The sequence below is a fragment of the Grampus griseus genome, assembly GCF_964374135.1.
Source record: "Grampus griseus genome assembly, chromosome: 17".
Lineage (NCBI taxonomy): Eukaryota > Metazoa > Chordata > Mammalia > Artiodactyla > Delphinidae > Grampus > Grampus griseus.
Window position 1 is genome coordinate 15,629,776 of NC_139011.1, and position 72,089 is coordinate 15,701,864.

General features: G+C 43.3%; 1 protein-coding gene across 1 annotated transcript; it reads left to right on the forward strand.

Moving 5' to 3' along the window:
• Positions 1-10,548: 10,548 nt before the first annotated feature.
• On the forward strand, positions 10,549-44,437 carry FBXO32 (F-box protein 32). The gene is made up of 9 exons (XM_082674427.1): positions 10,549-10,893; positions 16,979-17,091; positions 17,942-17,991; positions 19,165-19,257; positions 30,672-30,765; positions 31,610-31,794; positions 37,392-37,574; positions 38,512-38,655; positions 39,055-44,437. The coding sequence occupies exons 1-9, from the start codon at positions 10,778-10,780 to the stop codon at positions 39,142-39,144; spliced, it is 1,068 nt and encodes a 355-aa protein (XP_082530553.1). The 5' UTR covers positions 10,549-10,777; the 3' UTR covers positions 39,145-44,437.
• Positions 44,438-72,089: the final 27,652 nt, after the last annotated feature.

A 72,089-nucleotide genomic window follows, 5' to 3' on the forward strand; every position in this document is an offset into this window, starting at 1 on the left:
CACATTCAATAAACATTCCTCCCTCCCTCCTGCCTTCAAACTAAATTCCACATCTGAAGCATCCATTTTAGAAACTGTTTATAACAAAACATGTACCTTAGGGAAATTTATAAAACAATACCAGTTGAATTTTCTCTGCCTCAGCCTTGCTGCCCTGATGATGCGCGTGGCATAGATTTATAATAAAAATCTACAGCTCTCAGCTTTTCAATTCCTCATCCTTTACTTTCACACATGGCCAGCTCAGCATTCTTCTCTGTCTCAATGTTTCTAAAGCTGCCAGTTTTGTGCAAGCCAAAATCCCCTGTCTGGGCTTGAGTCCAGTTTTCTCAGCAGATGATTTCTTCTGGTAAGCCCTAATACTTACAAATCATCCTCTGGTCTAACTCAACCCTTGGCCCGAGTTATACACGTAAGCACATGAGACTCTAGGGGGTTAGAGGAGAGAAGGGTGGACGGGAGAATGTGTATTTGTGTGTGACCCAGTCTTTGAATAACTTTCCTGCATAGGAGTTCCATACTGTCAAGATTGCTGTTTGCAAGCAACAGAAATCAGACTATCAGAGTCCATAGCATTGGAAAGAGGCTGAAGAAAGAGGCAGATGTGGAAAACAGGTGGGAACCAAGACAGCCCAAGAGGACCAGACAACAAGGACCATGCAAAGCTGCTGCAACAAGGACCACCTGAGTCAGCACCCCTTCCGATGATGCTGGCCAGGAATGCCTTCCAGTGAGGAACCACTAATTTCCTTCCATCATTCCCCGGGAGGATATGATCAGTCAAGTCTAAGTCCGTGCTTGTCCCTGGCCTGTCCGCAGCAGGGAGCAAGAAAATCTGGTCCCTTTACAGGTTCTGTATCTGGAAATAAGCACTACCACCCACCAAGACACAGTGGGGCCTCCCCCTAAGTCAGGGGGCTAGCGGGAGGGTGCTACTCACTGGATGGTAAATATATACACACAACAAATTTTCAACACACATTCATTCACTTGGTTTTAGGCAATTTACAATCCTTGGCTTATTTGTTTAAAAGAAAGTTTGTTATAACTTATTTGTAGTGAGAAATAGCACTACATGTATTTTGTAACATTTTTTAAGGCCTGAAAATGGAACCTTTCATCTCATGGTACAGGGCTGTGTGCTGTAACCACTGGCAGAGAAAAACCATCTCAGATGGATCAGATACAAGAGGGCAAAAGACAAGAGTCCCTCTACATGTTGTTCTAAATAGAGTTCCTGCCTCCTTCTGGGCAGGTCTAGGCAATTAGGAAGAAGTCCTTCCAGAAACACAGGCAACCTCCCCCCAGGCAGAGGAAATACAGAGTTTGCTCTGTTCCCCGCCCTAAAACCAGTGAAAGTGAGGCCTCATGCAAACAATGAGACTCTAGCCCTCAGCCTTCCATCCAACCATTCACTTCTCCTTTCATCTAAGCTAGAATCTTGAGAGCCCTCCTTGGTGCTTCTCTGACGTCACCCTTCGCATCCCATCGATCGCCAAATCCTGCAGTGTTTGCCTCCTACACACGTCTCAAGTCCCTCTTCTCCTCACACCCCTGCTGCCTCTCTCCTGGCTCTGATGCTCGTCAGCTGCTGTCTGGAAACAGCAACATCCTCTAACTTGTGTCCTATCTCCTGTCCTTGTGCTTCTTCCATTCACCCCTCTGACAGCCAAGAGAGAAGTATCTACAGCAAAATTGACCCACGTGATTCCCCTGCTTATAGCTCTTCCGTGGCTCCCACCGCTTCAGATCAAGCCCAGGCTTTCCAACAATCCTCACTGAGCCCTCTGCTGTCTGCCCACAACCTCTTCATCCCCAGCTCTCCTCAGTCCCCACCTCACATTCTGACCTTCACCGCACCCAATGCTGTTCCCCTCCTCTTGTCATTGGTCCATGTGTCTCCTCCGCCTGGGTGGCCACCCCACTCCCATCTTTATCTCCATTTGCTTCATCAGTTCTTACTCATCCTTTAAGACCCAGCTCAAGAGCAACTCCAGGAAGCCTTGCCTGACTGTTCCAGGTTGACTTAGGTGCTTTATCCTTGTGTGTGTCCCAACGACCTCTGTGCAAACCTCTCTCACTGCACACATCGCATAGTTTCAGGAGTACATATTTATGTGTCTCTCTCTCCCCATGGCCTCTACACCCCTGAGGGTCAATGTTCTGTCTCTCTCTCCCCATGGTCTCTACACCCCTGAGGGTCAATGTTCATCTCTGTGTTCCCTAAGCTGCTTTAGATAGAAGAGGGCCAGGCACATAGCAAGGGTGTGATATAACCCTGCTGAGACAATGAATGAATGACATTCTATAATAAACTTTACAGCCTGTAAAATGATCAAAAACAGAACAAAAGATAACCACTCCTTTTGCTTAGTTGACAGAAGAGAGAAACAATCTAATTTATGTGCCATCTCTTCAATAAACACACAATTTGAAGATGTTTAGCAAAAGCTTTTATGGAATACCATTTTTAGCAAAGCAGATGTTTAAAAGACTAAATTATTTCTTAAATTACTATCAACAGTAAATCCTGGTTGAAAATATTAAGTCCCTTAAGGGACTGAATTTCTCAGGCAGTAGTCAGAATGGGAAAGAAGATGAACATTCTGTACTTCTTTTTAAATTACTTTCTTCTTCCTGAAATGAATGTACTGTTATTTAAAAGAAATCGTGGGTTCATTTTATTTTTATTTTTATCGAATAAACTGAGACAAACAGTAAAATGGTTTTTAGGTCATAGACCACAATTTCTAGGCTACAACTTAGAAATTTAATTCCACGTACATGGAGACTTCATATGTGCCCGCTATCAGGCATACATCAATGAACAGAATCCACTTATAGACTTCAGTTTTCTGGGGAAAATAGTGGCTAAGACAGGCCGAGATACACAAATCACCCAAGAAAAGACAGGAGAGAATTGTTTTTCTATTTCCCGATGAAAATTTGTAATTATTGTTATTGATCACCTTTCAACCAATGATGTCATAGAATCATTTAATGATCTCTATAACATGTACATGTACATAAATGTGAAAACCGAACACCAAATAGGTTAAGTGACTTCTCCAGGATTTGACAAATCAGTAGCTGACTCATATGAGGAAACACGCTTAACATGACTCACAAACTTCTTCTCCAATAACTAGGGTTGACAAGTCAAAACATGCAGTGATCACAATTTGTCAAAATATAACAAACTGTAGATCTGCATTCAATCTGATGGTCAGGTAAGACTTACAAGGCACCTGATTTTTCAAATCTTCTGTTTCTCTAAGGATCCTCGTTGACTTTGAAGAGGAGTCTCTTTAAGGGCTCAAATACCTGTTACTGTTTTTCTACTCTTTGGGCCAAACTTACTGATGAGAAGTCCTGATAAAATCCAATCATTGGAATGTGTGAATCAAAGGGTTTGAATTTTACTTTGAAATTTACTTTTCTCAGGGACATTGGTCAGTAGAAAAGGTTAATGGAATATTCTAACCTTATTGGTTTGGTCTCATGGTACCCAATTCCCAGGACTGCTACTAACCAGCTCTGTGTTCCTGAGTGAGTTTTTCTTCTTTGGAATTGGACTAGGTAACTTCTAAAAGTTTGTTCTGATTTTTATAAGCAGACTTTCGAGTAAGTGGTTAACATACCTGAGCCTCAGTCTCTTCATCTGTAAACTGGGAAAAAAACATCATTTTTCAAAGTTATGTGAATGTGAGTGATAATATAAGTAAGTAAACCACAAGACACAGTGTCTAGATGAATTTCAGTCTGAGCTATTTTTGCATATGAGAAATCTCAGAATTAAAATTTGCTACTCAGCCATTCAAGATACCATTTGAAGAATTACAGATAGGCTAGTTTTAACCAATTTCAGGAACTAATACTGTATTTAAAGCTTTACATCTATAACAAATGTAACAAAAATTTAATATAACAAATTTAACATTCACATTTTAAAATCTGTGGATTTTTAAAAAAACCACTAGAAGTCTGGGCTATTGGTGTAAATGTTGTGGTTTTATTCATTTCCCTATATTATACAAAAGTTAGTAGCTTTGTCTCCAAATCCTTTTTGCTACTTATCAAAAGAAAAAAAAGAATTTTCATTAAAATTGAGCCATTGAGCTATAAAAGGAGGAGGATTATAGCAAAATGTCCTTGACCCTCTCTCAGAAACAGAACCAGGCCCCCATTTGAGGAATAGCAAATGATTCTCATTAAAGTAATGAGAATATTCTCAGTGACATGTGTCTGACTGATTTTAATTTAGTTGGCAGGACTCCTGGCAGCCAGAGGCCCAGAAATAAAACACAGCTGGCAGTTCCTGCTCAAACACAACTAACAGACTTATTTCACACTGTTTCAAGGATGCCCTACCCTAGACAGCCAGGGCACAAGGTCATATGCAAATTGCTGTGGCATTAAACATTCCTCGTTACAGCACTAGCAGGTTGCAAATACACTAGCTCCTCCTTTATCAAATTTACTCTGACTTGAACAGGGTAAGCCAACAGATTTGGTTGATTTCAGTCCCCGCCCAACCCAACAAGCTAAAGTTATTTTTAACTTACAACTACTGCTAAGTATTTTTCACACCAAAAAATACCTTTTTAGAAAGAGAAACTATGAAAAAACAAAATATCATTACATTTCAGTAAGAAGTAGTCAGTCCCTCGGCCAAAGCTATAAACAAATGTCATTTTGGATTAGAAACGTATTTATCATATTTATTATACTTATCAAGTTTTTCACAGTCCTTTCTACAAACAATTTCTCTAAAGAGCCTTATGAGGTAGCAGCCGGGCTAAAATTTTGTCAGCTTTACCTTTGAAAATGTAGTCTTTGGAACAGAATAAAGCCCACTTCCATAGTTCAAGTGCAACAAATAATAACTAATAATCTGTAAACTATCATTTCATTGTACAATTTGTTCCAATAGACACATTTTCCCATATCTGGAAATTAGCTAAGTGAGCTGGGCTCCATGCCCTCAAAACTTAAAATTTGGTGCGGAAGACACAAATGGACTTAAGCAAGTTTTGCATAAAGATAAATAATAATAACTACTACTGATGTTAGCACTGTAAGCAAGTTTTGCATAAAGATAAATAATAATAACTACTACTGATGTTAGCACTGTTATAGGTACCTTTATACATGTTACTTCAATCTCACAATACCTTCTGAGGTAGGTACTGTCATCATTCCCATTTCACAAATGAGGAAAAAGTAGCACAGAGAGGTTAAGTAACTTGCCCAAGGACACACAACTACTTAAGCAGGGAACTATGATTTGAACCCAGTCAATCTGGCTCCATTTGGGGTTGAAGATAGACTTCGGTACCAGCCTGGATTCCACCACATATAGTTGAGTTATCCTAGGCAAGCTATTTAACTTTTCTGAGCCTCAGTCTCCTCATCTATAAAATGGGGATAATGATACTTAGCTCACAGGCTTTTGTGAGGAGTGTTAAACAGGATTATGTTTGCAAAGTGCTTGGCACACTATCTTTAGCAAGGCTAATATCTGCCATCAAGGTAACAAGCACATTAAAACATCTTTTTCTAGGATTTTGACCACCTTCTCTATTTGTCTCACCAACTGGTAAGGCACCATTGTTGGAGAATTCAGATATGCAGGGCAGGACTGCATATCTGAACTCTCCCACCTCCCTATTCTGCTATGTCCTTAAAAATAATATGTCAATAGGTAAAGACATGGAACTAACAGCATCCCACAGTAGTTTAACATTTATTGTGTTATTTCTCGTTTATCTGTCATGTACCAAGCACCATGCTAGGCACTGTGATGACTAAACCACTAAGACACAGCCCTGACAACAAGGAGCTCACAGTCCCACAGGGGAGAAGCACATGTAAATAATCAAATACCCAGCATGTGATTTGGTCAATCTGTTGCACAAAGCTGTTCAGGAGTGGCAGAGGCTCGGTATCTGTGCAATGGAACTCATGGCCAAACTATCCTGTGCACTGCTCAAACCATCAGGCCACACTTGTCCTCCCCAGTCTGTGCCTTGTGAAATTCTCAGAGTATCCTTCTGCCCCTATATCTTGAGTCCAAAGCCATTTGTCTTTGTGGTTCTCAAATGCTCAGCCATGATAAGGATTCCAATTCCAGAGGCTTTGCAAAGTCAAGTCAACATCTAATGTGAAGGTAACTGGTCTAGACATGGCCTAGCACATTCTTTATCTTGAAGGGCTCAGCATTACAAGGCTTCCTAGTTAGAAACCATGTGTTGGAAGAAGTGTCGAGTTGGATTTTTAATGCTGTGGGAAATCTAAAGCAGTCACTCATACTTCAGTAAAGGCTGAGCTAAGATATGATAGCCACATTTTTTTTTTTTTTTGAGAAGGAAGAGAAAGCCAAAGGACTAGAGACAAACATTGAGGCTTCCTGAGATTAGTTCTTACCCAAAAAGACAAGGACCCAAAAATTGTGATTTCCAACTTGTGCTTGAATCTTGAATCTTTCAAAGTAAAACTTTCACAAACTTTTATCTACTCAACCCTTTGTAGTAGTCAGCTATTGACACAATAATTCTGTGTAATAAAAGATGACAATAATCTCAGTAGCATTCGATAATAAACATTTATTTCTTGCTAACATAACTGTAGGACAACTGGGGTGTTTGCTCCATGTGTCACATCCTAGGACCAAAGCTTGAGGAGCAGTGGCTACCCCAGGTATGCTCTTGCCAGGGTGCTGGTAGAAGTACAAGAGGACTAGTCCAGTCAGACAAGCACACACAACATATCCTCTATATTCTCTGCTCACATCATATCCACTAGCATCCCATTGGCCAAAGTAAGTTACACGGCCAAGGCTAATGTTAAGAATCAGGGAAGTACCAACTTTGGATTATACTACAAAGCTACAGTAATCAAAACAGCATGGTACTGGCAAAAAAACAGACACAAAGATCAATGGAACAGAATAGAGAGCCCAGAAATAAGCCTATACACCTATGGTCAATTAATGTACAACAAAGGAGGCAAGAATATACAATGGAGAAAAGACAGTCTCTTCAATAATATGTGGTGCTGCGAAATATGGATAGGTACATGTGAAAGAATGAGATAAGAACATTTCCTCATGCCATATACAAAAAATGAGCTCAAAATTAAAGATCTAAGACCTGAAACCATAAAACTTCTAGAAGAGAACATAGGCAGAACACTCTTTGACATAAATGGTAACAATATTTTTCGTATCTATCTCCTAAGGCAAAAGAAATAAAAGTAAAAATAAACAAATGGGACCTAATTAAACTTAAAACCTTTTTCACAGCAAAGGAAACCATCAACAAAATGAAAAGACAACCTACTGAGTGGGAGAAAATATTTGCAAATGATACAATCGACAAGGGGTTAATATCCAAAATATATATATAAACAGTTTATACAACTCAATATCAAAAAATCAAACAACCTGATTAAAAAATGGGCAGACCTGAGTAGACATTTTTCCAAAGAAGACATACAGATGGCTAACATGAAAAGATGCTCAACATCACTAACTATTAGAGACATGTAAATCAAAACAACAATAAGATCACTCACAACTGTCAGAATGGCTATTATCTAAAAGTCTACAAATAACAAATGTCGGTGAGGTTGTGGATGTACACTGTTAGTAGGAATGTAAACTGGTGCAGCCACTATGGAAAACAGTATGGAGTTTCCTCAAAAAACTAAAAAATAGAGTTACCATATGATCCAGCAGTCCCACTCCTGGCAATATATCCAAAAAAATGAAAACACTAATTTGAAAAGATACATGCACCCCAATGTTCATAGCAGCACTATTTACGATAGCCAAGATATGGAAGCAACCCAAGTGTCCATCAGCAGACAAATGGATAAAGAAGATGTGATACACACACACACACACACACACACACACACACACAATGGAATGTTACTCAGCCATAAAAAAGAATAAAATTCTGCCATTTGCAAAAACGTGGATAGACCTAGAAAGTAGTATGCTTAGTGAAATAAGTCAAAGACAAATATTTTACGTTATCACTTATATGTGTAATCTAAAAACTAAAAATGAATATACAGTATATAGCAAAACAGAAACAGACTCAGAGAACAAAATAATAGATATTGGGGGGGAGGGGCAAGATAGGGGTAGGGGATTAAGAGACAGAAACTACTATATACAAAATAGATATGCAACAAGGATATATTGCACAGCACAGGGAACTACAGCCATTGTTTTATAATAACTTTAAATGGAGTATAACCTATGAAAACACTGAATCATTACACTGAAACTAATATAATATTGTAAGTCAACTATACTTCAATTTTAAAAAAAGAATCAGGGAGTTACATATTACTAAGAGGCCATGGGCCATGTGAGTGCACGACACTACCAAAGAGGAAAGAACTGGTAACAATAAACCCATTTAACACACTTTCTAAACAATCCTGAAAGGTAGGCATTTATAGGCTCTACTCTTTCTTGACAGCTGAGGAAATTGCGCCTTCAGAATTTGTCATTCATGCAGGTCAGACAGACAGTATGTTGCTCTAGCAGAAATAGAATTCAAATCTTGACTTCTATAGTTTCTACAGAGATGTAGTTTGCTGACATGTAACTAGCATGCATCTTTAATAATCACATCTCTTTATTATGCTGCCTTACAGCTATCAATTCTCTCCAACAAAGGCCAGACCCAACACTGTCTCATCTGTCAACATGATCATAGTGACTATCATTTATTTGGGATCTTCTGCAGTGTTTTTACAAGATATTTTTACTATTACTATGCTAATAAATTATTTATGGTGGAAAACCTGAATCAGAAAACTCTGGCTACTTGAAAACAGACTTTATTAAAAACACCTCCTTTCCCCTCCAACATGTACCCTCCTCCCAAGGCACACACAATTTCTTTGTCTACTCTGAGCCTTAAAGATTGCACAGAGTCGGTGGGGCAATGTTGATGGCTGCAGAGGAAGGGGTGTGGAAGAATCAAGGAATCAAGTGGAAGCTAATTATTGAGCATGCAGATTTTACTCTGCTGTGACCACTCTTTGCAATCTAATTGACAAATGGAACAGACTGTAAAGCATCATAACTAGAAGTCATGAAGAGCAAGAAGATACCCTGATTGTCAGCAGCTTCCCGTATGTATTCACCTACTCATTGGACAAATAGTTATCTAAGGCCTACTCTAGGCCTTGCAAGGTGCTGGAGCTGGGATACCCCCAAAACAAGACGGTTGATCTCTCCTGGAGATTACATTCTGCACAGAGTGGTAGCTTGTTACCAAAAAGCAAACAGGATAATTTCAGATTGTACTGTGGATTGTGAAGAAACTAGCCTTGTGACCCTAGTAACTGGTTTAACCCTTCTCAGGGGCTCTCGGTGCCCTCGTCTGGAAAACCATAGCTGCCACACTGGGCCCCCCTCCCGGCCCCCCGCCCCGCGGTTTCAAGGATGAGGTTAATAAACTGAGGTCTGTGAGGGCCTCGGACTCTCGGGCATCGCCTCCTCACTGTGGACTTTTACCGAACTTCCTTTAGTCCCCATCAGTCGGGAGGAGGCGCATTCTGGACCCCTCTCCCTAAACGCTCACCAAAACTAAAACAAAACTCCTGGCTTGATTATTTCCCCAGGAGAGCCTAATAGCCCAGAGGATGCCGAACAGCAGGAAGGGGAAAGGGGCTTCGCAGTTCTTCGTAATAAAATCCCATTCCCTGGCGCCCTAGACCCGGGCCAGGCGCCAGCGCTGCTCGCTTAGGGTGCCCAGAGTGGGGTGGAGGGCTGTCCCTGCTCTCCACTCCCACCGCGCGGGGACCAGCTGCCGCCTGGCCTCCTTCTCCTTCCTTTGCCACCTCGGAGACAAGCCTGACAGCAGACTCTTTAACAGTTCTGGGGCAGGGTGAGGTGAGGTGCTGTCCCCCCGCCCCACTCCCGCCTCGCGGTGGGTCCCCTCCTTCTCCCAAGAGCGGGTCTAGGCAGCGAGAGAGGCCAAGGAGGCTGCGCCCTCCTACCCGGCTCCGGGCCGCGCTGTGCCGGGCCTCGGTTCCTGCAGGGGTGCTCTGGATCGCGGGGCTCGATTGTGACAGCTCGGGGTTGGAAAGGGTGCCGTCCTTTCTTCCCACCTCCCGCCCCGCAGCGATCCTGACGCCACTCGGGCCTCCCCCTCCCTGCACCTCGCCAGGCCGGGAGCTGCAGGAGGACGGGGCGCAGTTTCCCGAGTGCCCGGCCTCGCTCTCGCGGCTGCAGAAGCTGCGCCCTGGGGGCGGGGTGGGAAGGCAGAAGGGCCAGAGGCGAAGGGGCAGTGGGAGCCCCGGCCCCGCGGCGCGGCTTCAAGTTTCCACCAGCGACCGGTTGTGCAACAGCCAGAAGTGCAGGAGCCGAGGGCGCCTCGGAAAACAAGCCGAGCCTATAAACAAAGCCACGTGGCCTCTGGGCTGGCGGGGGCCGGGCTAAGAGCAGGCGCCTCTTCCGGCAACAAAGAGCCGCGGCCAGCGGCCCGGGATAAATACGGCGGCCGGGACAGCAGCGCAGCACTCCAGGGAGCCCCGCGCGCCCGGCGACCCTCCACAGCGCCCCCCGCGAGCGCAGGTACCCTGCTCCGCACCCCCGATCCCGCAGCCCTCCACTCGGGCTCCCTGCAGCCGCTCCCTCACCGGCCCCGGCACCCCGAGCATCCGCCCAGGGCGGCGCGTCCCCAAGGCCGCCGGGCCAGTCCCGTCCATCAGTCCGTCGCGTCCATCCGTCGCGTCCGTTGGCAGTGCCATGCCATTCCTCGGGCAGGACTGGCGGTCCCCCGGGCAGAGCTGGGTGAAGACGGCCGATGGCTGGAAGCGCTTCCTGGATGAGAAGAGCGGCAGCTTCGTGAGCGACCTCAGCAGGTGAGGGGATCGCCACTAATTTCAGCTGCGCAGAACTGACCCTGTTGGTCTCCGGGAGCGGGTCGGGTGACTGGGACTCAGGCCGGGCTGGAACAGGGTGAGAAGGGAGCCCCTGACCAGAAGGATGGAAGTGAGTTGTCCGGGTTTCTGCAGAGGTCGCCAGAGCACGGGATTCGGGGTATTTGGTTTCTCTTATGGTTCAAGGTCAGCGTCTCCAAGTGGGCACGACTCTTTACAGAACCCCGTGTCCCTCTGAGAATCTGACGACAAACGAGGATCTAGTCCCCAAACGCTAAACCTTAAACACACAACTTCAGGGGTCCCCTGCCTTAAAGGACACCGGTGTCGCGCGGTTTGCGGGTCGGGGCGCCGGCGAGTGGGCTGCACAGCTTTCACCCTGGGGTGGCGGGGCTCCGAGCACAAGCCTGGAGACGGGATTGCACACGGGTCCCGTCGGGAGCACCTCCAGGCTCTTCCCACGCACAGGCGACCACAGAGTGGGAAGAGAGGATGAGTAACCAGGAAGGGGCCTCCAGATGGTCCCTGGGGCACCAGCGCTTGCGGGCGGACTTGCGGAGCCATGGTAAGGACTGAGAGACAGAGCTGCGGAGGAGGGAAGGGAGGCGGGGTATAGATCCTACAAGCCTTGTACTTCTGGGAGGACGGCGTCTTTGCACCTGTTTCCTCGGTGGCCCTTTCAGTCAGTTTTCTTTGTAGAGTGAGTGCGCCCCCATTTCAAGTGATGCCTATCACCTGCAGCCCACCTGGCTTGCGTGAGCCTCTGGACTCAAGTTCCACCTGAGCTCTGTCAATCTGGTGGAAATCCGAGGTCCACCGTGCCTGCTGCTCTGCTTCGTCAATAACACAGGGAAGCAGCGACTAATGAGTTAGGTGGTCTGGAGTCCCTCAGTCATGATCTCCACAGATGGCTTCCGGATCGCTGCCATTTGGCCCAGAGGGGATCAGTGCAGACCGCTTACCCTTGGGTGCCTTTATCCCGGGCCCTTGCTGAAAACCACTGCTCCACACCCCAGCCCTTAAATTGACTTCAGTGGAGGCCAGCTTCCCACTCAGATTTACCAGTGGCTGTTTGGCTGAGCCCCTGGCACTCAATTTCACGAAAACTATCAAGGAAAACTCCTTATTGCCACGTCCTGACCTCCAGAGCCCCACACCTGTTTGTGATTTGTAAAGCATCACCTTTTGTCTTCCAATGGGAAAAAAATGTTTAATCTTGGGGGTCTGCCAGGAGAGACAAGAGCACATTGACCTTTATGTTAAAGACACTTGGAAGCAGTCCCTGGGGAGTTTGGGGAGCACTGTAAAGAAATCTTATTTATGGAAAACCAGATAATTTACAGGAAAATAAAAAGACCAACTGCTGTCACTAGACTCTTTTAAGGGACTCTAGTTACCAACTAGGCCTAAATTATTCTCCCTAGACTAAAAGCTTCCTTTTATTTTAGGAGAGTAGAAACTTCCTTCCTTCCTTCCTCCTCATTCCCAAGAAATGAGGATCTAATATTTTAGTGCTTTATCTTTGTGTAACAGTTTGGATTCTTTCTAGGGAGGTGCAGTCATGATCTGCTGAGCTGTATCACAGTGGCCCACCCAGATATAAGTGTAGCATGCTCCTCAGCGGGAAACAGACCATTGGGTTCAGCAGGAGAGGTTCAAAATGCAGAGCCTCTGGTTCGCATAAACATTCACACTGCATCTGCTCCAGGAGAAAAGCGGGTATCACTCCTATTTCCAAGTAAATAGTGGTGCCTCTCCCTCCACAGTAGGGGAGACCTGGAGAAGGTTTTACCTTACCACAAAAGTTTAACCCAGGCTGGAATCAGGTAGCTTCCCACCCCCTCTCCCCTTCTTGAACCTCCTTTCTTTCCTCCATTTTCACGCTTTCTGAGCTAGAACTGTCACCACCAGCATCATCACAAAGGGTGATCGATATAGTGCCCACCTGTGGCTCTTTGATGAGTCATCTGAGGAATCATTTGGTAGCTCCTAGCAAAGCAGCTGGCTGTTTGTTTGCAGAGTGTTTTTTTCCCCAGCAATTGCAAACAATCCCTTCCCTACTTAGCATGAGAAGTCTGCCAACTTCTTAAAAGCAGTTGGCCTTCTGAGACCTGGGTTTGTAGTCTCGAATATCCCCACTGTTTTCAGTCTTGGTGATGTTTCGCTGTGATGTCAGGTTTGGGCTGAGTGCCTGCCTACTCAGGTGAAGTTGAATGCCTCCCCTGTTAGGAGCAAACAAGGCAGGCCCTTTTGTTTGTTTTTTTTTTTGTTTTTCGTTTTTTTCGGTACGCGGGCCTCTCACTGTTGTGGCCTCTCCCGTTGCGGAGCACAGGCTCCGGATGTGCAGGCTCAGCGGCCATGGCTCGCGGGCCCAGCCGCTCCGCGGCATGTGGGATCTTCCCGGACCGAGGCACGAACCCGTGTCCCCTGCATCAGCAGGCAGACACTCAACCACTGCGCCACCAGGGAAGACCAAGGCAGGCCCTTTTGAAAGGGAGGGAGCGGGTGGATGTAAAACTGAGGCCTGCAGGGGCCTCATGCACTTACTCTGATTCCACCTACCATTCTGTGAGCTGCCTGAACAGGAGAGAGGGATGAGGGTACACTTGGTGTATTGCAGCCTGGGGACAGTGTTTTTGTGTTGACCACAGTTTGTCTGCCTAGCGCACCTTCTCTGGACTCTGCTGGCCATTCTCTCTGTGGTCCAGGGCCCTGTCCTCCTCCAGCAGCAGAATGTTACAAAACCCCATCACAGCTAAGTGCCCTGAACTGAGATCATGGGAGGATTTCAGATAAGCTTCAAGCAGGGCCCCTTGTGAAAAAGTTGAAGCTACATAAGCTGGAAGAGGAACGGCAAGTGTTACATTTGAGGAAAGAGTTCGGCATGAATTGGAGTGATCCAAGAATGCTTCAAGGAAGTGATGGCTGAGCCACCTCGTGTGCAGTCTTCCTCACCAACGACCCCCAACCCCGCCCCAGCCCACCTCCAGGATGAGTAATCTAAACTCCCTGAGCCTGGGCCACTCTTCTGCAAGCCTGCAGTTCAAAACTCCAATGTTGCTTTCCAGTACAGCTAAGACTGAACCGGAAGCAGGAAGTTTACTTCAGTGCCCTGGATGAGTTAGTGAATAAGCAAATAAAAATAATAGTTAAGATTTTATGAGTGCTTACTGTGTGCAAGGCACTGTTCTAAGAGCTACATACACTAGGCTGTTTGTTTTGCCAGAACAATCCGGTTACTAGCCATGTGAGCTTGACAAATTGGGTATGTATTGGAGCAAATTAGCATAGAAACTCATTGGCCTTAATCTACAAGTAAGCCCTTTGGGGTAGGCCACAGCTTTCTTAAATGGCCTGTTATTACAAATGAAATGAGAAATAGGGCTTTTTTTTTTTTTCCTTCCCTCCCTTTATCTCTGCTGCCAAATGGGCCTATTTTGAAATCTTTCACTTTTTCTAAAGTTGTCTTTAAGTATCTTTGTATGTGTGTGATGAAAGTACAGGGCTGGACGAGGTCTTTTTTCTTATTCTAGGCCTGTGCCTATAAAAATCAAGATTAGTAAGATCTGACTATAATATAGCGACTTTCTGGTTATTATTGAATTTAATGAAGAAAGCACCCTCTTTAAATGGTTTTGCTTATTTGAAAAAAAAAAATGTTGTGGTTCCTAAATGGTGGTGGCTTTTCTTGTTCAAAATTTCAGTTGTAATTTTCCATTGGCTTTGCATTTCCTTGAAATGGGCATAACTGAACTCTCAAAATAGCCTCTAACTGAAATATATTATTGCTTAAAAGAAAACATATAAGCAGGCAACACAAATAAACCCCATAGCCCTTCCTTCCAGGCCCTACCTCTGAAGTCCAAAACCTATTGTCTAAGTGAAAAGTGCAGGGTTTCTCTTTGGTTAAAGCTTTTCTACATTCTCCAGTGGGAGAGCATCATCAATTATGTCAAATTCTTCTTAAACTAGCTTTGGAAATGAGTCACTTGGGCTTAAAGCAGGTTATTGTTGTTTCTGTGAAGAAAGCAAGTGCTCAAATTCCTTTGAGGAATGTTTTCAATTAGAAAAGAATAAGATGAAATATAAATATTTAACATTGCTAAGGAATGGTCACAATCTATGGCCCAGGCTCCGAAAATGTTCTGCTAAACCTTAAATGTGTGATTGAGAGAGAATAAGGCAGCTTCATTTTATGGTTCTCTCTATGTGGAACTCAGGCTGTAGGCTTTTGTTCATGGTGTATGTGCGAGTTTCCTTTAAAAATAAGGCTTCGTGTGGTATTTTTACACAAAATGGCCTAACTTTGTTTTCTAAAGCTGTTCTCAGCTTTGGTACATCATGGACCAATCAAGTGACTTTCCATCTTTCTCCCTTCTCCTCAGCATTGATTGAAATTTCTTAAACTAGCTCTAAGGGCTCAGAGTTCTACTCTCCCTTTCTTCTGCCCCTCTTTTCCTGCTGACCTTGGTGCAAGTCAACTGACTGGTCGGTGGTTTTCTGCCTCTATAGCTGTGCAAGCAGACAGACACACACTCACGTGTGACACAAAGCTGGACCCAAAACATTCACCCTGGGCTCACTTAAGAAAGTGCCTCTAAGAGAGCGCATTTCCACAGTAATCGCTCTGAAACCTAAAAATATCCTGTTTCCCTCAATGAAAAAGAGAAGGCTAATGATATTAGGAAACTCAGTAAATGGTATTAAGCATGGCCTTCTGAGGGAAGATTAACAAATGACTGATTATCTATCAAGCCTATCCCTATGGGTCCAGAAACACTGAGTATATTGTTGGTAATGTCACGTGTAAGCATGTTAGTAAGATACTTATTGTACTTATTGAAGTGCTACTGGAGAGACCATTGTAGCAACAGGATACTGGAAATTGTTTCAACCCCTCTTTTCTCTTTTACATAATATCCATACAATGGAGAAGTGCAGGTGTACCTCATCTTATCCAACAGATGTAGGTCCAAAAAAGATATAAATTAAATCATATTTTAAATTCAGCAGAAGAACTCAGAAAATTAAAGGCCTCTAATATATGGCTGATGTAAGGGGAAACAAACCCTAATTGATGTTTTACTGGTTGGCATTATAAATCCTGCCTGGCGCATGCATGCCCCACGGGAGTTGGGGGGATCGGGGAACCTGTCTTCTCGTTGTACCTCAGTATTTCTCCTGCATTGCTTCTGTGGAAGCTCTTCAGAGACTTACTCTGAAATCCCATTGCATAATAGAATAGAACTCAGTCAGCCCCCCAAATGACAGCTCAGCTCAGTTTACTGAAGGAAATATGCCCCTGACCCAAGTTGAATCTACACATCTTTAGTGACCTGTGAATTGGCCAGTTCTGTCTTTTCAGCTCTTATAAATGTATGAGTTGTAAATACAGCTTGTTTCATTTAGGACTCAAGGTCTTCACCTCATAGCATGATGCCTACTGTTAGTCAAGGAATTATATAAAACCTAAACAACTAGTACTATACACTGAACATCTCCTAGAGATGCAGTCTTTAAGTCAGATTTTTGTAAATGTTTTAAAGACACAAGGGGAGCATGCTAGTTAAAAGCAGCTTGGGTTCACTTTAAATAGGTGAATTGTATGGTATGTGAATTATATCTCCATAAAGCGGTTTTTTTTAAAAAGCAGCTTGGGGTGGATGTTTTTGCAAAATGAAAGTATTGTGTATTATAGTGATACCAGTAACAATTCCTCTCCCTCCCTCCCTCCCCATCCATTCATCATTTTTGCTTAAAATAATGTTGTTGTACCCTGCATGGCTCCTAAAGAGTGCAGGGCTGTGTGTCAAATACAATGGCAGACACTGTTGGGAATTCAAAAGAAGCAGAAGCCCCCGTCCCTGCCTTCCACAGAGATGTGACACTATTTCATCCCCGAAGAGGGAAGACTGGGCCCGTACAGACTTCTTTTGAGTGATTATTTTATTGTTTGGTTTGAAGAGCATGTATGTTTGTGTTTTATAACACAGTAAGCTATTTATAGAAACAGCTCATGTTAAAGTATAGCTGTTACAGCTCATCCCCTCTTGTCTGTTATTCCTAGTTACTGCAGCAAGGAAGTATACAATAAGGAGAATCTTTTCAACAGCCTGAACTATGATGTTGCAGCCAAGAAGAGAAAGAAGGACATGCTGAATAGCAAAACCAAAACTCAATGTAAGCCGTTTGTTGTGAACTTGAGAAGAAAGCTGAAGATCATTATGATTGGGTTTTGGCAGGGGAACAAATCACACCTCACATGTTTGGCATCCGCTTTCATGTTGACTGTGTCATTCACAGAGGTTACCCGGATCTCTGCACTCAGAAACCTGGCTGTGCATTTTATGAGTGAGATTAATGTATTCTTTACAGTCGTGTTTATAAGTCAGTTGCTAGTTGGGGTGTTTTTTCCCTGCTTGTCACTTACATTTGACATAGTTAAGTTTAGTTATTATTCAGTGGTATGGTCAGCTGAACCAGTTCCAGTGTGTGCTTTTGTTTAGAACTGTGTTTTGAGGCTTCGAACATAGATTTCTTTCTCCCTCTTCCCTTGTATAAATACTAGTAACATTTCTAGATGCTGGATGTAAGTATGAACAGAGAGTATAAAGTTCTATTAATAAGCATGAATTACAGATCTTTAGTTTATTCCATCTGTACTGCATGGCTTCTTCATATTATCTGTTTTATTTCTACTTTTTATGGCCTTGTTTAACTTGTAAGCTTGGCATTTAACACAAACTCGTACTTGGGTATTAGATTTTTTTCTTTAATTTGGAGCTCTGGTATACTCAATCTGAGTATCAAAGACTTGAAGTGCTTCCGACAAGGTAAATTACGACTCCAGTATTTATACACTGCAGAAGTTAGGCATTTGCCTCCCCTTAGATTGTCAGTAGTCTGTCCTTTTTTGTCGAAACTTTTTTACACTTTGGATTAAATGAAAACGAAACAAGTTTAAAATCTTGGGCATGTTATAAATTTTAAAGCTGTGGGGTTTTGGGTTGTTTTTATTTTGTCTTTGTAGATTTCCACCAAGAAAAATGGATCTATGTTCACAAAGGAAGTACTAAAGAGGTGAGCACCCATCTGTTTACTAAGGAGTATGCTTAGCTTTATGCCTCCCCTGACAGGGTAGGGGCGAGACTGGGAAACTACTTCACATCATGACTGTCTTCTTGGATGTGGGTGGTGGAGGTCTGCAGCCCACTACCTAGCCAGCCATCAGAGTTTGGGGCTACAGAGAGAGATGCAAAAGTCACTAGGTGGGCTCCCCAGTCATTCAGTGGGATGATGTATGTAGCAATGCTTTATAAAGATTAATATTCCCACATCTCAAACACACTATTATAAAGCTTTAGCCTTTCCCTCAGGGCAGTGCCTCCCTTTTGTTCTAAGGTCTCTTTTAGACTTCAACTCAATTCATTTTAGCCCTGGAAGGGTTAATCACTAAATACGGGAGAAGTTTTCGTGCGCGCCCAGTGTGAGGCTGCACGAGCTAGATGCAGAAGAGAACAAGACACTGTAATATCTAAATTTGCATGGCACTTTGTAAAACCCTTTTATGTACATTTTCCCGCTGCACAGGCATTTGCTCAGATAACTAGGATACAGGCAGTATGACAGATTGATAGAATTTCTATTGCTGTCAGGGACCTTGGAGAACATCTAGTTCGCTCTGTGACTTGAGGCCCTGAGAGGGCCAGGGATACACCCGAGACCACCCAGGTACTAGAAGCAGAGCTGGGACTGTGAGTCAGGGCTCTCTACACCCAGTGCCTTGTGTGTTCACAGAGAAAAGACCAAAACTTCTTTGGCTTCTTCATGAAGCCTTAAAAACGTTTCTGATGATCACAGAGAGAAAAGTACCAGAGATGTGGCAGACAGAGTTGACACACATGGGGCTAATTCTTCCCCCAGGAGTATGTTACAGTGACCAACACACATCATATACCCAGCTCCCAACCTTTCCTTGACAGGCAAGTACAAGTGCGTGCAGAGAACAAGGGCCCAAATGGTACACGTCACGACTTTAGTCACTGACTAAAGCAGCTGCCGGCTGTACTACCCATCTTTGTGGCTCATGGTGGGGCAGGGCACCAGGGGCCCAGGGGCCCAGAAAGGGCTGATCATGGCACAGGAAAGCAGCAGATGGCCATAGGTTACCTAACACAGCCACCAAGCTTGTCAGCAGAGTCCAGGCAGATTTTTCTGGAAAATGACCTCTGCACCCCCTGCTTTCACATTCAGCGCCATGGATATTGCACTTTGGGGGAAGCCTTCAACAGGCTGGACTTCTCGACTGCCATTCTGGATTCCAGAAGATTTAACTACGTCGTACGGGTGAGTCTCTGTAGATTACCCAGACTCCCAAGCTGAATTGTCTTTTCGGGTTGTCTTGAAGTAGTTCCCCCACATCAACCAAAAACAACACAAACAAACAACTTTTTAGGACCCTGGGGATTTTAAGGAAAGCAGAAAATGGATTCCTCAACTCCCCCCTCCCCCGATGTACTTCAGGTTCCTATACGGATACTGAGATCCACGTAGGATGGAGCCATCCATATGGATGTCCCTGAGATTGGCCCCCTCAGACAGGGGCCGCCGTAATACCTCACGTGAGCCACAGTGCAGGCAGCACAGGCTCTAGCAGTAAGATCAGCAACAGAGAATTCAGCAGAAAGCAAGTTGTAAAGCACCTTGGCTTGTTTTAAAAACTTTGTGCACCTATGATTGTTCTCACTGTCCTTCCTGCCCGGCTTTAGCTGACTCTAGGTGACCCTAAGGCATTCTTGGTTTAAGCCTCAAAACTGGGTGAGTTCAAAGCACCCCAGAACTTCTTCCTCCAGACTCCCTTCCCCCACCCCCATGTAGTAACAATATTCAGTCCCAGGTTCACTTAAAGCCTGAAACTACCTGTTTGGCTCAGTTGCTTCCCATTTTAAACCCTATGTTGGAAAAAAATAATTTTTTAATGAGCTTTAGCAAAATATTAATGATGAAGGTAGTAAAGCAAGGAAGTCTAACCATGACCTTCAAGTCACTGATTCTTTTTAGTTGGTTGGTGGTTGTTTTTCCCCCTAAGCTCCCTTGTATGTTTTTGTCAGTGGTTCCACCTGGGCGGGTAGCAGCTGTTTGGGTTTTAGGATCAGAAGTAGGAGGGAATTTACCCGCTGTGGGTGTTAGTTGGTTGGGTTTTTATTTTCTTTTCCCTAGGTTGTGCTTCTCAGTGCCGTGTCATTGAGTCAGATGATTGCAGAGGCTCAGCCAGAGCGATGACATTCAAGCCCCCTTGAGGCCTGGATCATTCACCTGTCATCTGGGCAGATGCAGGGCTGGCCGTCCCAACTGACCTGATAAAAAACCCAGGCCTCTTGTAGGTTAGAAGCTCTGAGCTGAGCCCATGACCAGACCTGTCTAGTCTTCAGCTGAGCCCTTATTCCAGTCCAAAAGGGATGAAAGTAAGAGACCTTCTTGATGAAATGTTCATGTCATTTCATCAAGACTCTGCCGCTTCTGGGAGGTCACTGTGGCCGGCAACCCAGTGCAGGCTGGTTGGAGTCAAGCCCGGGAAGATCTGGAAACTTGTTGCTAAGACTATGAATAGTTTCCATCCTCTAGGTGTTAGAGGAAGACACCCAGATCTGATGTCTTGATTCCAAACTGATCAGCATTTGGTCAGTTTTAAGACGGTTCTCCTTCCTACTTGTTCTCCTTCTCACAAGAAATAAAGCAAAGGAACAAGGATTCAAATAGTGATATTCTGTTTCATGCAATTATGTGCACTGACACCTTTTAGCCTTCCATTAACCCTGTAAAGTGTAGGTACTTTTATCATCGCTGTTTATATAAACAGAGGTACAGTGAGGTAAAAATGACCTGTCCAAGGTCACGAAGCTACAGAAGGGAAGAAATCCAGATCTGAAACCTGGGCAGTCTAAAGTCCACACTCTTTAGCCGCTGCAATGAGTTCCATATAAGCAGAGGATTGAAAGTAAAATGGCCTGAGGTCAGATCCCAGCTCCACGGCTTTCACGCTGTTTCAGCCTCTCCAACACTCACGTTCCCGGGTGTAAGAAGGACTCAGAATAACCTCACTTCACAGGGTATCTGTGAAACTCAGTAACATATATGGAAATACTCTGCAGACCAGAATATGTTATTCAAAGTTAGCTACTAATACTTATTATTACCTACTTATCAAAATTATTGTTTATTCTCCCTGAAAAGTCTTTTCAATTTGGTTGATAAGAAATGTTTTTCTACTTAGATAAAAGAAAAATTACCTGGGGAATCATGCCCTTTGCCCTTGATTAAAACTCAGCATAGAGGACTTGTGTCTGTCAGTATCTGATTGTAAAATACATCCTGAGCACATTCTCCTAACCTTTAAGAAACTACTGAATGCTTTCAGTTACTAGGTTCAGAAAGAGGGGGGAATATTTCCATTTTGGAAAGAACAATCTTTTTTTCCCCTTCACTGTTAAGGGTCCTCTGTAATTTGAGAAATGCCATTTTTATAAAGAGCTTAAAACATTTTAATGATAGGCACCATGTTTTGAGGGTTTTCTTCTAAGGAACTTAAGACACTTCTCAAATATTCTTCTTATCCTTAAACCAACTTTGCAAAGTAGCTTGCCAGTATGTTATCCTCATCTTACTACTGCAGCTTAATGGTTTTTTAATACTACAATGATTCCTCAGTCCCAGTAAGAAACCGAACCAACTTTGAAGCCTTAAAATCTGTTTAACCTCTTTAAAGACAAAGTACATTTTTTAAAAAGGTGTCATGTTCATGCTAGCTGTCAATGTTAATAAAAGAGACATGCAGAGGGAATAAAAGGGATAGCCAACACTCCTATCTCAATGTTATGATGTTTTATCAGCATGAAAATTTTGTGGAACTTTTGGAATCAAAATTTGAATATAAATAGGAGAGGTTTTTATACAGCATTTGTACCTTTTTTTAATTGGCTTCAGGCTACACTCATTGCCTCTACCTGCTTCTCTACACACTTCCAATGGCTTAAACATAGTTTTAACTGGGTTTTAAAGATGATTTTAAATCTTTAAAAGCAGTAGTTTATGAAAGGCCATTTTTAAAAAATGAGTTTACACCATGCCTCAAGACCACATTTTGGAAAGTCCCCTGGGGAGCCAGCGAGGATTCCAGGGGCTAGGCCAGTGGTGGGGTTAGAACCGTAACCACAAGAAAGCAAGTACTGACTAACCCACCCAGGGCACAGAGAGGCCAGCGGAGAGAGTGGATCTCCAGTAAACACATCAGAATCACATCTGCACATTAGAATCACCTGTGAAGCTTGCTCCTCTAAGGAAGCCCACCTCTAGAGCACTCGAGTTCATCAGTTGAAGGTGGTGCCCAGGCACTGCTACTTAAATTTATCCACCAGGTGATCCCAATGTGTTTTCAAGTTTGTAAACCAGCTCAGAAACTACTTGGGAGCCCAAATGTTATATTTTGCATAATGAGTTTTTAAACAAGACACCCCGAGGCACAAGTGCAAGAGAGGGCTTTAACGCTTTAATGCCAGAATGCTCTTTGATCTGGTCCTCCCAGCTCTCTCTATGGGATGAGAATGTGGCCAAGTACATGGTAACTGTAGATGCTGTCTTCAGACCAGGAAGAACCTTGAATAGCGGTTTCCTGACCTGACTGAAGTGACCCCTGTGTGCATCAGATCAGGAAGGACAAACAGAAGTTTGCAACCTCACCCTCTCTGTCCCTCTGCAGCAGAGAAGAACATCCACAAGCTAAACCAGTAGTGCATATTTTTATTTTTTTCTGCATTACCACCCTAAGTCCATTTGAATGTTTCCAGCAAGTTACTGCATTCCTACCGCCCCTAAAAGTCTTTTCCAAAAACATGTTTTAGTTTAAGTTGACTGGTGGTTTGGCAAATGAAAGGCTGAAATATGGCACGATGACTCAAATTCAAACCCAATGCCTTAAATTAAGGGCGTGCTGTTGCCAAGCCTCTGGTGGGTTGTGATGTGTATGGGCAGCCTGGCCCCTTCACCAGGTCCCTCTGCTGCAGTGACCTTGGATTAATTTGGTGCTGCACAGCCTTCCTCTGATGGAAGGCGGCCCCTGCCACCTCGGTCTTAAAACTGGTGGGTATCTTTTTCCATTGAGACAAAGAAGCTGGCGGGGAGGGAAGGCAGCCAGCCATTCCAATGGCAACAAAATCAAAAGAACAGGGCGCAAGCCCATTTGAAAGTGATTGGCAGAAATGGTTGGGAATTGTGAGAATTCACTGTGGGGTATTAACAGTGAGGGCCCTGAGCAGGTCCCTAAAATGAATGCTGATTAGGCTGCTAATGATTTTACCGAAGAAACGCTGCAGCTCTTGGAATTCCGAGCCTTTTCAGTCACACTAAGCCTTTAGGCAAGCAGGAGATCCTGCAATTTCTGGGTGCCCACAGAAGTGGGGGACACTCAAAGACCTTGAGAGTATGACCACAGGATTGGGGGAGTGCATGCAGAAGTAGGGGGTACCCAAAAAAACGGAGGAAGCCTGAGAGACCAGAATAGTGGTATTTTCGACCATGGACACCTGACAGTACATTAATAATTTAAGCATGTATTCTCAATTTATGTATATTCATAAATTCATTTGTAAATCATATACCTATAAAAGGTGCTAATAATGGTACCTACCCCATCGTGTTGCTATAGAATTAAACTGAGCTTAAACACGTGAAATGCTTTTAGACAGTGCCTGGTATATGGTGAGCGTCAGTTGTTGCTGTAACTATTGTCATCTTTAGCGTCCTAATTACAGGAATTAGAAAATATATGAAAATAGAAACTAAAGATGAAATAAAACATAGAGATTGATTATTTTACGACTTTTCTACCTGATTTTCTTTCCCATCTGACTTTGGAGACCAGAAGATCAAAAATGTGCCCATGTTGTGTAAATTTTTTTCTTGAGGATTCAGAATTTAAATATATCCCACCATGAGCCCAGAAATATATTTTATACTAAAATTCTAGCTAGTTTCTAGGCTCAGTCAGGTGCTTATTATACAGGGGATAGGCTAAATTGGATAGGTGAGCTGCGTGTTAATTGCCAATTCAGCAGACTTTTTTCCCATCCAAGGAGGGATGTTCCTGAGAGCATGTGACATTGCTCTAAGTTGCTCTGGTTGAGGGTGAGACAGAGGTTTAAGTATCTGTGAGCTAGGATCCGAAGGCCCCTCGAGTCTTCTAAAAGAAGGGCTTTCCAAAGGCAAGGAGGTGACAACATCCTCTGCTAGGTCCCCATACATCAATATTGCTTCAGGTGAGTGTTTTCAAATCCCTAAGCAGGTGTTTTCTATATTAAGTCCATACCATATACCTAGTGTTGCCACAGTCACTTGAGAATCAACTAAGACCTGGCCTCTGCTGGTCAGGAGTTTCTGGGCTACTCTGGGAGACAAGGTACAAGGTACTGCAGTAGCAAATTGGGTTTGGTCCTGTCTAGGAGAACGGAAGAAGCAGCACTGGAGGCAGCTTCTTGGAAGAGGTAGAACCTGAGATTCTCCTTCCTTGAAGGATGGCCAGGATTTGGCCAGGTGGAGAGGCAGGTAGAAGGCTTTGCAGGGACAAATGGCATGAGCAGAAACCTGCAGCTAGAGAGAACAGAAGTGGAGGGGAGTGATGGCGGGCCAGGGGCCAAGGGCAATGTGACATCCAACCTTGTAGAAGCGTAGGGTGGGGGTAAGGAGGCTACAGCAGACAGGGAGCCCAATTTAAGCAGCCTCATTGAGGCAGACAGACCTGCTCAGATCAATGCGGCAGGGAATAGGGCATCATTCTAAGTTCAGAATTTTCTGGGATGGATGGAAGACAGAGAGGCAAGTGGTTCTCGGCTAAGAATACAATTAATTTGTGTAAACTTGGCCCTCAGTTAGAGGGATGTTTCACTTGCAAATAATATTTACCCAATCTTGACATGCCTGGAGATTATTAATGTAGCAGAAATGTTCCTTCTTCCAACCTGTCAGTGTTCAGGCTCAAAGTCAGGACAAAACTTTCCAGGTTTTAATCTGTGTTATCCATTGAGTAAATAAGGGTCTTGGAAGTACCTGGCACTCAATGCAGGCAGAAGCACTGCCTGATGTAACCAAAGGTTTATTGCAAAGGACATAATTTTCCTATGGGCACAGCTGGCGTACTGAGCATGTGAGAAATGGCAGGGGCTTCTTGAAGTTTTTTCCTACCTTTGATAATCCTACGGCTTGTTTTCTAATCAGACATATACCTTAAACTGCAGAGCTCACTGTCAGAGGAGATAGAAGAATTAGGGATAAGTTACATTCTTAACAATATTCTATGCAAGATAGAGTATGCTTGGGCAACAGCTGCATGGGTAACCTTGAACTAACAGGGAGAGTAGCTGCTGTTTTTGTTGATGCTTCTGAAGCCCCAGTTGCTTAGTGTCCCTTTAAATCCCTTTAAATATGTGTGTGTATGTGTGTATATATATCTACATATATAGATAGATATAAATATATGTATTTGTTAAGTGCCTGCCGTGTGCCAGGTTGCGGTAGAGTGGTAAACAAGATAACCCCTTCTGTCTTGAGGTTTCTATCCCAATTAGACAGTCAGCAAGCAAGTAAACAAGATCATTTCAGACATGTATAAGTGAAACAGTGAAGAACACTGAAACCATAGTAAGATCTAGGATGGTCCGCAAAGGGCTCTCTGAGCTCTGAACAGGTGGCGCTTGAACTGAGACCTGAGGGGTGGGATGGAGCTGGCATGTGAAGACGTGGCAGGACCAAGGCTGGGAGGTGGGAATGAGCTGAGCCTGCTCAGGGAACCAAAGGCGGGCCGTGTGGACAGAGCAGAGCGAGCTAGGGAGGCACTGGGCAAAATGAAGCTGGACCAGGGGCGAAGACCAGGTCAGGGAGGACCTTGCCAGTTATGGGCAAAGGGAAGCCATTTGAGGGTTTCAAGCAGAGAAGTGACGTGAGCTAATTTATTTTTAAAAGTCTGAATGCTATGATGAACCGAAGGGAAGAGATGACACGAAACGCGCATTTTCTGCGGGCAGAGTGAGATAAGAGGGCAATCTCCTCTCCCCATTCATCTTCCACGCACCACTTCAAGCTGAGGTTGATATCCCTCCGAGACTGACTATAGGATATTGCTTGCAACGAGACTTTTCTTCTACTCAGCATGTCTAAGACTAGCACAAGCCAAAGCTGAAGGGCAGGATGTGGTTTCAGCAGGCAGCAACCACCAGCCCTTCCTCCCGTGGCCCAGAACCGGTCCTGTTACTGCACAGCTAGTCACTGTGGATTGGGTCGTGCTGGATCCCCAGGCGGCCCCCACGGTAATGATAGCCTGTAATTCAGGAGGAGCTGAGAACCCTCTTCTCCAACCCCTAGCCCAGTCCCCCACCCCGCCTCTCCTTAAACACAGCCACAAATTACTGGCACCTGGGCTAAAATTTGCCCAGCAGAAAACAAACAGCCATTTTCAAACAATCCGTTTTCCTCTGCTTTTTCTCGTGTGGCTAGAGGCAAAGAATCCAACTGGCTAAGTCATCTTGGTAAATAAATTGCTAGATACAGCCCTACTCCCCCTAAGCACACAGCTCTCTTGACACAGAATTAAAATTAATAAATTCTGTCTTCTTTACCACTAGTTCCACACAGTACTGGTTCTGGGTCCGTAGAGTTATCGTGATGTGGAAAGTAGACCTAAATGATTTACCCAAAGCAACTGCCTCATCCTAAATGCGTTATTAACCCTTTCTGGGTATTATTGCTCCCTTAATGTGAAAAGCTGATTACCGGTCCCAGCGTAACACTGATATAAGATTCCCAGACTCTTTCCTACAACATAACACTACATGGTATTGCCACTATTTTTAAAGTTTCGACCTAGATGCAAATTTGATTGGCCTTGACAAACTGAAGTCCTTAAACTATCAAAATACATGTTCTCCGTTAGACATTTCTGTGTCCAGGTCCTGGCTCCACCACTTGCTACTGCTATATGTCTTCAGGTGAGTTGCTTAACTTCTCTGGGCCACAAAATCCTCTTTTGACTAGTGGAGAGAACCCACTTCAGTGGGTTGCCTCTGAAGATTAAACAAGATGACACATGTAAACTGCGTAGCATGTAGTAAACACCCATTATTGCTGCAAAATAAGACTTCATGGTAGATGCAACTATGTAAGCCACAGAATGTATCAACATTAACTTTTATCAACACAGGGAGCTACTAAATATATCAGAAACATAATAAAAGTGACAGAGAGGAATATGAAAATTTGAAAGCATTTAAGCATTTGGTTGACAATGCATAAAATTGAAATACAGGGATTCTAAAGGTCTCTAAACCAGCTGTACTTTACCCTACTATTCACTATGCCTTCCCTGGCAGTGCTTCTACCTAGTAATAGTCTCTGTACTATGATAAAAATGAATGATAATGATGTATTGAGTATATTCTCGCTATCAGGCACTGTTCTGAGTGCTTTATGAATGCATTTAATCTTCACAGCAACTCTAAAGTAGGTACTATTATGATGTATGGTTTACAGATGGGGAAACTGAGGCAGGCAGTTTGGCTCTGGAGCCCCCACTCTTGAACCCTATCATACACACACACACACACACACACACACACACACACACACACACAGACACACACACACACTCTATCAGAAATTGACAAATTATGGCCCAAGGGCCAAATCTGCCCCCCATGCCTGTTTTTGTAAATAAAGTTTTACTGGAACACAGCCACACTTACTCATTTACATACTGTCCAAGGCTGCTTTTGTACTACAGTTGCTGAGTTAATTAGTTGCAACAGAGACCTTATGACCTCCAAAGGTTAAAATATTTACTATCTAGCCCTTTACAGAAAAAGCTTTACAGAAAAGATAACCCTTGATATCCACTTTAAACTTCACTAAAAGAATGTGGTTTGGAAGGGGAAGAAATAATACCTTATAATAATAATGCCTTGTATTTGGTATTTACAGTGGGTTTTTACATACTGATCTCAGTTACTTCTCATAACAACCCTGTGAAGTAGGTAGTCTTTTTTTATTTCCACTTTAGAAATGAAGAAACTGGGGTTCTGGGAGGTTAAATGACTTACACCACAGACTAGATGGTAAACTCCGTGAGTCTAGGGATCGTGTGTCTCTATCCGCATCACCTATCACAACACTAGGATAGAATGGGCATGCAGAAAATACTTGCTAAGTGAATGACAACTGTAAAGGTCACCCAGCTAGAGCATCCAGGTCCCCTCCTATTCTGGGGTTCTCCTGACCCCAAGGCTGCCGGACAGTGAAAAGAAGGACTTTCCTTTGACACCGGAATAAACAGAAGGTGGCTGACGTGTCATTCTCCTGAGAGTTGATCGATTTTTGCTTCTGTATCTTTCTCTTCCTTAGTCAAAGATCATCTCAGTCAGACCAAACGGCTTTTTTGTTTCCCCTCAAATGCATAGTCACAGCCTTGAGAATTTTTGTGTCCTTGTGATTGGTGCATTTTTAGACAAGATTGAAACTGACGCCCTTGTGAGATGGTAGTCACATGAAATGGGGGTTTTGGATGGATTTCAGGCAGAGCTCTGCCCGCCCTCCTCCCACCCCATGATGAGTCACTACCCTTCCCAGAGCCGACTCAAGACTTTTGTTTTCTTTCATCTTGCTTTGTGCTGGTCATGTGAGGCTCGGGGTATTAATAGACCCTGGGCTTGGCCTTCTGAATCTGGTTGTTGGTCAAGGAGATAAAGGAACGGTTTGGCCAGTCCCTCTGTGCCATTTTTCACTCCTCTCTCGACCGTCACGCGCTGGTTGGTGACAGAGCTGAACTGGAAAGGCAGAGGACAGCCTGTCTGGTCACCGCCTGTGGACGTGGCCTCTGCTGATGTTTTGACTTCTTGCCGCTCTTTGTGGGCATTTGGTCAGTTCCTGACGTCCAGCCTTGGATCACCAGTACTAATCTTAAAAACCAGCCTCAGTCTTTCTCTGCCACCTTCCCCCAGCCTGATGACAGCAACTCTCCCTGTGTGTGAGAGAGATACATAAACCAGGCAGGAAAAGATTGGGGGTCTTTTTTTTTTTAACTTAGAGTAAAATTATGTTCAGGAAATTAAAAGTCTGTCCGTGGTTTGACAGGCTCCTAAGGGGCTCCATGGGGACAAAAGTTTTAAACAAATGCCTTGGAAGCAGAGGTTCTTTGAATTGCCTGGGGCTTTGATCCAAAAGTTTCAGTTCTTCTCTGCAGCCCAATTTTTAAAATGTCACTTTGCTAGTTCCCTCAGCCTTGATTCCAGCACCCAGCACAGTGTCATACTTGGTGTTTACTGACCTGAAGTGAAGTTGGGCTGGGGCCTGGCCAGGAGATGAAACTGCCTTGGAAGGTTTCCTAGGAGCAGAGATAGAAGCTTTAACATAAAGGGAGGTCCTGGGTCTCTAAATCTAGTTTACTGGCTCTAAGGCTAGTGAGTTTTACTTAGCCTGGTGGGTTCTGGTGCAATTAATTATTTTCACTTTATATCAACCTCTTTTGTTCGATAACTCTGTGAAAGCATGAAGTGTGTTAAGAAGGATCCCGCTGAGCCCTCTCACTCCTTGTGGCATAGTTGGTAAAGTTTAGTTTCTTGAGCCTCACTTTGCTCATCTGTTAACTGGGTAGAACCCCATGATCTCCAAGAGCCCATTCCAGTCTATAAAGTTTCATTTTTTCAATAATAGAATCTTTGTTTTTTTCTTAAATCTTGCCACATTTATAAAGAATTTTGCTTTTGAAGGGAAGAAAGATTATGCTAAGGGTGCACCAACTTAAATTATTATCTTTATTTCTTTTTGTTTGGTGATAACATGAGTGGTGGGAATGGGACATACTCCTTCAGTAAACCGACCAACCTTTATTTTCTACCTACTTTATGCCAGGCACTGCGCTAAGAGCTTTATGTGCATTCCCTCCTTTAACGCTGTCACCAATCTTGGAGACTCTAAGTATTACAAGTAGAGATGAAGAAACTGGGGCACCAAGAAATTCAGGAATTTACCCAGAGTCACAGAGCTAATAAGTGGTCAAAGCAAAACTTGCACATAAGTCTAAGAGCTACAAGGTTCCTAGCCTCTGAGTAGAAATATGAGTATACACTGTACATCCCTGAATGTCTCTTTCTTCCTATTATTGGCTTCTTTCTACAGAAAGTTAAGCGCAGTGAAAGTTTCTAATTAACAGACATTTTTATTGAATGCTACATAAGCAGGAGATATCTGGATAAGAATTGCCACTTCCTTGAAAAGTGACCATCGTTGCTGAACTTGAGCTTTTAGGTGCCTTGAGAGCAGTCCCAGCCAGTGGGGAGAAGTTCAAGTAGGGGTAAAAGAATTCCCGCTGGGAGTGATTATGTACAACTCCAACATCACAGGTCACAGGAGGTTTTGTTCCCTTTGGAGAACCTCAGCTTCACTTGCTGAAGTAGGACAAGTAGAATGAATTAGCCCTGGCTGAAGCCAACCTCTTTATATTTAAAAGAAAAAAGCAATTAAATATTCAGCCTGATGCCTAGGTTTTGAATTACCCCCATTTGTCTTTTACTCAGAGCATCTGCTTTTTATTGCATTGTGGCCCTGCCTGCCATTTATCTCTCCCCGTCAGTCTGTATCTACGTGTCATGTGACTCAAAAGTGAAGATTAGAGGAGAAAAATATCTCTGTAGTCTAAGCCTGGCAACTTCTATTTTTATCCACAGCTGTTGGAACTGATAGCAAAGTCACAGCTCACATCCCTGAGTGGCATTGCCCAAAAGAACTTCATGAACATTTTGGAAAAAGTGGTACTGAAAGGTGAGCTCTCTCTCTCACTCTCTCGCCCCTTTTTATAGGCCTGGGGCCGGGCAGATGGATTTTCCAATGCAGTGGACATGTCATTGGATTTAAGGGAATGTAAGCAGATGGAAATGAATGACTCCAGATGCATTTCAGGGGTGCTGGATTCCAGTTTAGAAAGGAGGGCCATTCATGCTCATGACAAAGGGTGAGACCATCACCCTCCTGTCCTTGTGTTGGGATCATCCATTTGTCCTGCTCTAAGCCTCTCAAGCTTCTTGGTGTAGGCACGTGTCCCAACCTTGGCTACTGAACCTCTAGATTCCAAATTCCTAGAAAATTGAGCTGTGTACAAGGCAGAATAGATCCATAGACTCTCTGAGCTAGAAAGAACTTTACGTCTCTGGCTCAACTGACTCATTGTGTATATGGGAGAAAGAGTGATTTATCCATAATCACACAAAGAGTCAGCCAGACTGGATGAGGATCCAAGCTCCTGACCCCCAGACCTGTGCTTCTGCCACTGATCATCTAAAAGAGACATCACTCCTGGGCAAAAGAAGCTGCTTTCAGATCAGGTGAGCTATTGGTGCTGGTAGGACAATGAAAAGAGAAAGAGTCTTTGTAGAAAACGGGGAGAAGAGAACAAAGAGGGACCTAGATAATGGAAACTCTATCCAATAACCTCGAGTGCAGAAGCTTGGCCAAGTGTAGAATAAACACCAGTGAGAAAGAAAACCATATCCCCAGTGGGTGTACCCAGGTAACACGAGCAGAGGAGAGAAGAAGAAAGAACCACTTGTGAACTATGGAGTGTTCTAGTCTCATAAACGTTAACTACTTTTTTTCTTCCCCACTCAAGTCCTGGAAGACCAACAAAACATTAGACTAATAAGGGAACTACTCCAGACCCTCTACACGTCCTTATGTACACTGGTCCAAAGAGTCGGCAAGTCTGTGCTGGTCGGGAACATTAACATGTGGGTGTATCGAATGGAGACAATTCTACACTGGCAACAGCAGCTGAACAACATCCAAATCACCAGGGTAAGCTGGAGCACCCCAGCCTCCTCCCAGCAGGAACGGCTGCAGTTGGTTCCTCTGCTGGGATGCTGGGCAGCCTCGCCAGGACTTTAAATCCTCTCTGGTGATGGAAAAGTCTGGACAGTTCTGATTGGATGCTTTCCATTGGGTGCTGAGGGTGGGCTGGGGGACCTTCCAATAAAGGGGGTGTGGGGAGAAGAACCTGGCAGCGCAGGATCAGAGTATATGAACGACGACAGCCAATGGAAACGTGTTGGGAAAGCTAGAAACTTGACCTTGGGGCCGATGTAGGCTATTTCACTGAAATCTCTAGTGGGATCTGGAGATCTCTGCCCATTTCCTCTTAAAGTGCGAGTTTGTTTATGGTGTTAGGATGCTGCCTTGTATACAACAGCGCTGTGATGGCAGTGGCTTGGAGAACTGGCACCAGCCTTTTAAAACTCTAGTTCCAATTATTAATAGTTATGATAAAGGAAGGCTTTGAGTAAAGGCTGTAAACATACAGGTAGAAAAAGACATGAGCACCTCCAGCCTCGGGTCTCACTGCCCGCCTCCTTGTGACCACTGATCTCCCCAAGTAGGGGAGATCCCCCAAACACGCTGCCCACAAGGCCCTCACTCTGCCCGGGCCTCTGCTTGACCACATGGACATACTGAATAGCTTTGAGTAAAGGCTGTAAACATACAGGTAGGAAAAGACATGAGCAATTCTCACTCAAAGCAAACAAACCAAAAAAAACCACACGTTACCAGCTAAACCTCCTACCAGTAGTTTCTTTCGGCTTTTAAAACGTAAGTTGGCCCCCAGCTCTTGGCCTCTTAAGAGTGAGCAAGAGAACTAAGGCACAGAAAAAATGTGAGAAAGACGCTGGTGTAATCGCTCAAGGCTCCCTAATGGACACACACACTTAGGCGGCTCACGTAGCACTTGGCTGTCTTATCTAATCACTGACCATGGCTGTTTTAAGTGGTTCCGGGACCCAGGCTGATAAAGTTTGGGTCTGCCCCGTCTCTCGAGAAAGAAACATGAAAAAACTTCTTTGACCTCTTTTAAATATTTCACTCTATGAAGTTTGCAAAATGCAGTGTCCTTGACTTTACTGTTAATAACCTCTCTGTGCCTTAGTTGTTTTTTTCCTTAACTCTGAAGCAGCAAATAATTGGAAGTCTCAGAGTTCTGTGACTTCCTTAGAGTCACTTAGGCTACAGTACACACACACACACACACCCCCCAGTGATACTCAACCAGCGATATAAATGAGCAAGTCCCATTAGTCCCAAGGGCATCTTCCCTCCAGCAACTTGGAACACCCATTTAGATGGTCACACTTGCCCAGAACTTGCCTCTGTTCTCTCTGTCCACCTCACAGGAGCCCCCCCTTGGCCACATCTGCCCACATACCTTGCACTTCCATGGGCTTACTTCCCCAAAGCCCCCCTCTATTAATCTACAAACTCTCTTGGGAGGTACCCATTGTAGTTGCTATAACTCTTCATGGAGTGAGGGTAAAGGGGGATCAGAGAAGCCCAGTGACTCTCCCCAAGTGACACAGCAATCAGGGCCAGAGCTGAGGCCAGAACCCTGGGCTTCTTATTCTTAAAACGGCAAAGCTTTTAACATCAGTGGTTTCCAAACTTTTTTTCAATCTTGCTTTCTTCCAACTATTTATTCAATGACCCAGCCTTTTGCAAACCTTTTAAATCTAATGAAATCCTATGCAGGACAGATCAAACGCTGAAGTTCATCTCACCCTCCCCTCTGCTCACGGCACCCCAGTCAGGCCAAGCTATTCTCTGCACACTCTAAGCTTGGTCCTGCCTCGGGGTTTTTAAGCCACCTCCCTCCCTGACCATCCAATCTACGGAAGCCACTATCATCTTACCTTCTTCAGAGCCGCTACTATGATCTGAAATCATCTCATATGTATATTCACTTTCCTGTCTCCTGCACTGGCTTATAAACTCCACAAAGAAAGGACATCACCATCTTGTTCCCTGCTCTATTCCTTGTCCCTGGACCAGAGCAGATGGCAGTCAATAAGTTTTAGTTGAATAAATAAATGATTGAAGGGGACACTCCTCCCACCACCTACCTTAGAACTTGTTCAATGTGCAGAGGAATACAGTTGGAAAATATTGCCCTGTATTTACAGTTGAGCATGAAAATTGACCAACTGCAGGATCTGGGACTAGTGATTCGAATTCTCTGTGCCTCAATTTCCTCATTTGGAAAATGGAGGCAGTCGTGCCTATCTCAATGCCCTGGTGTGAGATTTAATCAGGTAATATATAGAAAGCACTCAGAACAGTGCCTGACACATAGTAAGTATTGTAAATGCGTCAGCTGTTATTATTATGAAGGGCTCACTCTGTGGCAGACACTCTTCTAAGTCCTCTAATGTATTCATTAACTCATCTAGCGACTAACTGTAAGTAGGAGTCATCATAATAGCTAATATTTACTGGCCACTGTGCTCAGTACTTCCAGGCATTGTCTCATGAGAAAAATCACACTGAGTGGTTAAGAACAATCTGGCCGGGCCCTCCCCACCAATAAGATGTGGGTTGAACCCAGGCCTGTCTGCAGAGGCTATACTTTTACCCATGACACTCTACTCCCTCATGCCCTCCTTCCCAGCCCCCCTTGGCTCTGAGCTACAATATTTTGAGAGCCGTGCTGGAAGGAAAGATTGAGAGAGAGAGAAGGAACTTAATTACTTCAGTCTGGACTGTATTTTAAAACTTACTTTTTAACAGTTTGGACCAAAGAGAAGTATGTTATTACGTGAAAATGTTAAGGTGACATTTACAGTAATTGCTTTCTATTTGCCAAAGTTCTATCAGTATTTTCCCAGCAGATAATCTTGTTTTCCTTCAAAATTTCCTATCTAATTCTATGGAGCCAATTTTTATTGGCAAAAATAATTTATATAATAAAGAATGAAGGGGAAAAAAAACTAAGAGAACTGGCTTGTAGGGGAAAAAAAGCAAATAGAATCATAGTGTCCTGTGAACAAGGCAGAGAGAGTCTGGAAGCATGGGGGGGTGGGCAGGATGAATATAAAAAGATTTTCAGCAAAACACTTGATAGGGGGAGCACGACTAACTTCTTTTTCTTTTATATGTTTATATTCAAATAGAAGAAGGCATGCAAGCAGTTAATCATTTACCAGGAGTAAGGACTCAGCATGGGGTCTGGGCAAGGATTTTGGAAAAGTTCAGGTTTGAAAATCTGAGAGTGAATTCTGCCAAGTGGACTTTAATAGGAGTTCATGTAATAATTGGCCTGGGAGTTTTAACCAAAAAAGTAGATGCTTTGAAGTGCTGGAAACAAAAAGAAAATCTCATGGCAGTTTTATTGGCTCATACGATCAGCAGCAGATGATAAATGACAAATAGGTCTAGGACCTTCTGCAGTCCGGCAAAGTCCTGAATTTTGCAAACAATTGAAAGTTCAGCCCAGCAGCCTGAACGATATAAATTGTCAAGTCACAGACACTTCTCACGAATTAGGAGGCTGAAGCTACTCCAAGTCTGAGATTGCTGGAGCTGGAAAGGATCTTCAGAGACTTCTACTAAGCCAGTTCATTTTGGACACAGGGGAACTGAGACCCAGATTTCCCAAGGGCACTTGGGATCCGGATCTGCTGCTCGTCCAACCCGTGTCCCTCCCATGCCACCTCCCATTCTTCTCCATCGTCCAACTTCCCAAGCCGCCCTGCCACTGCCCACCTTCCCTCTGCACGCCTGTCCTGCTCTGCAGAGACGCAGGAGGGAATTGCTGAGACTGTGTGTCCCCCTGGAATCCTGTGTGTTCCAGCCTTGATGTGCCTCGTACAGAGTTTAGTTCCCTAAAATTTCGAGGAGGGAACTCAGTACTCATTCCCAGGATATTTTCCCCTCAGCTGAGGAAGGGTTTCTTCATCCTGTTTTGTTTTTTTTGTTGTTTTTTTGTGTGACCTCCAGAGGTGATAGAACACTGAGCTAAAAATGTCAGTAGTTCAAATTCAAGAGCTCACCCAGGACTAGCATGGGAAGGACAAAGAACCATGGTCTCGAGCGATTTGAGCTGACTTCTTATCCAGATGGCAGCAGCCAGTTGCTGTTCAAGAAATAGCAACAAGTACTACTGAGGACCTTCTGTACAGATTGTTCCCATAGCACTTGGCGCTTACATCCTTGATGGCATTTAACCTTTGTTCTCTAATGACTTGGTTATATTTCTGGGTCTCTCGCCCACTGCAGCAGCTCCGGTGCCAGGCATAATAGGTACTCAGGAGAGGGGTTTTGTGCTGGGCTAGTCTGCAAGGGATACAAGCTTAGACCTTGCCTTCGAGGATCTGGGTCTGGGTGGAATAACATGAGCTCATCAGAATTTAAACATTAAAGGGCTTAAATATAAATTCAAGGATACGTAGAAGCAACTTCTGCAGAAGCTCATGATTAACTGCCAGTGTGTTCTCCACAGACCAATAGTTATCAGAATGTCCCGTACAGCCCTAGGTTTGAATAGAGACGCCTCAATGGATGATGGATCTTAGGCTGAAAGGTTCTTGACCAGCCATTCCCAAAGCGTGCATACACGTGTGTACACACACACACACACACACACACACACACCCCAGTATAGAGTCTTTCTGTTGTTGCTGTTTGTACCTATTGAATTATTTGACTTCTATCATTCCACAAATATTTATTGAGTGCCTACTATATGCTAGCACACTTCTAGACTCTTCTAGACATAGCAATGAAAAAACACAAAAATTTCTGCCTCCGTGGAGCTTCCTTCTGCAGATGGGTTACGTGACATGACAATAAGGAAGTTGTTGCAAAAGGCACCTGAAAGAGATCCTAGGAATTCTAGGAAGATGCAGTGGCTAAGGCCTGAGGGAGTCACCAAAGCAGAAAAGGCCTTTCAGAGGAAGTGAGTTTGAACTGGATGTGAAGAAGAGTCACATGTGGACAAGCAGAGGCCCAGGCAGAGTGAGGGCCTTGTGGGCAGCGTGTTTGGGGGCCAGTGAGAAAACCTACTTGGGGAGATCAGTGGTCACAAGGAGGTGGGCAGTGAGACCCGAGGCTGGAGGTGCTCTGTCCAGGGTAGTGAGTCCTTTGGGAAGGTAGCGAACATTGTAATTGAGTGAAGCACAGGAATCCAACGTGCGCTATTAGGGGAATCTTTCAGAGAAAAAGTGTAAATAGATGAAGGGGATTCAGACCTCCAGGTATAAAATAAATGAGCCATTGGGGCTGTAATATACAATATAAAGAATACGGTCAATAAAACCGTAATCACTTTATATGGGGACTCATGGTTACTAGACTTATCGTGGTGATCATTTCATAATGCATGCAAAAAAAAAAAGCCTTGTGCAACTTAGGAAAATCCCTCTGGCACCATCTGCGAGCCGCTCCAGGCTGTTCTTTGCGGGTCTCGGTCATGGGTCCTGTGTCTGTACTTAGAGTAGAGAGAACTGCTGCTTTGGTCTCTGATCAATAAACCACCTTGAGGCTGGAGGATGAGGGGACAGCTGCATCCTTGGTGTCACCTGGTGCATAGCTACTCTCTGCCCTGCAACTTAACATAACCCTTCTCCCCACAGCCTGCCTTCAAAGGCCTCACCTTCACTGACCTGCCTTTGTGCTTACAACTGAACATTATGCAAAGGCTGAGCGACGGGCGAGACCTGGTCAGCCTGGGCCAGGCAGCCCCTGACCTGCACGTGCTCAGCGAGGACCGGCTCTTATGGAAGAAGCTCTGCCAGTACCACTTCTCCGAGCGGCAGGTCAGTGCAGCCCAGTGGCCGTTCTTCCTTCTCTTCCTCTCTGCCCGCCGCCCTCAAGCTGCCTTGGCATCCTTCTCAAACCCACTCTCCAGGGCTCCCTGGTTTGACTAGAAAACAGTTCAAGGAGTTTCTAAATAATATCTGTGAGATTTTGTTTATGTGTTTCAATAGGAAGAAAAAAACCACCTTATATTCTTAACCTAGTCCCATGTTACAACTTGCTCCAAAAAAATTCATAAATTGGCACCAGTCCTTCTTTTCTCTAACAAAATAACTTACATTTTTATGAGATTTTACAGCTAAAGGACTTACTGATGTTATTTCATTTTGTGTTAATGACCCAGGGAAAGGTAGATATCGTTATGCCCACTTCAAACAGATGGAGAGACTAAGGCCACAAGTGGCTAAGTGACATATCCAAATTAGTGGAGCGCTCTCTAGGTGGGGAAACTGGCCTTGGATTTGAATTTGGGCCTTCTGACACCAGCTCTAGGCCTCTTTCCCCTCCGCACACTGCCTCAGATTTTTTTCCCACCTTCTTTACATAGAAGTGTGAGCACAACAAGTGCTGTTCACGAAACCACTAATATTTCGATACAAAATAGAGCCATTGTGCCAAGCAGTCACTGCATCTCCCTGGAAATAATCACTCAAGTTACAGCAAAGAAAAGATTGAAGTGGTTTATTGAGATCACCTAAACTTTCAAGACCATCCAAATGCAATTTAGTACAGGTCACCAGTCAGGCGTCATCGGCCACCTGTTTCTTTTAAAGACTGGTTAAAAGCTATTGTTTCCTTCACTAGGTAGAGCTCAGAAGCTACTTCTTTATATCTTTGCTACTTTTTCCCTAGCTGTTGCCAGGGTATAGATGAAAAAGGTGGAAAGGAGGCAGGAGCAGAACTTTTCAGAACTACTTTTATTTGTTTGATATTTAGATCCGCAAGCGATTAATTTTGTCAGATAAAGGACAGCTGGATTGGAAGAAGATGTATTTTAAACTTGTGCGCTGTTACCCACGGAAAGAGCAGTATGGAGACACCCTTCAGCTTTGCAGACACTGCCATATTCTTTCCTGGAAGGTATATGTCTTGGAGGTCGTTGCCACACATCCCCAGCCCAGCCCCTAAGAGCCAATGGCACTAGCGCTGTGTCGCCAAATGCTTTCCTGCTCTTCACTGTTGTAGCCCCCAGCTGAAGGTGAAGGTAAAACTGATTCAGAAACTTTCAAAGACCTTTGTTTCCTTCACCCCCCTGTGTTTATTTTTTTCTGCAAGCCCCCCCCAAACTCCCCCATCGCTCTGTGCACGCGTGCGCGTGCGCACACACACCCACACATGCAGCTCTTTAGTTTTTCCATAACACAGGGCATTCTTGACAGAGGAATGTTGTTTTGAGGTTGGGCAATGCCTTACTTAGGGTGCTACAAGCCAATGAGATGCCGCCGAGAATGCCCACCTAACCACGATGTTCCTTTCTAGGGCACCGATCACCCGTGCACAGCCAATAACCCAGAGAGCTGCTCCGTTTCACTTTCACCCCAGGACTTTATCAACTTGTTCAAGTTCTGAATCCCAGCACATGACAACACTTCAGAAGGGTCCCCCTGCTGACTGGATGGTTGGAAATACAGAGTTTGGACGCTTCATTTGTAAATAGTGTACATTTTAGACATTGGCTCAAAACTTCTGCGATAAGCCATTGAGAGGACGTTGGAGGGGAGAGACGCAGTTGCTGGCTGGGAATTTAAGCATATGGACTTCTCATTAGAATTGGTATGGAAAAGCAGAAATACTGTAAATAAACTATTTTTCCTAATGATTTGCCAGCAAGACTATGAGGCAGGAATTCTATTTCATCGGTGAAAATGGAATTCTCTTGACGTTCACTGAGACTCCTTTATAGTTCCCTAGAGATGTGGGAGAAAGGGGCAAAACTCAAATACAAGATAGAATGCTCTTTGTTTACAATGTGAAAATGTGTTGGAAAAAAAAAAAAAGAAGAAAAACTACATATGAGAAATCCCTGGGCTTTGGGTTTTGATCTGGAGTTTGTTTTGAAAAGGCAAAGGAAGCACCACTCATCTTAAACCCGCATGGGTATAGGGCCTTATCTTCTGAAGATACCACACAATAGTCTACCTCGGAAAGCTACAATACTCGCTCGGACAAAGCGCGTGGTCCAGTAGGCAGTCTCTGTTTTTCTTGTTTCTTCATCATATAAAAAGTGATTTAAAACAGGAAGAGATATTGGAGGCAATCCTCATCATGCTTCAGGCTTCCTTTTTAGACGAATGGGACACTCTTTGGGGTTGCCTCTTTTCTAGAACAACCCCAAAGCACCTATGCCTTTTTTCCTTCCATGTTGTAGCTCATTCGGGACAACATCATAAGGCCAATTAAAAACAGTTCAAGAGGAAATCCTGCCACAGAAAAGATGGAATTAGTCACCCAATAGCTGTGAAGACTTTCTTATTCCTGTTTAACTTCTTGGCTTGTCTGGGCTTCCTGGGGTATCTTCACGGATAAGCCTCTCCCTGGGGACTGTTTGGAGCCAGAGTACTGATAAAGGCTTGTAAACCAGGTTTTTACATATCAGCTGCTGTTCCTCTTGGTGGGTGATAGTTGAGGAGTTTTCTTTACATGCAACACCAAAATTTAGTCAACCTGAGGTAGGGCTTCTTGTAAGGATGATAAAGTAAAGCCTGGCGTTCCAGCCAGATAGGGAGCAGAGGTACCATGAGTTCATCCTTAACTTGCTCCAAACCCCAGGGGAACTTGCTAGGCCAATACCAGCAGGTAACTATGTGGGAGAAGGAAATCTCAGGACTTATGGAGTCAATATTCCTGGGAGGGAATGGGGGATGTTTTTGTTTTTTACTTTTTATAGAACTTTGCTTTTCTACAACAATGTACATATTTCTGCAATTGTATTTGCTTTCCTTTTTTTTTTTTTTTTTTTTTTAGTAAGTAAAGTGGCCACCCAGCATGACCTTGGCACATAAGTGAAGCAGAAATAGGAACTTGGTTCACATTTACGTTGAGGAGCAGTGTATTCTTAGGGGTTGAATCTGGGGTGACCTGAAATGGGGAGAGATGGTTAAGAATGTACAGAGACAAGCCAAGGGACCAACTAGTGATGTAGGACCCCTTCACGCCCTTCCCTCAAAGCACAACCCAAGTACCAGCATCCGGAAGGGAACTCGACCACTAGTTGATGTTCCTCACTTTGCAAGGTCTGTGCCTACACCAGGATTTCTTAATATCTTTTTTCGTCACCACCCCCCTGAACAAGAAAAAAGTAAGTTGTTTATTTCAACTCTGAGCAAAAGTAAATACTGAAGAATAAGATCTTGTTGGGTAAGGTTGAGCTTTGGAGGGCCACAAACTACTGTAACACCTCTTCTCCCCCCGAGTCAAGGTCACACTGAGAATGCAGGGTCCAGACCATGGAATAAAAAGCTCTGTCTTCCATAATTCAGGCAGGTTCTCGCAAAGGTCTCAGCTTCCTTAAAGATGTGAGTGGAGCTGGGGCTGTCGTTGCTGTGAGGGCTCTGGAACCGTTGACTCTGGCATTTTTTGGCGTTCATGGCCTTCCACATCTTCCCCCCAACTCATGACCTCCACCCCTCCACGCTGAAGGAGCAGATGGAGACTCCTCGGCACCTTCAGGTTTGCAGTCCCAGAAATGTTGCCTGCTTTGGCTGTCAGCACGAAACTGGCGAACCAGTGTCACTTGGACTGTCCGTGGTGCTCATGACCGCATAGCGTGCCCCAGGCAGCAGGAGCATCTGTGCAGAACGACCCTACCACAAGGGATAGGCTTAACGGTTTTCTGAAATGTCTACCCAGATGGTGACTCGGGGCTCTCCCCATCTCCTCTGGCATAATTGGAGGTGGTGTGTGACAGAGTCAAGGAAAATTTTTAAGGAAAAGAAAAGAAGAAACCAACATTTGTGGTTCCCTTTCACTGGAAGAGGAGAATGAGGAAGGAAATGGCAGGTGGAGAGGGAGAGGGGAAGGAATAGAAGTGGCGTGTCTTTGATGCTGTGGTTTGTGGGAGGGCAGTGGGGAAAAAGAGCACAGCAGGTGTGAGCACCTGTGTTGGTGCCACTGGGTGGCTGTGAAGCATGGCCAGAGCCTCACGTATAAGTAAAGCGAGTTAAAAAGAAAATGCTTGTTCCCTGGGCACTAATTGTCTATAGAATTTCTATTGGCAAACCCTCCCAGGACAAAGTGACCTAAAAAACAAAAACAAAGAATCTCTGTCTCAGAACCGCTGTTCTAAAAGCCAGAAGGGACATGACAATGGAAAGTGCTGGAAGAGACAGAATGCTCTACTGTCTTTGCTGTACCTACCTACCCCCACCCCAACTCTGTAAAGGAGAATTTAAAATTGATGTCAAATATGAAAGTAGCCTGGACTTCCAGAGAAGGAAAGAGTTTTGTCCAGGACAGTGGAAGCCGAGCCACAGGGGTGTTATGCTTTGGTTCAACACACAGGTTTCCGAGCAACGATCCTAGAGTCTTGAGAAGAAGGCACAGCATTTGAGGAAAGGAGAATATGCGAAGCTTAGGAGGGCTCAACTTATAACAAGATCCAGACATTTTAAACTAGATGGTGTTATTACTCAATGCTGTTACTTTTAGTGGATGGACCAGTCACATGGGAGGATTGTAGCAGAAACTACAACGTGAAAACATCCCCAGTTTTGAGATCAAAAGGGTCAGCTGTAAGATGACCTATGTTTAGTGATGATCCATTTTATATTGAAGTGGCTCAGAGGAGATATTGATATTTTAGATGGGCTGCAAAACTGTCAAGGCAAGAACAGGCTTTACTTGGCAATGGTGAAGGAAGGTAATGAGTGTGTATTGCCTTATTGCCACAGTTCTCTCTTCATAAACTGTTTGGGAGCTTGCAATTAACAGAGCCTCCTTGTTTCCATTGTTTTTATACGGGAGAAGAGAAAGAGCTTGGAATTTCATTTGTCTAAGCAAGTGGTGTGATTTACAAGAAGTTCAGTCATTTCAAATGTGTATCATTCTTAGTGTTCAATACAATGTTTATCATAAAATAGGCACCTGAGTTTATATATTCCTGCCAGGCTGAAGGGCAATTATGTCTTGCTATGCAAACACGCTATTTTACGTGTGAATTTTTTTAACTGTAATAATTTTATGTGTGAATTTTTTTTAAACTAAACTCTATCATCATTTTCTATGTTGACATCTGTTGTTTTTCGTGTTTTTTTGTTTTAATCTGTTTCCAACTCTCCGAGTCTGTGAACCATCCTCTGACTGGATGCTGGCCTAAAATCCTATTAGTGTTTAAACAGACCTCAGAAACACCCTCAACCTCTAGGCAATCGCAGAGATGGGACTCTTTGATATATCTCCGGCCCCTGATGTCTTCAACAAACAAGATCGTAATTCCTTTAAACTCAATGTTTTCTGTAGATGCTTTCTTCTCCGTTTTGTTAAGGAGAGTCAACCCTCGTGGTTTTCCAAAGGAAGGAAACTCCTCCCCCAGACTTGAGCGCTGGGAGGGACGTTAGAAACGCTGGAGTCTGGCATTCCTTCTGCCTTTCAAAATGAGGTAGTGGGTCCAGAATATTCAGGTGACATGCCTCAACCCACCTGGCGCTCAACAGTGGACCTGAGCGTAAACTTGGGACTTTCTGAGGCCTTGACTTTGTAACCCCTGCCCCAGCACCTTTTGTTGTGGCTGGACACACGTGACACCTAAGCTGATTCTTCTCAAGACGTTCGCTGTGGAAGGCACGTTCGTGTCCAGTGTTCGGTGTCCGGCCGTTAACTGTTAAAGACATTTTAAGTCCCTGATTCTTCCTGGAGAAGTTAAGGGGTTGCTTAACATTGTTACTGACTCTGACTCTGCTGTGAGTACGGCATACTAGTGAGTACAGCCTGCTTGCCACAAAGTAAGCAGCATATTTTGACAAGTTTATTTTTCCCTGGATAATTAGATTTTAATTATAAAGGTGGCCCCTGAGACACCTAATGGCTGAGCAGCTGGCTTGCTTTCTAGAAACTGAGGTTCTGATGGTAACCAAGCAGGTATTCCCTCTCCCCTTAGACTAAAAGGTACATTTGATCCATCCCTTCCATCTCCCTGGTACCTGCTGTGAGATCCAATAAGCTTCCACCCAGTGGAAGATCACTCTCTGCTAAACCTCACAAGCAAAGGGGGGTTGTTCCATGAGGCAGCAAGGAGCAAGGGACCACGATATTCATGACTTTGTCTGCTAGACATTTTTCAAAGTGTCCTTGAACTCAGCAAACAAAGCTTTCTGAGAGATCTCTCAAAACTCAGGCCCTGCTCCGTCTGGCCAAAAATGGATGGCTGCTTCAAAACTCTGAACTTCTTGAAACTCCATCTGCTACAACATTACTTCTGGAGTTTGAACATGACTTCTTCTGTCTCTGAGTATAGAAATGTTTGTTTAATTAATGATACACAAGTCTGTTAAACAGAAGGCTCCAACAGTGCTCTACACTTGAGAACACTTGGCGCCATCTTTATCCTACCAAGTGCCAATCACCCTAGCCAGAGGGGGTGTCTATTAAAGTCCATATCCTAAGCTTTAGAAGCTTTAAAGTACTTTTTTAATTAAAAATACAATAGGGGATTGAACATTTTAACTAAAAGTTTAAGGTTAGACCAATTACATGCAAAGATGTTTATTTAATATTGTGTGAGCTGAGTCTTTCTGTATAAATTATTTGCACTCTTTTCTTGCATGATGAACTGATTTCTTTTTTTATAGTTGTTTGTACCAGACGGTGGCGTATTTTTGTAAAAATTTTTTGACACTGAATTGCAATAAATGTTTTTCCAACAACACACACTGGTGCATTTTTGGTGCATGTCAATTCAAGTTGGTTTTTTAATCGAACTGAGTATGTTTATCTTTTGCTGAGTGAAAGTTATATTCCTTCTCCTAGAAACTTATCATCGTTGTAAAATTTTCTAGGAATACATAGAAAACTAAGCTTGCTGCTGAGTACCAACCTGAATCAGAAATACAGTATTATGCTCAAATGGGGTATTTCCACTTACTATTCATATAATAGAATGCTTTGGGAATAATGAACTTTAAAGTCAGTATTAATTTACTCATCAACAGACATTTATTGAACAGCTACTATATGCTACACTGTGCAAGGCACTGGGTATAGGATGGTGAACAAGACAGACGGGGTCTCTATCCTAATGGAATTTAGATTCTAGTGGGAAAGAAAAAAACAAGTAGGGGATGAATTTAATTTGTAATAAGTGCTATGAAGGGAATAAACAAGGGACTGAGATGCAGAATAACAAGGTGGGTTGGGGGTAGGGGGAGCTCTCTGAGGAAGTGATGTTGAAAGGTGAGAAGGAGCCAGCCTCAGAAGATGAGGACACGAGCATGCCAGAAAGAGGAAACGGCTTGTGCAAGGTTCAGATCATGGTCCTGTCACTTACCTGCAGTGTAACTTTTGTCACCTTACTTAACACCCTTCTCTGTGTCCGTTTCCTCGACTCTGTTGATAATAAATCTATTGCTGTGGCTGTGAGGGTTAAGTGAGCTAATATATGTAAAGTGCTAGGAGCCAGGCACATAAAATGTGAGCTCAGTAAATGTTAATAATTATGATTTCCTGAGCAGCGAGAGAATCGGGTTAGGGATTGCACTGCATTCCTAGCTGGGTATAATATGCTCAAGTGACTAACTCATGGATGACAGACTTCCCCAGCACATTTACTCTGGAACCTGCCCCGATCCTGCCACTAACTCTCCATCAGAAAATGACATAAAAGGCACCTGAGGATAATTAGAGATTTTTTTTTAACTCCCAGCAGGATCACAAAATCTCCCCATTCCCTACACATCCCATGCATTCTTTGCGCAGGCCGTCCACCTGCCTAGAACGCTTTTCCCAGCCCCTCTGTCTGATAAGCATCTATTGCTCCTCAGGACCACCTCCTGGCTGAAGCTCCCTCCAACTGAGAAAATCTCATCTTCTGTATCACTTTTTTGCATATGGACTTTGTTACACTGTAATCTTATTTGTACCTAGCACAATGCCTGGGCTGAATCAATGAATAAACCCACACACAGATTCATAAAATGCTTTTGAAAGTCTCAGGACCACAAACTTACCCTGGACTAGAATAAGAATCAGCCTGAGCTTACATGCATACAACTATTTATAGCGTCTTGGTTAAAAATTAATGGTAGTTGAAAAAGTAACAAATGTGGAAACCTCGTGTTCATTAAAGTTTCTTTTAAGTTCAACTAAATCTTTACAAGTCTAGTAAATTTTCATACGAAATAAGAGGGTCTTTTATTACTGTTTGATAAACTCACATTGGACAGACTAAACAAGTCCCTTTTACAAACAATAAAAGTTCCTTTAAACGTTTTAAAGCTGCAATTATAACTCTAATGCATTTGCTTTTTTAAAAAATAAGCACTTCAAATACCTGCTCAAAGAAGCTTCAACCCTAATAAGCAAAACATTCCCAAGTAAATTAATAACTTATAAATTTAGTAAACATAAATATATCTCAAATTCTGTAAAAAGAATTAAGATTGTTAAAGTTAGTGAAATTTTTATACCTTTCCATTAAAAATCATATCTTAGGGGCTTCCCTGGTGGCGCAGTGGTTGAGAGTCCGCCTGCTGATGCAGGGGACGTGGGTTCGTGCCCCGGTCCGGGAGGATCCCACATGCCACGGAGCTGCTGGGCCCATGAGCCATGGCCGCTGAGCCTGTGCGTCCGGAGCCTGTGCTCCGCAACAGGAGAGGCCACAACAGTAAGAGGCCCGCGTACCACCAAAAAAAAAAAAAAAAAATCATATCTTACACTAATACCGTATTTTAAAATGGAAATCATAAGGCTGCTATGGTGGGCAGAATAATGGTTCCCCAAAGAGACAAGGAATGATATCGAAGTCTATAATGTGGAAAAGGCAAGGAAACCATCAACCCCTAGAGCCTACAGAAGGGAACCTTGCCCTGCTGACACCTTGACCTTGGCCCAGTGAGACCTGTGCCAGACTTCTGACCTTCTAATGAATTTGTATTAAGCCACTAAATTTGTGGTAACTTGTTACAGCCATACAGGAAGCCAGGACAGTGCATCAGACAGACACTCTAGCTCTGCCCCTTCAGACAAATTCCCTCTGATCCTTCTGCTGCATGTCCCCCATCCCACGCTGAGTGACGATCTGTCTGCAAATAAAAACCACAGCCTAAATCAGCAGCAAGTTATCTTGGCCGCCCTGATACGCGGACCTGCAAAAACTGGACAGGAGCGCTCTGCCTGTCAGGGACAGGTGTAAAGTTGCCTCCCTCCTATTCTACATGGGCTTCATTGAGGCTGACGCCAATCATGTTTGTACCCAAGAAGCATCACAGAGAATCGGCATTTCAAATTCTCGCCAATGTTTAAAGCATGTTTATGAAGCAGCAATGTCCTGGGCACCGGAACAGCCATTCAGAAGTGTGAACTCAGCACTTGCTCTCAGATAACTTTATCGACCTGGTCCCCAGGTGGGCAAGAGAGTGGACGTCAACCACAACATACGATCCAAAGTTCCGGGTGCCCTAGTGAGGGACAAAGTACCAGAGGAATTCAGAGAGGAAGAACTGAGTTCGTGCTTCTGAGAAAGAGAACAGTGCAGCATCAGACACAAGCTTACTATATGCTCTTCCTGAATCAGTATGAACAGGGGCTCCTCCTTTGAAATCTGGGAGCCAGGGACTGTGGCTTAAGAACCAGAGACCAAGACTTACCACCCAAGCCCATTTGGTGGTTTCAAATGGTTTCTTGAAAACAAAACACAAAACACTGAAGTTTGGGCAGATTTCCCTTTTGGAGAGAACTAAAGCTCTGTATCCCCTACGGTCCCAGTGCCTGAGCCTCACCAGTGTTCTAGAAAACTAACAGAAGCCCAAATGTACCCCAGATCTCTTCAAGGAGCCCTGTAGTGGGAATTTTCTGTATCAACCTGGCAAGGCCATGGTGCTCATTTGTTTGGTCAAACACCAATCTAGATATTGCTGTGAAGGTAATTTTTAGATGTGATTAACATTTTTTTTTTTTTTTGCAGTACGCGGGCCTCTCACTGTTGTGGCCTCTCCCGTTGCGGAGCACAGGCTCCTGACGCGCAGGCTCAGTGGCCATGGCTCACGGGCCCAGCCGCTCACGCGGCATGTGGGATCCTCCCAGACCAGGGCACGAACCCGTGTCCCCTGCATCGGCAGGCGGACTCTCAACCACTGCGCCACCAGGGAAGCCCATGATTAACATTTAAATCAGTAGACCCTGAGTAAAGAAAATCACCCTCTACCATGTGGATGGGCCTCATCCAATCAGTTGAAGGCCTCAAGAGGAAAAGCCTACACGTGCCCCCCCTATGCCCCCAAGGAAGGAATCCTGCCTCCAGACTCGAAACTGCAGCATCAGCTCTTCTCTCCGTCTCCAGCCTGCCGGCCTGCCCTGCATATTGTGGACTTGCCAACGCCACCACGATTGCATGAGCCAATTCCTTAAAATAAATAAATTCTATAGATAGACAGATTCTAAAGAACAAAATATTTTATTTTAAAGAATAAAATCTATCTCTATGTTAGGGGAAACACTGACCGAAGCCGCCCGCCCTGGCCAGGCAAGATAGTAGCCACTTGCATGAGTCATCTTACAACAGGAGATCCTGGTAAGGAACGCAGAACTAACAAGCTACCATCAACGGGAAGAATTCGGGAAAGGTCTCAAGGAGAGAGGAGACACCAGTCCACATGTCCTCCCAACCTCCCAGAATCCTCCTCGTGGAATCCATCTTGGCTGAGTGATGCAAGCGCCACCACGAAGGACCCTGAGTCAGAATGACTGGCCAGAGACAACCTGGAAACTAACCCCATTCCCATAAAACCCGAGACTGTGAGCCACGTGGCAGAGCTGTCCTCCTGGGTTCCCTTACCCTCCTGCTCTCCGCCCGGGCGCCCCTTCCCAACAAAGTCTCTTGCTTTGTCAGCATATGTGTCTCCTCAGACAATTCATTTCCGAGTGTCAGACAAGAGCCCACTCTCGGGGCCTGGAAGGGGTCCCTTTCCTGCAACATCTATATATCTATATCTGGGGGAGGGGGGTACTATATATATCTTTACAGAGATGGAGAGAGAGAGAGAGAGACATCCTATTGGTTCTATGCCTCTGGAGAACCCTGACTAATAAATACAAGCTCCTAGAAAGAGAACAAAGGCAAGGAAAGTCTAGAGGAAGGCTTCAGAGGGCAAGGGAGAAAAACCAGAGGGAGAGCGGAATCTAGTGGCTACAAGAGGCAGTTAGCCAGCTACCACATCCTGAGAAATAACATTTGGCAGGTGCCAAAGAGTGCAAGGAAACAGTCACTCTTAACCCACATAAGAGTACTTGAGTGACTCCCCTTTCTTTGTACTTTTTAAACTTGTATTCAATTGTTTTAATTTTACTTTGCAATTTCATTTTTTCTTAATTTCAAAATTACTCCAAGGAGCCCCTACTTCCTTCAGAGAGGCAGCAAGGCATAGTGAGCAAAGAATCTGAAGCCAACCTGCCTGAGTTTGAACCCTGCCCTGCCTCTTCCTGGCTGTACCGGGCACTGTACTAAACCTTGACCTGCCTCAGTCCCCTTATCTGTAAAATGGGGATAATGACAGTACCTACATCATGGAATTGTTGTGAGGAGTAATTGAGTTGCAGCATTTTTTTTTTTTTTATTGGCGATACGCGGACCTCTCACTGTTGTGGCCTCTCCCATTGCGGAGCACAGGCTCCAGACACGCAGGCTCAGCGGCCACGGCTTGTGGGCCCAGCCGCTCCGCGGCATGTGGGATCCTCCCGGACCAGGGCACGACCCGTGTCCCTTGTATCGGCAAGCGGACTCTCAACCACTGCGCCACCAGGGAAGCCCCTGAGTTGCTGCATTTTACATGATTAATAACTTTTGTGTGGTTAGAGCAGTGCTTAACACATAATAAGCTTTACATAAACATTTGTTATTATTATTCACAAGCCCACTATCTTTTTTTTTTCTTTTTGCATTATGTGCTCTAGGCAGAAAAACCATGTAGCCTTCACTGCCTCTAAAGAGAAACATAATAACTAAATCAATGACCCCCACAATTCTAGCCTTTGCTTATTGTTTAAAACCAGTGGTCTCCAACCATCCCATCAATAAACATTTTTTAAGCATAAACCCAATATATATGTATTTACTTATCTATCTATGAAGTATTGGCAGGCACTACTATGATTAACTAATACTTCGAAGCATAATGCACACATAGGACAGTCATCATTAGTAATAATGGACATAAATCGATATTTCAAATAGTTGTGATCATTATGAACTTTCTGGCCAATTTTCAGTCAGATCTCATTAGCTTATCGTTAAGCTGATGCAGCCAGCGAAGAGCCATATTAGTGCCCACATTTTTCTGTTCCTTTGCATCTGCAATAGTAGTATCGTCATTCTGCTGTTTCTTTGGGAGAAACTAGGAAACTTCTTAAAGCATTTGTCCATTTTGTGAGGTTTTGTTTATTTAAAACTAGATACTGTAATCCATAAGTCCATTTAATCAGGCATACAGAAGTTACAATATGTCACAGTACACTGAAAACAAACGATCAACTTTGGGTACCACTGGCCTCCGCTCCCCACTGAGGCCAAGGTGCCTTGGGTACTGACTGACATCTGATGGATGGACAGAAAGGACACTGTCAATCCAGACATTAAACGTTTGTAAAGCTTTTGTGCTGGTTGTTCTCTGCTTGTCCCCGAAGATCCATTCTCCACTTCTCTGCCTAGCTCAGCGCCCTAGAAGGCTGACCACAAATGGCTGCGTCCCCCAGACTCTCTTGCCAGTTGGCATCTGGTTGGGTTTGTCCAATGGGAGGTGCTGACAGAGACCAGAGCAGAAAGAGAAAGAGTTCAGGGTCCTTCTTGCCTGCTCTCTCCTGACTGGCCCCTGGTCTCTGGCAGAAGCTGCAGCCCTCCTCCACATAAACCCTCCTTACGGCTCCAGCCATCACGAGGCTCCTCCCCAAATCTGGGAGAAGTAATTTTCCTTGTTGCTCATCTCTGGGGGCCTCAGCATCTTTTGTGTTCCCTTAACCCCTCCCACACCTGTCTGAGTAGTCCCTTCAATGGAACTACACAAGATTACTTCCTGCCAGAAGCCTCATAGATGATTTCTTTACTTCTTACTCTTTAATAGAGAGATCAATGAAAGTTTTTTTTTCCTTCCAGCACCTCACTTTGGAGACGACTGGTTTAAAGAACTATTCTGATGATTGAGCCAAATCACTTTTCCTGACCAGTGTGAATGGAAGCCTTAGATTCCCATCACTCTTTGCTCAAGCCAACAAATGCAGGCTGAAAAGAGGTGGGCTCACAAGATGAGCCCTTGACAGCCGGTCAGCAGACTCAGCTTCTACTCAGGGCTGTCACAGCAGGGCTGAACCTCAGGGAAGTCACTTCTGTTCTCTGACTCAGTTTCCTCATCTTTAACAGGCAAGTGGGTTGGATTAGCTAGTCTCTAGGTCCCTTTTAGCTCATATAGCCTTTTGTGATTTTAGGAAATCATATAATAGTTCAGAGGAAACTATGTTATTTTGTCTTTTTGTTTTATTTCTTGTTTTTTTTTCTTCAACACTCTCTTCATCCCCTCCCAACTCCCACATACACTCTCCATCAGTTAGAATTTTTCTTGGGTGAAAGTCCTTTAAATTTTATAAACTCCAAGGTAATAAGAAATAAAGGAAGCCCAGATGCAACATCAATAATAAATTGAATCCTACTCTTTCCCAAATGCTTTCAAATACATTTTTAACTGCCATAGCAACCCTGTAAGGTAGATACAAGTATTATCATCACTTTACAAATGTGGAAACTGGGGATGCTCAGAGAAATTATATGATGTGTTCAGTATCACACAGTGCGGCAGGCTGGAGCTGGCTCATGACAGCTGAGCTGAATGGATTCATCTTTTTCCAATCTCACATTCAGTGGCATGTTGGTAACTTAAAATCAGCCATAGTGGGGATATTTATACCTCAGAAATCAGCAAGAGCTACAAATCAGAGCTTTTTCTTTTTTTGAGAGAGAGCTGATTTTTAAACATTTACTATCACACACTCTCGACACACAGTTACTAAACCACAGAGGTAGGTTTTAAGCTCAGATCTGATCCTAAACCTGGTGCCCTTTTATGACTCTACAGCTGTCTTTCCCACACAGCAGCTAGTACGATATCTTGTGAAGAGTCTTTGTGAAAAACTTATTTCCTGCACCAGGTGCCCCGGGGTCTCCAGGCCAAACCCTCATTAGCCTTGCCATCCAAATGGTCTTTCTTTTAGAGGAAGACTTGCCAGCAAATAACTGAAAGACTTCTTGGCTTGTGTTCATAGCCCTGCCCCTAGTAGACGGGAAGAGATTATATACAGAGCACAGCCCTGCATCTGTTTCCCTCCTATGTACGAACACAGCCCCCTCTTCCCCTCTCCCAGTTAGGATGCGCCCCTCTATCTAGGTCGGGCATTTCACAACTCTGAAGTGCTTCGACATGAGTGCAATTTTTTTTTTGAACTATAATTGATTTACAATATTGTGTTAGTTTCAGGTGTACAGCAAAGTGATTCAGTTATGCATATAAATATATATATATTCTTTTTCAGGTTCTTTTCTATTATAGGTTATTACAAGATATTGAATATATAGTTCCCTGTGCTGTAGAGTAAATCCTTGTGGTTTATCTATTTTATGTATAGTGGTGTGCATCTGTTAATCCCATACTCCTAATTTATACTTCCCCACTGCTGCTTCTTTGGTAACCATAAGCTTATTTTCTATGTCTGTGAGTCTGTTTCTGTTTTGTAAATAAGTTCAGTTGTATTATCAAAAGTGATATTATATGATATCTGTCTTTCTCTTTCTGACTTACTTCACTTAGTATGATAATCTCTAGGTCCATCCATGTTGCTGCAAATGGTATTATTTCATTATTTTTTGTGCCTAATTAATATAATTTTAACTTGAAAAAAACAGAGACGGGAGAAACCCTGAATTCAGGCAACCCTAAAAGCACAAACTTCATAGATTTAAGGACATTAAACATAACAGAGATCTCAAGATGTGATCTGGTCCCACTTCTACCACCTTCCTAAGGCGTATCCCCCCATTTACAGATGAGACAACTAAGGGTTAGAAATGCTAATCATCTGCTGAAAACAGGACCCTACTCTGTAATTTGCTAATTATAGTAACAGGATGTTGAGTATCTCTTGTCCCAGAACTTTGTTGTGGGTTTTTTTTCCCATTATGAGTTAATTTTAACTAGTTTAACTATCACAGGTTACCTCACTTCCTAGTTCACGGGACAACTGTTTTTTTCAAGTACTTCTCACAGGGGCCACATTCCTTAACTCAAAGAGCAGTTGCCTGGGCATATAACTGAGGAAAAAACTCTAGTCACTCTTTAATTTCTGAACACAGTCCACAGAGTCATAGGTACAGGTGTGAAGGGACATACGTTAAAGAAACACATTAAACTTTGTGGTCTATTTCACAGAATCACTAATGACATAAAGTGTTGTGTCTCCTATATTATCCCTGGAAGATTTTTTTTAAGTTGGAAATGCCCCTACTTTTGTTTTGTTTTTTTCCCAGCTTTTTTGAGATATAATTAACATATAACATCATGTAAGGTTAAGGTAAAACAACATGATGAATTGATACACACATATATTGCTAAATGATACCACAATTAAGTTAATCATCTCACTTAATTACCATTTTTTGGTGTCTGTGGTGAAAACATTTAAGATCTACTCTCCGAGCAACTTTCAAGTATATAATACATTGTTAACTAGAGTCACGAGGCTGTAATTAGACCCCCAGAACTTATTCATCTTATAACTGAAAGTTTGTACCCTTTGACCAACAGCTCCCCATTTCCTCCACCTCCCAGCCCCTGTCTGTTTCTATGAGTTTGGCTTTTTTAGATTCCACATAAGTGAGATCATAGAGCATTTGTCTTTCTCTGTCTACTTATTTTACTTAGCATAATGCCCTCAAGGTCCATCCATGTTGTCACCAATGGCAAGATTTCCTTCTTTTTCGTGGCTGAATAATATTCCATTACATATTTTTAATATATTATACTAAAATGTATATTTCATATGTAATATATATTATATATGTATATATTTATATATCACATATTCTTTATCCATTCATATGTTGATGGACACTTAGTCTGCTTCCGTGTCTTGGCTATTGTGAACAATCCTGCAGTGAAGTCCCAGAACCTGGGATAAAACCCAGTGCAGAGGACAAATGGTGCCAAGTACCCTGACATTCTAAGTTCAAGAGCGGGAGCCAGCCACCAACCTGAAGGGCTTATGGAGAGGCCAAAATCAACTCGACTCCCTCCACCCTCTGAATCAGTGTAATAGGAGGAGTGAAGAGAAGGGAGGACAGTGTTCATGGAAAGAGCCTATCCCCTCCCCTACATCACAGCAGGGACTCCAGGAGAATCATTCATAAAGCCCAGGAGTTCCAGTGATCTGGAAGACTGGCGTTTCATTCCCCTACAGATGGCTGCTTGGGCAACAGGCTTGCAACTGTTAACTGGGCAGGGAGAGGGAGACTTGGAGAGGACGCTGGCCTGGGAGATGAAAGGGTAGCGAGGCACCTTGCCATGTCCCCAGCAGCATACAAGGGTGTGCAAGTTTCCCCTGGGTGGAGTGGACACTACGAAGGTAGCTGGGCTTGAGCCATCTCCTCTGCATCACACGCCACGGGAGCCCCAGCTTTCGGCACCTGCCCCAGAGAGGACCAGCCGCAAATCAGCTGGAGATACAGCAACAACCGGTGGAGAGAGGATGGAAACCTCGTCTTGGACTGCTAAGTAAGGTGAAATCTCTGTCTACTCCCCATTTCCACCCTCCTACCCCCCACCTAAGCTCCAGGAGGAGAAACAGCCACGAGGAAACAAGCAGCCGCTGCAGCCACAGCCTCGCCTGCACTGGCAGGGAGGGGAGGGGAGCTACGGAGGGAGTCTGAGAGAGACGTTATCACATAAACCAGGCTGAGGCTCAGGACTGGACGGAAACTGCTAATAACCAGCAGGAACTGAAAAGCTGCAGAATTTGCCCTAAAGGTCATCAAGGAAGCTGTTCCCATGAAGCCTCAGAAAGAGCCACATAAAACAGTTGGGAGCCAATACTGAAAGAATATGTATTTTCATGTTGATGCCCCAAAGGGACACTTCCCATTAAACTACTTCCAATGTATTCAATATTATCGCCTACTGTATGCCTAGTACTAGGTCTATTGAGTCAAAAAAGACAGCTAGGGTCATCGTATTTGAGGAGCCCACATACTTATGGGGGAGAGCCGGCATACAAACCAATAATTTTAATATTCTACAACCAGGTATACATGAGGTTCAGCAGAGACACAAGAATATTTATATCGAATAGACTTTTCTGTGTTTCAATTTCCTCATCTATAAAACAGGAACAGTGACAGCACCTACCTCATAGGATGGTTGGTTGGATTAAATGAGCTATTGTATGTAGAAAAGTGCCTGGCACAGAGTAAGTTGAACACTTGTTAGTAGTCAATACTGTAGTTATTATTGTTACTTTTATACTGAATAGCAAGGCACTGTCCTAAGCGTGCTAAATGGTTGATTAATCTCAACAATTCTATGAAACAGGTACTACTTATTATTCCCATTTTATAGAGAGAACTGAGGCAAAGGAGGATGAGCAGCTTGCCCAAGTACACACAGTGGAACTGGAATTCAAACCTAGGCTATCTAAATTCAGAACCCGCACTCACTGTGTAACATAGGAGTTAAGACTGGTCGATTTTGCTGGGCACTTCCAAGAATGCAAAGGCGAAAGTACTTTTTCCAAAACAGCAACCGATAAAATGTAGTCCTAAAATAACTTGCAATGAAAAAAGTCTGGCTCTGGACTCTTTAAAAACATTCGCACAAATTTTTAATCCAATTTTAAATTTGAAAAGGCAAAAATTATCATGGGGTCCTGTGAATGCAGACATGAGTTTGCTGGTCGATATGGCTGGGGCCCCTCCTGGCATGCTGACCTGTCAACACTGCCTCTGGCTCCGCTGCAGAAAGCTGCATGCTGCCCCTCGGCCAGGTGCCTGTTGGGATTTGGGTGCCAAGCCCTCCAAAGGGGAATTTCAGGTCCTCAAAACGCAGTCTGGACAAGCTAGGCTTGCTCTCCATGTTTATATAACCATCCCAGCTCCAAAAACAAGAGATGCTGGTACTCTGTAATTACAGGCTTGCAGGCCTGTCACTGTGGAGAGAAAACATGGGTTATAGCTCCATCTGCCTGTGGGATCCAAACTCTGTCTGGAAGCCTAAGAAAGCTCCATGAAATAGCACCACCATTCAAAACATCCTTTTTTATTAAATAAACAGAATTTGGCTGCCCCAAAACTGAGCACGGCTGTAGCATCGTAAATGACATCATCTCATCTGGGGAGCATTTTGTTAAAATTGAGAGGCTCCTATAAAGTTCCTAGCCACAAAACCCACCCCTCAAACATGTTCTTTAATCAAGAACAGCAAGAAAAGAGTTCAACTGGAGAAGTATTAAAAAAAAAGTTCATTAATCCACACTATGCATCAGGATTTCTCTTTTACACACTAAATTGTGAGCTTGTGTTCACTGTTCCCATGGGGGGTTGGTGGTCCCAGCTTTCAATTCTACTGCATTTCATCAATCCTAAGATTAACATTTTTCATATCTTTGAATTCAGGCTGCATCTTACAATCCACGGCATCTTAGATATAATGAAACACAGACTCATGATTGAAACACATGTAGCCCATCAAGTCTACTTTTAAATCTCTCCCTGGTCAGCCCCTCCTCTCCTTCTGCACTGCCTTCCCCCTGACTAGGGCCCTCGGCATCGTTTGCCTGGAAATTTACAAGAGGTGCTTAACTTCTCTCCCCATCTCCAGCCTGAACCCCTCCAACATATCTACTTTGCTGCCCAAGAGATCTTTCTAGAACACATTATCTAATCATAGCACTTCCCTGTTTATAATCATTCAATAGATAATTGTTGAATCTGAATAATAGGTAAATGAAGATTCTTTTTGCCACTTCTTCTGATTTTAGGTAGGTGTCTTAGTCTCAGGCTGCCATAACAAAATAACACAGTCTGGGGCCTTTAACAACAGAAATTAATTTGTTCATATTTCCAGAGCCTGGAAGGTCTAAGATCAAGGTCTGGTAGGGTCCAGTTTCTGGTAAGTGCTCTCTTCCAGACTTGCAGACACCCATCTTCTCACTGTGGCCTCAGATGACAGACACTTGACCTCATTTAATCTTAGTTTCCTCCTAAAGACCCTATCTCCGAATACAGTCTTGTTGGGGGTTAGGGCTTCAACATGTGAATTTCAGGGGGGGACACAATTCAGCCCATAGCAGTAGGTTTGAAAACATATATAATAAAATTTGTAAGGCATCACCCAGACTATTAACAATGGCTATCTCAGGATGGGGGCAACGGGGGTGGGGGAGCGTGATTTCGATGGACCCAGAAGAGAGCAGTGAAAGGGGACTTTCACTCTTTTTAAAAAAAAAATAAATTTATTTATTATTCATTTATTTATTTTTGGCTACGTTGGGTCTTCGTTGCTGCGCACGGGCTTTCTCTAGCTGTGGCGAGGGGGGGCTACTCTTCCTTGCGGTGCACGGGCTTCTCATTGCAGTGGCTTCTCATTGCAGAGCACGGGCTCTAGGCACATAGGCTTCAGTAGTTGTGGCACATGGGCTCAGGAGTTGTGGCTCGCGGTCTCTAGAGCGCAGGCTCAGTAGTTGTGGCGCATGGGCTTAGTTGCTCCGCGGCATGTGGGATCTTCCCGGCCCAGGGCTCGAACCCGTGTGCCCTGCATTGGCAGGCGGATTCTTAACCACTGCGCCACCAGGGAAGCCCTGGACTAACTTTTAATTCACATCATTTGCTTTGGAAACTTGCTGCATCCCACTGAGGGGCGAATCAGATATTAGAAACAGGTGCATTGACATCATCTATCTGCACTATAAAGATATGAGGCAAAACCAAAGAAGTTTTTGAAGGCTACGCCAGAGAGAACTCAAAAAAGAGAGGGCTGAGATAAGCAAGGGCAGCATGCCAAACGTCCTACTTCATTATAAGCTCCAGATTAGGAGCAAACCACTCAGCTTGACAACCTGCACTGGGCTGGATATTTTCCATTTGCTGCTCCAAATCCACTCCCCACTCCTCTCCATCCTCTTTGTCACCTGAAAGGCTGACCCGTGCGAACGGCATCTGTGAATCCCTTGCCTGTGGCTTCTAGTTAGATCCGGCCAATGGAAGGAAGACAGAGATCTGGAGGCAGAGGCAGGGTGGAAGGCGGATTATTTATTCCTGCCAACACCTCCCTGTTGTAACTAATTACCACAACTCTAGAGTCGTAAAGCAACACAAATTATTATTTTACAGTTCTGTAGGTCACAAGTCTAGAATGGGTTGGCAGCACTGGTCCCTCCTGGAGACTCTAAGGGAGAATCCACTCCTTTGCCTTTTCCAGTTTCCAGAGGCTGCCTGCTTTCCTAGGCTCTTAGCCCCACATCTCCTTGACCTCTGCTTCCACCGTCGCACTTCTTTTTCTGTCTCTGAGTGTCCATCCTCCACCCTAGAAGGGATGCTTGGTCCCAACGGCACTCTCATCCTGTCTAGCTCATTCTCCACGCAGCAGCGAATCAGATCATGTCACTTGTCTATTTAGCACCCTTTGGTGGGTTTCCGCTACACTTAGAATAAAACCTAATTTCTTACCAAGGGCTGGTAAGGCCCTCCATGATCTGTCCCACCTATCTTTCTAGCCTCATCTCATCCCACTCTCCTTGTTATACTCCAGCCACACTCACTCTCCGTCAAGCCCTTGAACTTGTCAAGTTATTTCCCCACCTGAAAGCCTTTGTATTGTTTCTTCTTCCTAGGCTCTTTCTTATCAGCAGGGCTTAAATGTCACCTACTCAAGGAAGCCTTCCTTTAGTTCCCCATGCAAAGTAGGGTCTGACCTTCCCCCCATCCCAACTCCATTATTCTATATTTCAACCCTTCGATTATTTCCTTGGTGGTGCCTATTACAATTTGTAATGATTTCACTTGCTTGTCTTTTTTTTAATATTTATTTATTTATCTGGCTGGGCCGGGTCTTAGTTGCAGCACGCAGGATCTCCACTGCCACGTGTGGGATCTTCGTTCTGGCATGCAGGCTCTTTAGTTGCAGCATGCGGGATCTAGTTCCCTGAGCAGAGATTGAACCCGGGCCCCCTGCATTGGGAGTGTGGAGTCTTAACCACTGGACCACCGGGGAAGTCCCTGTTTGTCTTTTCATGTATTCTCTACTAGATTGTAAATCCATGAGCACAAGGATTATGTCTTACCTAATATTGTATCCCTAATATCTTTGAGTGTGACAAAGCAGACCCTTAATGTAATATTTGTTGTGTGTGGTATATGGCCATTTCTTAGACTCTGAGAAGCAATGGTTAATAAAGCCAATTGTAGACTTTATTGCTGTGTGAGCCAGTTTCCTTTACTTGTTTACAGACTCTCTAACCTGACCAGCTGATGCCATCATTGTATCTCCAGCCCCACTATAATGTTGCAGGTAATAAATACATTCAATAAAATCACTATTCAATTCACTCGATTCAACAGCTACTTAGAAGCACTATGCACTGTGCATCTTACAAGGAGAAGCGTGAGGGTGAGTGTCATCATCTACTTGTTTTTTGTTGGGTTTTTTTTTTTCAAGTTTAAATAATTTTTATTTAAGCACTGATTTTACAAAATGTGATAGTTCAAAAGGTGAACTAAATTTACAGCTTAATTTGTTCATGTAAATTGCCTTCAAAATATATTGGAGCTAGATGTGTATATAAGATTTTACATGTGTTTTGGAAGAAATCACACAGAAGCAGCTGCCTTTTTCAATAAAAACTTGGCCAGTTTCACATCTCTTTTGGTCAGTCAACCACAGTCATGTGATGTGAGAGTTATCTGGACCTTGTTGTACACATTGAACCACTCCAGGTGATGATTCATCTTCTCTGTTTGTAGGGCAACTCAGGACATAAAGCCAAATGCCTTCGATAGTTACTTCTTCTCAGACTTGGCTTCCTCACACGGGAGGAAGGGGGTGGACCAGTGATGTGTGTGACCCACTGTGTGACTCGATGACCAGCATAAGGAGATAAGTGCTGTGTTCCCTGATGAAAATTTTTGAAAGAGAACTCTTTTTAGATGGCATCTCTCTCACTTAATTCCGACCACCCTGTTGCTTTAAGGTCAAGTGTAACTTGGTGCCTCTCCTCTGCTATCAACCAGTGCGCATCTGTGGACTTAATGGCCACAAAACAGAGTGCTCATCTTCTCCAACATCGAGTTATTTTACATTTCTTCTATTAAAGAATTCCGAACTGCCAAATGGACTCATGGCCACGAGGCTCCGGTTCCTGCCTCTCAGTGCAGCGAGCCCTGTTGTTTTGTTGTTGTCGCTGCTGTTGTTTTTCTGGCCGCGCCAAGGGGCACGCATGATCTTAGTTCCCTGACCAGGGATCGAACACGCACCCGCTGCATTGGAAGCATGGAGTCTTAACCACTGGACCACCAGGGAAGTCCCCTGTCATCATCTACTTGTAAAGAAGAATAGTATTATTTTACTTATACGTGTAAATAATAGCAGGAATTAGTTACCATGCCTATTATGGGCCAGAAACCATGATAAATTTATTATATACATCATCTCATTTAATCTTCAAAACAGCCCTACTACAGTATAGCATACCAACTAAGAACATAGGTTCTAGAATCATATTGATTTGGGTTCAAATGCCAGGTTTGCTACTCTTGCAAAGTTCCTTAACTTCTCTGTGCTTCCATTTCTTCATGGGTAAAATGGGGGTAATGGTAATAGCCACACCTTGTTAGGGTCGTTGAGAGAATTAAACAAGATCATGTATGTGAATGTGCTTAGTTCAGTGCCTGGCACATAGAAAGCATTCTATGGATGCCAGCTTCTGCTTCTTAACTTGCTCTTCTGGGGGACACTGTAGGTACTACAGCATCACACGATGCAACCAGCACACAGGGAGACAGGGTTAGCCAGGCTGAGTTCCTGCCCTTTAGAAGCACACCATCCGAGACAGCTGTGAGCACACGCTCAGAATTCAGAAGAGAGCAACATGTTCCTCCAAATGGCTGTGTTCATTTCATAGGCCAAGCCCAGTAAACCATGTTCTCATTTCCTTTTCCACCAAAATAGCTATCTCTGCTCCCTGAAGAGGCCTTGGATTATTATAGTTCCCTAAATGCCCTGAAATTCTCAGGAGAGAAGGAACGTTCTTTTTTTTTTTTTTAAAAGCAGGCACAGCTTGGAGCTAGAAGACAAAAGGTTAAATTATCTTAAGCTACAACAATGTAACTCATTTCCTGTTTTTCTCAACTGTCTAGACACAGATCTCATAAGCATTAGCCATGAATCCCACCATCAGGTTAAAAATAGAAGGTTTAAATATGAAATGCTCTTGGGGGGAAAGATTGTAGGTTTCTACCTTCATCCGCAAAATGACTACTTTGAAACAGGATATTTTGTCTTTGTTGTTAGTTTTCCCATAAGTTCTGTTGAGCTGTATTTCCATAAGCAGGAGTGGAGAACACCTTTTTTCTAAAGAATATATCTGCCCCTGTTGAAGCAAATGTCATTTTCCCCATAGATTTTAAAAGCCATCTGAAGACATACCTTATAGCAGCTTCTCTTAACAAGGAATGTGGTCACACTTACTTTAAAAATTTCACGTTATTGTGCAGACCAACATTTAGTCTCAAATAAATTTATACAACAAAAATTGCATATAAATTTGACGTTTTCTTCTTCTTTTATATCTCTGCTTCTATAAAGTTTGTGTGATATTTTGTTTATAAAATATAAGTTTTCTGAAAAACATTTTTTTTAAAAACTCCTTTAATAATCCCTGAGCAGTGTTACACAAGTGGGGGGGGGGGGGATCTACCGTGACAAGTTTCCCAAATTCACTGGGCCACAGAGCCCTTTTATCCTGATGAGCCTATTAACACCTCCCAAAACAGTACCCCATGGAATACCAGTTTAGGAAACACGAATTGGATACCTCTATGATTTTTTTTTTCTGTTTTCGGAATTCTCTGAGGTTAGGTCTCTTCTCTAATAACCTCAGCTATGTGAATCATAACATAAAACTGAAAGTAGGGCTTCCCTGGTGGCGCAGTGGTTGAGAGTCTGCCTGCCGATGCAGGGGGCGCGGGTTCGTGCCCCAGTCCGGGAGGATCCCACGTGCCGCGGAGCAGCTGGGCCCGTGAGCCATGGCCGCTGAGCCTGCGCGTCCGGAGCCTGTGCTCCTCAACGGGAGAGGCCGCAGCAGTGAGAGGCCCACATACCGCAAAAAAAGAAAAAAAAAAAATTCAAAACTTAAAGTAAACAAGTACTACTGACCGTTTATTTCAAGTAAACAAGCAATACTGTAATGTTCTCCTTATTTGGGGGAGACGAATTGAAGCGTACCTTACACATACTCATGCATTTACTTTAGAATGAAAATATTCATTATGGCTTTTCATATTTACACAGATTCATACTGAAATAAATGTGGATGTGTGTGTGTTTAGTATACATATACATATTTCCTAGCTCTGTCCACTGAGAGGACCTAGAAACAATGACACCCCAGTAGCAATGAGCACACCCACCACCAAGATCATGGTTTCTAAATTCATCCTCCAATAGAAGGAACTAGTGCTTTTTGGAAAAAAGGTTGATTCCAGGGTTGGGGCAAGGAAAATGCAAGATGAGCTTAGAAAAAGAAGGAAGTGCCATAACGTGAGGAGGTACAAACAAATGATAGAGCGTGTTGAAAGGGTACGGGAGCCAGCCTGACTATGCTCCTAGTGGCCAAAGCTGGAACAATCTGAGCAACAAAATTAATAATGACAGTATCAGATTATAACCCATAAAATAAAATGTGTACAAGCTCATTCTAATATAAATAAGTGAGGGAGAAGGAACAACTCTTCCCTAGAGAGGAATTCCAATTAATAAACATAGGCATGAAGGAAATAGAAAATCTCCAGTAAGCAAATACCACATTAGTAACTGCTGCTGGCAAGAATCCTCCATAGATGCTAGAACGAGTGTGCAAAAGTATGAGAAACAGGATATATTCATAGTCTCAAAGTATCTCCCCAAGATATTTGTTAGCTACAAAAGGTAAAACAGTAACTTAAAATGGAGAAACCTGACAAGTACCACTTTAACCAAGAGGTCAAGGTTAGCAACACCAGTTATAAAATATATTGGCATCATGTACCTCCTGATATGGTACGTGGTGGAAGATGTAACATTACTTCTGAGGTATCCTTGCCGTAACTGCATTACCTCAGTTTAATCAAAGAAAACACAAACCCAAATTGAAGGACATTCCACAAAGTAACCAGTAAGTTCTTTTCAAAAGTGTCGAGATCATGAAACACAATAAAAAACTACATTAGAGAAGACTAAGCTAGTCTCGTCTCATAAATTCACTGGATCGCTATAGGAAATTGGAAAGTTAAACAGGAAAACAAGCAATTTCAAGTAAGATCTGTAATTTACTTAATCGTATTATAACAATCTTAATGTCCTGGTTTTGATCATCATACTGTGGTTAGTTAAGATGTTAACATTAGGGAAAGCTAGTGAAGCATACATAGGAATTCTCTGCACTATTTTTGTAACTTTTCTTTAAGTCTAAAATTAGTTCAAAATTTTTAAAAGTTAAAAAAAAGTTCATTAGCCAAGTATCTATAACTCGATTCCTGTGCATATCAATGATATTAATAACACTAATGGTAATAATAATGTGATAAAAAAAATTTTTAACTTTCAATTTCTGATCACTTTTAATGTACCAGGAGTTGTAGTAGGACCTTGTATGTGTTCCTTCCTCTGTGTGTGTGTGTTTCCTTTTAACCTTTACAACACAAGATCATAAAGCTAAGCAACATGACCAAAGTAATTTTGCTGGTAAATAGCAAGAGATATGACATCAACTTTTGCTATAACCTAGCAGAGAGGATGAAAGTAAATTACTTACTGTTTGAAAGAGGCTAAATAGCAACCTAAACTTATAGGCAATGCTGAAGATCTGTGCTACACTACTTCTGTTTCTTGTTCATTTGTCTAAGACTTGAAGGCATGTCAACAATGCAGAAATTCAAGAATATAAATTAATTAACACCATGCATGAATAATGTCCTCTTTACTCTCTGAAATTTTGTCTATAAAATTCCTCAGGGTTGCATGCATGCTTTGGAAGACTCTGCCAAGCACTTTCTCATAAATTTTTTTAATGCTCACAACCACTAAATGAGATAGGTTTCATTTTTGTTATTTTACAAACAAAAAGAAAAGTAAATCTCAAGGAGGCTGAGAGATTTTTCTTTTCCTCACACATCCCTCCACCCAATAGCCAACAAACCCAGTCATTTTTGTCCACTGAAATTAAGGTCAACTAACATCCAAGTTGTCCTTGAATGAGAAAATAAGTAATGAAAGTACGGGGTTGGTGGCTGGCAAGGGGGCAGGCAGATGGGAAGGAGGAAGACATTTTGGCTAATTAATAGTTAAAAATATGCTTCTAAACTCAGCTCAACCATTTTCTGTGACCTAGACAAGTTACTTGTTCTGCCTCCTTCTCCTCAACTGAAAAAAAAAAAAGAATTTCAGTAGTGTAGTGGGGTGTCCCCCTGAACTCATGTCCATTCACAACTTCAGAATTTGACCTTGCTTGGAAATAGAGTCACTTAAGATGTAACTAGTTTATTTAAGATGAGGTCAAAATAAAATTAAAATTAAAAAAAAAAAAAGATGAGGTCATACTTGGAGGTTCCTCAAAAAACTAAAAATAGAACTACCATATGACCCAACAATCCCACTCCTGGGCATATACCCAGAGAAAACCATAATTCAAAAAGATACATGCACCCCAATGTTCATTGCAGCACTATTTACAATACCCAGGACATGGAAGCAACCTAAATGTCCATCAACAGAAGAATGGATAAAGAAGATGTGGTACATATATACAATGGAATAGTACTCAGCCATAAAAAGGAACAAAATGGCGACATTTGCAGAGACATGGAGAGACCCAGAGACTGTCATACAGAGTGAAGTAAGTCACAAAGAGAAAAACAAATATCGTATAATATTGCTTTTATGTGGAATCTAGAAAAATGGTACAGATGAACTTATTTGCAAAGCAGAAATAGAAACACAGATGTAGAGAACAAACTTATGGATACTGGGGGTGGGGGGGATTAACTGTGAGATTGGGATTGACATATATACACTACTATGTATAAAATAGATAACTAATGAGAACCTACTATATAGCACAGGGAACTCTACTCAGTGCTCTGTGGTGACCTAAATGGGAAGAAAATCCAAAAAAGAGGGGATATACGTATACGTGTAACTGATTCACTTTGCTGTACAGCATAAACTAACACAACATTGTAAAGCAACTATACTCCAATAAAAATTAATTTTAAAAAAACAACAAAGAAAACAGTAAGATTTACTCATCATAAACTATTAAAAAAAAAATTTTTTTTTTAAAAGATGAGGTCATACTGGAGTAGGGTGGCCCTTAACCCAATATGGCTAGTCTCCTTAGAAGAAGAGGAAGCAGAAACACACAGGGAGAGGACAATGTGACCTTGGAGACAGAGACTAGAATGATGCATCTACAAGCCAAGGAATGTAACCATCAGAAGCTAGAAAAGCCAAGAAAGGACTCTCCCCTGCCGGTTTCAGAGGGAGCGTGGCCCTGATGACACCTTGATTTCAGACTTCGAGCTTCCAGAACTGTTAGAATTTGTGTCTGTTATTTTAAGCCACAGAGTTTGTGATACTTTGTTATGCACGCAGCCCTAGGAAACGTATACAATTGCTTAGTTTACAAAAAGGTCGTGTTTCTGCCCTCCGAAAGTTTGCATTACTAAATAAATGGATAGAGTCAACATAGGTACACTTTTAAGTATCTGTGCTGGCTATTCACCATTTACACACACTCTCCTCCATTCCCTACCCTTCTGTGTGGCCTGGAGGGGCTGATTATGAAGGACTGCAATGTCCAGGCTCCTTTGCCCTTAGCTTCTGGTTGGGTTTGGCCAAAGGGTGACAACAACTGGGAACTGGAAGAGAGGACATGGAAGGTTGGATATTTCCTGCTCTCTCCTGCCTCAATGTTCTGGCAATGTCTTCATATCTCTACTACTACAGCTCCTGCTGGGCCCCCTGCCCAACTCACAACTGCCATCTGCAGCTCTGAGATCCATGATACAATTTCCTCCCCTGCTCCTTCAGGCCTTCGTGTGGAACAGCTTCCCTCTGCTGACAGTCCCTGAGAGCCTCAACACCCCTATTGGTTCCTTTTATCCCTGCCTATTATGGGCTGCTTGCTTCTGTCCCCCCACCCCCCGAATTTCATATGTTGAAGCTCTAACCCACAATGTGATGGTATTTGGAGGTGGGACATTTGGGAGGTAATGAGGTGTACATTAGGTCATGAGGGTGGGGTCCCCATAGTGGGATAAGTGCCCTTTTAAGCAGAGAAAGAAAGACCAGAGGGACTTACCTGGTGGTCCAGTGGGTAAGACTCTGCGCTCCCAATGCAGGGGGTCTGGGTTTGATCCCTGGTCAGGGAACTAGATCCCACATGCATGCTGCAACTAAGAGTCTGCATGCCGCAACTAAGAAGTCTGCATGCTGCAACTAAAAGATACCGCATGCCTCAACAAAGATCCCATGTGCTGCAACTAAGACCCGGCACGACCAAAATAAATAAATTTTTTTAAAAAAGAGCGAGAGGGAGACCAGAGCTTTCGTCCACCTCCATGCGAGGAGAAAGAGGGCAGTCATCTGCAAGCCAGGAAAAGAGCCCTCACCAAGGCTCTGGTCTTAGACTTCCCAGCCTCCAGAACTGTGAGAAATAAACATCTGTACTTTCAGCCACTTAATCTATGATATTTTTATAGAAGCTCAAGCTAAGACACTGACTCACCTGGGTTAACAGTCCCTTCATTAAATTGTCTTCAAAATCCTGGCTGAGTGTATCTTAGATTTTCCTTCCAAGACCCTGACTAACAGATCGGCTATAATGTAAAACCAAACAGATATAAACCTGGCCAATGCTGGACTCTGTCAGGGTGACTCATACCTGCAGTTTTCCCTTCTAGGCAATGGATTTTTTAAATTATTGTATGAGTTACAAGGGTCCATTCAGGTCTATCCAACCTAGAAAACTACCTTTATGAATAACTCGAGAACTGCTTTAACTCTGGGCTCTAAGAAGACCACAAAATAATGCATTAAAAATGATTATAACATTGTAAATCAACTATACGCCAATAAAATTTGTTTTTAAAAGTGACTGGGCCCAACACTCTACAAAATACATGCCCAGTTCTCCTCAAAACTGCCAAGGTCATGAAAAACAAAGAAAGATTGAGAAACTGTCACAGACTACAGGAGGCACAACAACTAATTCAATGTCGTGGTATCCTAAACTGAACTGTAGAACAGAAAAGGGACATTACCCTATTTCCTGTGTTTCTTGAATGGAGCACTTAGGTTATTGAAATGAACCTTTGGTTTCAACCAGAGTGGGATACGTCTGGGGAGACCCTGAGAAATAGTCCCATGGAGAGCAGCTTCAGATGGAACACAGACTCCTTCAGACATCTGGACGTAAGACCCAGCCTTTAAGCCCTCATCCTTTTCATTCTCCAAGCTACAAAATGGGTCCATCTCATCAGGTATTAACCCTTAGCAAAGAGCAGTGGACATGAAGGGTATCTGGGGCCACGGTAAGAATAAGCTCACACGGGCCCTTCACAGCATGGACAGCATCTCACAGTCTCTTTTACCTCTTCAAATTCCTTGCAGAGGTAGGGCCAGCACACACATTTTTGTTGATGCTGCTAACAGAAAATGAGATCCTACACAGAAACACACACAGCAGGGACTTGTCTCCTATATACACCTGTATTCCCTTGGCCTGGTTAGTGTCTGTATAGTAGGCACTCAATAATCACTTATTTGGTGAATTAATTAGTTTATCAATCAACTGCTGCCCATTGGCACTGATGACATCTTAAGAAAAGGTGTTACAAGGTCCCCATCCAACAGTCTCAAAGTTTTATTCACATTTTTATGTTTTTTATTTGGACCTCTCCACCTCATTCAAATAGTCACTATATGTCCCAAATATACGTCACAAAAGAAGAATTCCGTGATCTTGTTATTATTTTTCCATTGATTAAAAAATAATAACAATTGATGATTTTTGACAAGGTTGCTAATATCAAAGGGGAAAGAACAGTCTCTTCAACAAATGGTGTTGGGAAAACTAGACATCCAAAGGGAAAATAATGAAGTTAGAACCTTATCTTACAGCATACACAAAAACTAACTAAAAATGGATTAAAGACTTAAAAATCTAAAACTGTAAAACTCCTAGGAGAAAACACAGGGAAAAAGCTTTATGACATTGGACTTGGCAATGATTTCTTGGATATGACAGCAAAAGCACAGGCAACAAAAGCAAAAGTAGACAAATGGGATTACATCAAACTTTAAAATTTTGTGCATGAAAAGACACAATTAACAGAGTTAAAAGCCAACCTATGGAATGAGAGAAAATGTTTGCAAATCATGAATCTGATAAGGAGTTAATATCCAGAATATATAAAGAACTCCTACAACTCAACAACAAAAAATCAAATAACCTGATTTTAAAATGAGCAAAGGACTTGAATAAACATTTCTCCAAAGATGATATGCCAACAGCCAACAAGCATATGAAAAGATGCTTAACATCACTAATCTTAAGGGAAATGCAAGTCAAAATCATACAGAGGTACCACCTCACACCCATTAGGATGGCTACTATTAAAAAAAAAAAAACAGAAAATAACAAGTGTTGGTGAGAATAAGGAGAAACTGGAACACTTGTGCACTGTTGGTGGGATTGTAAATGGTAAAAAACATGTAAAACACCATAAAAAACAGTTACGGCAGGTCCTCAAAAAATTAAAAATAGAACTACCATGTGACCCAGCAACCTACATCTGGATATATATTCAAAAGAATTGAAATTTTAAAAAAAAGAATTGAAATCAGGTTCTTGAAGAGGTATTTGCACACCCATGCTTTAGCACTATTCACAATAGCCAAAGATGGAAGCAACCCAAATATCAATTGATAGATGAATGGATGAACAAAATGTGGTATATACATACAATGGAATATTATTCAGCCTTAAAAAGGAGGGAGATCCTGTCAAGTGCTATACAACATGGATGAACCTCAAGGGCACTATGCTAAGTGAAATAAGCCAGTCACAAAAGAAGACAAATACAGCATGATTCCACTTATATCAGGTATCTGAAGTAGTCAAACTCGTAGAAACAATAAATAAATGGTGGCTACCAGGGGCTGGGGAGAGAAAGGAAAAGGGTGTTTTTCTTCAATGGGTAAAAATGTCCATTTTGCAAGATGAAAAGGTTCTACAAATCTATTTCACATCAGTATGAATATACTGAACACTACTGAACTGTATACTTAAAATGGTTAAGATAGTAAATGTTATGGTTTTTTAAAAAAATAAATTTTGAATTCATTGATATTTGGGGGTTGGGGGGAAGGCGTATTTCCTTGTTTGGGGCCTGTGCTAGAATCTTTGTCTCCCAAGGTCCATTTCCACATCACCTCTTGACCTCATGGCCATCTCCTTGCTCCTGGTCCCTCGCTTCATTTGTTTACCTCTCACTCATGGCTATTGAACCTGTCTCTTGTATTCACTGATCATCTGGCCTTCACCTCTCCCTTTCTTTCTTGCCCACAAATCCTACAGGATTTGGTCTTCTTCTAAGTACGCCAGGGAATCCCCTGGAAGCTGAATGTGAATAGCCAGTAATCAACTTATTAAATCAGACCCTTAACAATATTCTGCATTCAAGATATTAATGTCGAGTTTAAAGAGATTGATAAAACACCTAATGCAAAAAGTGTCATATTACAAAAGCACTTTAAAAATTATTCCAAACATGAAATAGCATTTAAACCCCATTATACTAACAATCTTATGATATTAACTTCCACGCATTATCTGGTGGGAAGGTAAATTGGTACAAACCTTTAGAAAAGTAACTTGGCAATATGTTTTGAGAATCACAGAAATATCCATGCCCTTTAACCTATTAACCCCATTTCCAGGAATCTGCTCGAAGTATACTATAAAAGAAAAAAAAGGCTTATGTATAAAAGATGTTTATTTCCAAGTTATTTATGTAACTGCTGGTGGACATAATCAAAACATACTTTGTTTTTCTCCCACCATCCCTCCAAAAATTTATTCATTTGAGGGGGAGTGCCATTAGGAGGAAAAAAGGGGCTTGTCCTTGACTCCAGATGACAACTATCGCAGGACCCTGCCTGCTCTGGTCACTTCCAAGTAATGACAGTCTGATGTCACATCAAGTCACAAACATGGTCTTAATAGAGTAATTCCATGTGTCAGGTCATTATATTAATCAACAATTCAGTTTCATCCCAACGCTTTCCCCCCCCTTCCCAGCTAGAGCCAGTTGTTCAGTGAGAGGTGTCGGGGTGGGGGAAGGGAGTCTCATATGCAATTTCTGCTCCCTTCCACGACTCTTTCACATTCCCTCCCCCACTCACTAGCTGCTGTTCTGGATCCCATGTCAAAGTACCAATGGTGTAGACGGAAATGGTTATGCCTGGAAATACTTTAATTGGCTTGTGACTGGCACCATCGTAAGCCAACTTCGTGCTCTCTGGGCTTCGAAGCTATAAAAAACTGCCTTGTGCACTTGTGCACTTTTCTTGCTTGTGCACTTTTCATGGGATCTCTGGAGATCCCCATCTCTGGGAACCGCTCCAGTTTTAATTCTCAGGACAAAGGAGAAGCATTCCCTCTCAGCTGCCACCACCCCCTCTGCCCCAGGCTCCCTGGCAATCCTCTCCATTCAGACTTCATCATTTGATTTCCTCTCACCCTCCCAGAAAGTATGCTGGGCAGGACTTAAAATGACTCCCACTGGGACTGGATAAACTGTATATAGGTATACGATTAAATACTACTAAGCTATAAAAAAGAATGAACTATTGATACATGCAACAGCATGGCTGGAACTCAAAGCTGTTATTTCTGCTGAGTGAAAAAAGCCAATCTCAAAAGGTTACACACTGCATGATTCTACTATGTAACACTCTTGAAAACGATAAAATTATAGTGATGGAGAAGAGATTAGTCATTGCCAGGGAATAGGGTCCACTGGAGGGTCTGACTGCAAAGATGGAATGTGAGGGAGTTTCTTCCTAGTTATAGGACAACTATGTATCCTGACTATGGTGGTAATTACATAAATCTACAAATCTATACATGTGATAAAATTTCATAGTAATACATACACACGTGAATGTAAAAAATGATAAAAACCAAGACACTGTACCAATGTCAATGTCAATTCCCTAGTTTTGAAAATGCACTATGGTTATATAAGATGTTATCATTGGGGAAAGCTGGGTGAAGGGCACACGGGAACTCTCTGTTTTATTTTTGCAACTTCTTGTGAGTCTTAGAGGACTTTTTTAAAATATATTTTTAAAAATAGCTCTAGCCTAGTACTCTCTCTCCCAAGTGACTCACATTTGAGTCCTAGGAAACACTCTCTCATCCTTTGCCCCAACAAACCCTGGGAGGGCAAAACCAAACACCACCCTCTGTGTCCTGCTGCCACAGGCAAGTCTAGCCACTTCTCTTTTCCCCCAACAGTAGAAAAAAAAATCTCAAGCTCAATATGTGGTCCTGAGGAAGCCCCCATCACACACTTTCAGGTAAGGAGGTAGCATCCAGGCCTTTCCCCTGGGGAGGGAGGGAGGAGTCCCAACATGCAATGCTCTCTCCAATAGCATCTCTCCACCCTCCGTCCATTTCCACACGCCCACTTGTGTATTCAGTCTGGCTGCAGGGATCCAGGACTGACGACAGGTCCATGAGAATTCCCCTGGTGTAGTGGATGCTGTGGTCTCTGCCCAGATCTCCCCACAGGACTGAGGCCCTCACTGCCACCCTGAGTCTCTTTGAAAACTGGTCTAAACTAGCTATCTTACCCAAGGTCATGGCCACTTCCCAGGGGCAATCTGCATCCAATGACTGGTAAAAAGACCCAATCTCCTTGCCCCAATAGGGAACAATTCTGCAAGACCATCTCCAGAGCTAGTAGAGGGCCAGCTGAGGCCTTTGTAGTGACTGCATCAAAGTTCAACTATTCCTTCTTC

Excerpts from the sequence above, each read along its gene's own strand:
- FBXO32 (XM_082674427.1), top strand. The coding sequence starts at position 10,778 with ATGCCATTCCTCGGGCAGGACTGGCGGTCCCCCGGGCAGAGCTGGGTG. Across the intron at positions 10,894-16,978 it reads TTCGTGAGCGACCTCAGCAG|TTACTGCAGCAAGGAAGTAT; the intron begins GTGAGGGGATCG and ends TGTTATTCCTAG. Across the intron at positions 17,092-17,941 it reads TAGCAAAACCAAAACTCAAT|ATTTCCACCAAGAAAAATGG; the intron begins GTAAGCCGTTTG and ends TTGTCTTTGTAG.